We start from the raw sequence: 70,391 nt of genomic DNA, 5'->3' as shown, positions 1-70,391 counted from the left end.
GAAGGTAGCAAAGGCCCTTTGCAGCCTCAACAGCAATCTTATACCTGGTATCCCAGTGCAAATGACCTCCTTTCTTGCCATGAAGAACCTCTCCTAAGCTCCCATTGGGCATGTACTCATAGACCAAGAGATTAGTCTCGTGGTTAGAACAGAACCCCAACAATCTAACAATGTGTCGGTGCCTAATCCTCCCCAAGGTCTGAATCTCAGCATTGAATCCATGATCATGAGAAGATCCACGGCTCATCACCGGTAGTCTTTTCACAGCAACATGATCACCATTTGGCATTGCAACCTTGTAAACAATCCCCGCACCACCTTTACCAATAATATTGTCTTCTTTCAAGCAATCCAAAACATCATCAACAGTAAAGTCCAAGCGCTGGAAAGCAGTCAATTTCCAAGCACGAGCCTCACTGGCCTTTTTCAACGACCTGGCCTTAATTATAGCCGCGACCGCAAACGCAATGGAGCAAACAAGCAAGCCAATAACAAGCAAGAGCTTCAGAGAAGAAGAGAGCGGCCCCTTAACTCGTGGCTGGTGAGTTCCATTTACATCCCCATCTTTGCAGGGGCCCAAATAGGGACCGCAAAGAGCAGGATTACCCAAAAACGAAGTGTAATTGAAATAACTAAACTGACCAGTACCAGGGACCAAACCAGAAAGATTGTTGTAAGAAAAATCAACAGAAGTTAAGCTCTGCATAGTGGCTATAGGAGCAGGAATGCTACCAACAAGATGATTTCTTGAGAGATTCAGGTAGTTCAAGATCCTCATACCTGTAATCTCAGTAGGAATCTCACCTGAAAGCTCGTTTCTACTGAGATCAACAAATGTTAACAGCTTGCATTGACTAATCTCCGGAGCAATGGGACCTGAAAACTTGTTGTGGCTAAAATCCATCTTGGTAAGTTGCTGCAATCTTCCAATCTCAGGTGGGATTGAACCACTGAACTTGTTCCCGTCAAGGAGAAACTTTTGAACACCAGAAAAGTTACCGACACTAGGAGGCAAAGACCCTGTGAGGCGATTATTTGAGAGACTAAGCTGGCCAAGATTCACAGCCAATGTACCAATCACAGGAAACTCCCCAGCTAGAAGATTATCTTGCAACTCAACTTGACTCAAGTTTGGCAAATCAAAAAGCCCTTTAGGAATTGAACCATTGAGAAAATTCTCTCCCATTCGAATTCTACTCAAGGACTGACATTGTCCAAGCGATTCAGGAATGGGGCCAAACAAGAAATTGCTAAGAGTGATCAAAGTTTGCAGATTATTACCCAAACACATATTAGGAGGCAAAGTCCCAGTAAGCTTATTGGATGAAAGATCTAAAATCTCAAGCTTCCCATTTTGACCCAAAGCCTGTGGAATAGTTGAAGTGAAATTATTCTCCCACAGCTGCAACACCTGAAGCTCCGGCAACTCGGCGATGAACTCCGGGATTGCTCCGTACAGCTTGTTTCTAAACAGATTCAAAAGGGTCAAGTTCTTTAACTCTGCAAAACTAGTAGGAATCTCCCCCGTGAACATATTATTCGACAAATCCATGGATTTTAAGCTCTTCAAGCTCCCAAGCTCTGGAGTTAACGAACCCGAAAGCCCGTTAACCTGAAGAAACAATGTGTCCAGCTTCTGTAACCTGCCAATTTCCGGCGGTATTTGGCCGGATAACCCACAGTTTGCAGCGTCAAAACGAACCAAGTTGGATAAATTACCGATCTCAGGCGGTAAACCACCTTCGTAAGTATTGAAATACCCGATGTAGAGTTCACGCAATTTAGTCAAGTTACCTAACTCAACAGGAATGCGACCTTCAAGCTCGTTACCGGAGATGGCAAGATATTCAAGAAACCCCCATTTTCCATATTCTGATGGGATTTTCCCGGAGTAATAGTTACCGCCGAGGTGTAAATGCCGGAGATTTGGAATTTCCACTACGGTTAGTGGCAACCCACCTGTCATGTTGTTGTTGTAAAGGTCAAGAACTTGAAGGTTCTTGAGGGAAGAGAGCTGTGGAGGGAATGTGGAGTTGAAGATGTTGTTGGAGAGGTTAAGGGAGCGAAGAGAAGTGACGGCGGAGAGTGAGGCAGGGATTGGGCCGGAAAACTGGTTGACAGCCAGGGAGAGATTTTGAAGGTAACGAAGGTGGGCTATGTCAGAGGAGAGAGTGCCCGAGAGGTTGAGACCGGAGAGGTCTAAGGAGGTCACTCGACGGCCAGTGTGGTCACAGGTGATGCCAGTCCAAGAGCAAAGTGGGGTTGTGGAGTTCCATGCGGAGAGAAATGATTGAGGGTCGTCGGTGATGGCGGATTTTATGGAGAGGAGAGCTTCATATTCTGATACAGTGCGTGCAGTGGTGGTGGGTGCATAGATTTGAAGGTGGAGAAGGAGGAGGAGAAGGAGAAGTCTCATTTTTCTTTTCTTGGGTTTTCTGTGATAAAGTTTCGAAAGAGGGGGAGGGGGTGGTGGTGGTGGATGGGGGTAGAGGAGGGGGAGTAGTGTTGAAGAAAGATGAGAGGGTGTGGTTTTTGAGACTAGATTTTAAAATAATAATACCACAACTGCTACTAGGCAGTGATTACATGCTTTTTTTTCATTTTATTTTATTAGATGGTGATAAGGAAATATTTCTGTATTCAGGAGTGTTTGGAAGATAATTAAATTGTTTTTAAAAATGTTTTTTATTGTAAATATATAAAAATATTTTTTTACTTTTTTTAATATTAATATATTGAAATTTTTAAAAAAATAAATTCAAAATACTTTAAAAAAAATGATTCAATCACAACACCAAACACTTTCTTAATCAAAAAAATGCTTGTAACATAAAAGTTTTTTTTTAATTATATTGAAAAAACATTATTTGGTTAGTTAAATTTTATGTTATTACCAAGCCCTTAATATAATTATATTTCAAGTTTTTTTTATAAAAGTTAAAGACCTATTTTTTTTATTTTTTTATTTTTAAAAATCATTTTACAGTAGTTTTAATTAAATATATATTTTTAAAAACTTATTTATAAGTGCATTTTTTAGATCTGTTTTTTTTTAATCACAATTATAAAGTTATTACAATGCATTAAAATAATTATTTTTTATTTAAAAATAATTAAAATAATTTTTTTTCAAGTTTTCTATGATTTTCCATACGAGCATACCATAAAATATATTCCTTGTTTTGGACTGAGACTTGAGGGGTACCGAATAAATATTTCAGATCATAATAATTGCCAAAAAGGTTCATTTATTTTTGTTTTGGACTCTTATTGTTTGGTGAATGGGAAACGAGCAGCGTTGTAAAATAATCTTTTAGTGTCTGAAAGGATATATTGGCCTTGGCCACGATTATGCATTTGTCCTTTTGTTTTGTTTTGGGAGTTTATTGTCTTTCGTTGATTTTTTTTTTCTTTTCATCAAATTAGTTTTTTATGTAAATGTTTTTTAATAATCTTATAGATATACGTTGTTTACAGCTAAAGTAATTCATGGAAAATAATAATTTTATCTTTCATTGATGATTTTTTTTCATGGTTTAGTTTTTTATGTAAATATTTTTTTTAATAATCTTAAGGATATACATTCTTTATAGTTCAATGTATTCATAAAAAAAAATTACCTCCGAGCTCACTTCAAAATATAAATCTAGAAAAAACCAACAAAAAAATCTCACTAGTCATTAATATACTAATGGATAAGTTGATCATTTCATCCAAATAAAAAAAATTATATTCTTAAAATTATTTTAGAAAGATGTATTCATGGTTGATGTATAAATTGATCCAGTCAAGGTTATTAAAAATATTTTTTTGACACGACATGAAAAATATAATATAAATTCAGATCGTAAATTTGAATTGTAAAATTGTATGTAATTTTTTAAACTAATTATATATTGATAATTCTAATAAATAAATTAAATTACATTAAAATTTAATGAAACGAATCAAATATATTATAATCAATGAGTAATCTAAATAAAATAAGAGAAATAGATAGTATGAATCAATAAATTAATTACATGAAAAAATAAAAGATCTCATAACAAAATTTCTCAATACAGGGGGATAATTGAAAGGTAGAAAGCACAAATAAACCTGGTGACAACCTGGTTGTTCCCATCATAATAAGTCTTGCTATATCTCTTTTGGGCTACAAGCTAATTAGTTTAAATTAGTAATTAATTAACATAAATTCAATAATGAAATAAACCTCTAAACAATGTCTAATGCGCTATAAAAAATTCAAATTAAAAATAAATATTTAAAATAAAATAATAAAAAAGGTCTTCATGTCCTCCATGTAGCCTGAATCTCCAATATTTACATATTCTTGGCAAATTTGAGTCTTGATTTCAAACATGTCGTTCTCTCTTATTTGAATGAATTACTGGGCCTATTATATATTGTTAGAAAGTTTCAAATTTCTAGTTTCTATCATAACTTTATTCGAAGCAAAATTTCACCGGTAGCTCTAAATATGTCTAAATATGTCCCAAACAATACATGAATGTTTTGTTTGACATATTTTACAATATTAGTTTATTAACTTTGACCATTTGAGATATTATGTTTCCTAACTCCATTTTACCTGAAAATTTATCACAATATATTTTTATGTGTGTAATATTTCCTTGTAAAATTTCAGCTTTATCCAATATACGATTTAAAATATATGTTTAATCTCGCAAAACTAGTTAGCAGATATTTTAAGATCAAATTTGAATATGACTTGGTTCATATCACAAATTTAATAAATTAGTAAAATCAGGTCGAGTTTGCTAAGTTTACTGGGTTTACCGATTTTACACGAGTTAAGTCTGATTTTACTGGTAAAAAGTTTTTAGTACGATTTAGCACGTTAGATACATGTTGACTCGTATAATCTTATGATTTTATGAGTTAACTCGTGATTTTGACAATCTTGAACCCAATAGTACCTTTATTATTAAATATTTTTTTAAAAAAAATGGAATTTCTTTCTCTTATATATATATATAATTGTTTTACTTGGCAGTTGAAAATACAATTGGGATTTATTTCCTCTATATATTTTTTATTTACCCACCTAAAGCGAAATGATAAACCTTACCTCAAAGAAATAAAATCAGTTCTCCTGTTCATGGTGAAATCAACACTTCAAAGCTACTTGATATTTCTAAGAACTGATTAGTTAAAATTTAATAGAACACGATTAAAATAGAAGTTCTAGTTCAACTTCATCACCAACTTTATGCATACGTTTTATTAATCAATTAACAATCTCATTTTTTTAAAATTAAAATACGTGGTCATTTAATAGATTAAACAAGTAATAATAAAGATTAAGAAAAACATTAAGGAGGGTTTTTATTGAGATTAGGTTTGGTATGGGTGGATATTTATTTTGAGAAAGTAAATAAATAATAACAATTAGCCGGTCAAAACTGAGCAGAAGTCGTTGAATTTTGCTTGTCAGTCAGGCTATCAAGATTATTATTATTTTTTATTTTTTATTGTAAATGGAAGTAATTGTCTCGATGATGGGAGTTTGTTATTTTCATTCCTCTTTTGGAATCATGGAAGTGGACATGCTTAATATTATAAAGTATTTTGCTGGAGAGATAAGGATAATGATAGATGGAAGCAACCAATTATAACAATCAATAATGGTTCCTAAATTAATTTAATTTTTATTCCTCTGCCCTGCAATAAATGCAATTGCACTTGAAATTTGAAAGTCCCTTTTTGTTTTCTTTTTAAGAATATCCTTTATTATTCATATCAGTTGATTTTGTAGCCGACGCAAACTTTATTTTTCTCGAGAAAATATTAAAGTAATATTTTTTTAGTATTTTTAAAATTTTAAAATTTAAATTTCACAGTAAAAAATTTATTAATTATTCTTCTCAATATACCATACTAGTGTGAAGCCATTGAGAATTTTAAAAATTAAGGATTGGTTAGGCCATGTATTAAAAAAATACACACAAAGATACCAATCAACCGGTTAACAAAAAAATAAAAAATTTCAGAGGTGTAGCTCAACAAGTTAGGTTCTAAATTTGTTTTCTAGAAATTATTAGTTTGAGTTTTATAAATTTTAGGGTCATTAAAGATTTAAGTAATTATTAACTTTAAAATCCATAAAATTAATTGAGATACATACAAATTAATTCGTATATCCATATTAATCTTTTAAAAAAAAAATTGCAAACACTATCACCACTTCCTTTTATTATTACCATGGCAGCCAGACGCATGTATGGCCGTCAATTGTGTAATCCTTGGATCCTTTCGAAGCTCAAAAGAAGGAGAGCTTTTTTTTCTTTTTTGATGCAGGGAAAGGTTTTCGTTTTTTCAAAGTAAAAGGAGATAAAGAGAGTCGGTAGGGTTCGGTGCCGCAGTCAAAGACCCTGTTTGGCATGTTTTCGGTGATCAAGACCCGTTTATTTTTGCCATTTAAAAATACTTTTGAAAAAAATTTAGAATTTAGAATTTTTTATTTACTTTAAATTAATTTTTTATATTTTCAGATGATATGAAAATTAATTTTTATATAATAATAATAAAATGTTATTTGTATATATTTTTAAATAAAAAATAAATTTTTAAAAAACAACTAACAAACTTCCAAGAACCTTATAAAAAAACTGTATCTAGTATAGTACCACAAACCCACAACTCACCTACAAATTATAAAGGTCATGCCATCACTTCACATTATTATTATTATTATTATTATTATTATTATTATTATTTTAACAGTTTTCCCTTCTCATTTCATTTTCACAAATATATATTATATTATTATTTTATAACCATGTTTAATTAAATTTTGATTTTATTCATATTTATTACAAGACGATCGGTAGTGTTTTTTTTTTATCTCCTATCAAGTATTTTTAACACTTGCGACTTATATATTTTTTATCCAAGTTTTTCATCTAAATTACACCCAACCTTGGTTTCGATTCTCTCATGTGTATATGGAATGTAATTATGGTTATTTTTTAAAAATATTTTTTATTTAAAAATATATATTTTATTTTTTAAAAATTATTTTTAATATTAACAAATTAAAATGATCTAAAAATACTAAAAAATATTAATTTAAAGTAAAATAAAATAAAATAAAATATATATTTTTTAAAAATATTTTTAAAATACAAAAACAAACAGAGATGCAGTTTTTGCCTTTTATTTTACAAGGCTAAAACCTTATTTTTCTGAAAAAAAGTAATGAACTTGTTAGTGTATCGGCTATTTTATGTGATAAAAGAAATTTTACATTAATTTACATGTTCAATCGATATTAAGATTTTTTAAAATAATTATAAAGAAGCATTTTTTTAATATCAATCTGATATAAAAAAATATATAATAATTTTAAAATCTGAAAATGAAAATTAAAAAACAAAAGGCTCGATGTCCTGACACTGTGATGGCTCTGTTTTTTTAAAGTACTTTCTAAAATTCTTTTCACATAAAGAAATATTAAATTAATTTAATATTTTTATATTCTAGAAAAATAGGCTCCACAAAAGAGCTGAAGTTTGTCGTTGATGCAAGGAAAGAGAGAACAGCAGTACACACAAAAATGGATGGGCGGTACAATGTGGGGTCCTCTAGTCTGTGTTTGAGTGATGACCGTAATAGGGAAAAGAAAGAAAGCATCATCATCCTTGCTTCTCGAGATTCTCTCTCCAATACATCTGCGATTATGGATATTCACCGTTGAATTTTGATATTATTCCTATCCATCATCCAGTTGCTTTTTTTGAAAACATGCCCCAAACGATGTTTTTATGTTATTTTTTAAAAAATAAATAAATATAAAATTCTGATACGGGTCTAAATAAAAAATTTTAAAAATTTTAAATAATTATTATTATTATATTTTTAACCATCCTCTAAAACCAGTTTATTTTCTATTTTTGATTTGTTATTTTGTGAATATAAATTTTAGATACCTGAACTTGAGTAGATTGAGTTTTAAATATCTTTCCATTACAAAATATACATTTAATACTTTAATACGGTTAATAAAAATTATGTTTATCGATTAAATTTTGAGTATCTACATTATCTAACTATTGTTTATTATTAAGTAAAAAGTAAAGCATTTATTATATATGTTTGTTTTATGTTAATATTGATTAATGTTTATATCATAATGTATTAAGAAATATGAATATTTTACAAATATATCTATATAATATAAATATTTATTTGAAATTAGATTTAATCAAATTTAATAATATATACTCTTTATATTATCTACCGGATAAAACGATTATCTAAACAATACCAATATAATGAAAATTTTATTCCAGACTCAAATTATTTTTTTCTTCACACGTGTAAGTATATCATATCCGCTTATCATCTCAACACTAATAATTTTTTATTAATTTCTTTTATATTGTTTGTCTCGAAGTATCTTAGATGGAAATACGTGAAAAACATAGATAAAAGGTGGTAAGAAAAAATGGGAGAAAGGAGATGAATGATTTACAATGATTAAACGGTAATAATTTTGTTGGAGGGGGTAAAATATTTATGTAAGAAAATGGGTCAAATCTTGTTGACTGACATGGAGAGACACGAGAAGTGATGTGTTGTTTTCATAATCTCTCATCAGTCATCTCTTTGCAATATACCATAATTATTCGAGGCTCCTTTAGGTTAATTTACTAATTTGCCCTCAAACGATGGTCAAAATCACACCCTCTCTGGTCCAACTAGGACGAGCCCAGACAAAACGACAGTGAGTCAGAGGGCCCACAAAGGGATGGTCCCCAAGACCCCCACAAAAGATAGGGCATGAAACTAGCTAGCAGTACCTCTGTTGCTTCTGTAACATGAAATGACGAAACAGTCCTTTAACCCCCCTCGATGATGCTGGGAGGGAGTAAATTATAAATTAGTACATTTAATTTTGCAAAGCCAAAGAATATTTATGCAAATATTGTTTTTAAAATATTTTTGTAATTTTTGTAATTTTATTTTTGACATTAATATATTAAATTGTTTAAAAAAAATTAAATAAAAAAATTTAAATTTTCAACTTACAATATTTTAACCCAACCGTAATGACAAATCCTTTTAAATAATTTATCTAATTTTAAAAGTTTATTAATCATGTTTTTAATATGTTCTTCTATAGTTAGGAATGACATCAAATATAGCTTTATATATTTAATTATATCTGAACTATATTTAATAAATTATCATGTTTTTAATACGTTCTAACCAAATTCAGATTTTATATATCTAAACTAGTTTTTACTATTTTTTTTTAAAAAGGAAATGCTATAATTTCTTTAAAAAAGACTTGTCATGTATGGAATATCGTGCAACTTATCAAAATTGAGTATTAAATCTTAATTTATGGAATCCAATTAAAATCCTAAATTTTCTTCTTTATCTTTTAATGGAGGTATTTTAAATATCTAAAATTTAAGCGTGGTCATGTGAAGGTTGCACAATCTATTTCTATTAGTTTTAATTATAAAAATCAAATAAAAAGATAGATTAGAAACAATCACTTTTTGATTAAGAATATATATAATTTAATAAATAAAGATTGGATAAAAATTTTAAGATATAAAGATACGTAGAGTCATTTCCACTAAAATTAAGCACAGTCGATTTTGATTGATTTATTAATTTGTTAAATTTTGAAAATAAAAAAATAATTATTCAAATCATTCTACAAAAGTAACAAAACAACTACAAGGTCTGAATTATATATATCTACTCGCTTGGGAGTAGGGTGTTTTCTTTCTTTGATTGTGATGTGACTATACCACCCTCTGGCCTCGGTTGGTATTTTATAGTGACTTTCAGGCAAATGTCTCTTTCAGAGTTAACAGATTAAAAGAATATTTGGTATGGTTTCTGTTTTTATTTTTAGGTATTTTTTAAGAGTATTTTTATTTTAAAAATATGTATTTTTTAGTATTTTTATTGTGCTGATATTAAAAATTAAAAAAAAATAAAATTTTTTTAATATATTTTAAATAAAAAATTATTTTTAAAAATACCTTACATCATGATGACAAACACTCTAAAACCGCTTGTGTGTGTCAGAAGGTTATTACCGTAATTAGGAAAGAATACAGCTATCAAGGTTGTTATCTGGAACGCATCATGGTTTTTGGCGCCAGTGTGTGTGTTTGCCCAAGGTGGATCAAAGATTCAAAGCCAGTGATTTAACGTTGTTAACTTTCCAAATTATTGTGGATAAAATACGAGGTAATCATAAAACTATATAGTTTTATAAGTTAATTATATTTAATATGTAAAAAAAATTAAAATTTTAAAAATTAATAAAATTAAATTTGACTCGTGTAAAATAGATAAAATCAGATCGAGTCTACGGGTTTATAAAAAATATAAAATGAATAGTTTTCTTGGTTTTATATGAATGACCGATTCTAATTTTTTTAAAATCTAATTGACTAGTTACCCTACTATTTTTAGCTTTCTATATATTTTTCTATATATTTTAAAGTAATTGAATTTTTTTATTGTTTATTTTATTTCTATTTTAATCATGTTGTAAAGTTATTTACAACTTGGCTGAAATTATCAATATATAACTAGCTAAATAAATATATATGATTTTACGATTCGAGTTTATACTATGTTTTATGTGTCATGTAGCATGAAAATCAAACTAAAAACTCAAAAATCAAAATAATAAAACTTGACTCATGTAAAATCAGTAAAATGGATAAAATCAAATAAAGTTTATAAGTTCATAAGAAGTATAAGATAGATGACTACTTGTTTATTTCACTTTTGTTTTCAATGTGTTATATTGTTATTTACTACTTGACTGGAATTGTCAGTATATAAGTAGTTAAAAACATTTACTTGTGATTTTATGATCCGAATTTACATTGTGTTTTCCGTATCATGTTAAAAAAATATTCTTAACAATCTTTATCCATATCCTCCTGCTTAGTTTCGGACTAAATAGGTGGTTCGCAACTGCATTGGTAGTGAGTTAGATTTTTTTAATGTGAAATTAAGATATTCAAATGACATCGGTGTTTTTTAAAAAAATTATTTTTAAAATTTTTTAATGTGAAATTAAGATATTCAAATGACATAAGTGTTTTTTTAAAAAATTATTTTTGAGATTTGATTAATTAACTCAACTATGCCTAATAAGCTTGATTAATTTGATAATATAATTAAAAAGGTATCAACAACAAATAAAGTGAATAAAAAAGGGGGTGAAAATTAATTATAAAAAATAAATAGCTAATATCATACTTTGGGGAATAAAGAAAACTCGTTGGAGACTTATTATTACTCTACCATGGACAACACTTAACCACCATAAAGAATGCATTGAAATTGTTTCAACATCACTGTGAAATGTTGCACGACGACAACGAAAAAGATGACATATGCTATTAGAGCAACGATATTTCATAAAGCAAACCAAACAAAATATTAAGAAGTAGACACTACATACTTATATTTAATCGATTCATTTTATTTAATTCATAAATAAATATTCTCTTAAAAAACTAAATTTAACAAAAAAAAATGATAAATCAAAAGACCTGCAATTACTCTGGTTATTTTTTAAATCAATGAAAAATTATTTAGAAAGAAAATAAAATAAAAAAACAAAGTATAATCTTCAACTAAATAAATATTGAACGATGAAATTGAAAATGAGCTTAAAAAAGAGAAAAAAGGAACCCCGAGCAGATCTCTCAATTCTTAACCAATTTAACATTGAATGATGTAATAAAAAACATAAATTTAAAAGAAACTCAAAGTAAAAAAAATAATAATCAAAATAACAACAATCAAAACTGATATAAGAAAATGAAGGATGATGAAATTGTAAGAAAAATTTAATTTTAAATATTATCTTAAATAAAACAAATAGCAATAAAAAGCATGAGGACTTGATCTGACAAATAAAAAATAAAAAATAATGAAATTGAAAACAAAATCTAATTTTATAAATTATCTCAGATAAAACAAACAATAACCAAAAGAACATATACCAAATTTAAAAAAAAATAAATTGAAAAATTGTTTAGAAAAATTAAAGAGTCGGGCGTGAAAATTAACGAGAGAAAAAAAAAAAAAAGCACTTGATGATACGATCATCGCACTGGAAGCCACCGTTTAACCGTCACACGAATCCAATACGCTCACGTCTTTCCTGCACACGCTAATTTTTTTTAAAATAATATTATATATTAAATTACTAAATTACCCCTCAAATACCTCTTTACTGTCGTATCTAATTATCTATATCCAACACCACTGCCGACAACCACCAGGAACCATGAAACATGAACCACGGAGACAGTGCTATACGGTAAATGTGAAGCCATAGGAGTTTCTCTACGGAGACACTTCAAAAACTGCCTTCATTCTGTATTTCCTTAACATTATTACACGTTAATATTGTAATGGTTTCCAAATCTCGAGCTTAGATCCCATATGGATCGATCGACCAAATTGATGGCACACATGGGTGCGTTCTTTAATGTCATGAAGCCTACTTTTATGATTAAAATGCAATGTCAAGAACATAAGAATTCTCTAAAGCAACAAGTAGTGGAGGGAAAGGAGGGTCTTTGGTCCTTGATTGTCGAGACATGATTGTTTTTTTTTTATTGGGAATACAAATTAAAATGCAGGGAGAGTGGGTTGAGACCTAGAGAGATTCGATGGTTTTTTTTTTTTTTGGCTATTTTTCAAACTCTTTCGCTTGGAACTAGAAAACTTTTCTGGGCTCGGATAAAAATACTTGTTTTTATTGAAAAAAAACCCTAAGCCCAAAGCGTTTCCATCCCAGAAAACACGTTGTATGAGTTACTGCTAATTTGAAGTCTTGGATGGTGTTCCTCTTGTCCCCTCACCTTTGGACTCCACTTCTCCGTTATTCTCCCACATCTACTGTTCCTTCCTCCACTGTGATGGCCTCAGCTGCTGCTAGTTAGAAATCAACATGCATTCGACAGCGATACACTTACTATATTGTATGATTAGAATAATGCAACTTGTTCATGTCAATATGTGCATGATTTGGTGCATACAAACTTGCTTCCTTCCTTTCTAATCCCAGCAGAAGAAACAAAAATTATCTATAATGAGATATTCATATATAGCTTATCTAAAATAACCCACAGGGGTTTGCTCCCTCTTAGGTCTCAGGTTCAAACCCTATGGCTGCTCATATGATGGCCACTGGAGGCTTATATGGTCGTTAACTTCAGGACCCGTGAGATTAGTCGAGGTGCGCGCAAGCTGGCCCGGACACCCACGATAATCAAAAAAAAAAATAACCCACAAGGGTAGCTGAGCTCATAGCTCGTTGGTTAGGAGATGAGACAAAGACCTGTGAGGCTAGCTATGGCTCAAGTTCCATACCCTACTGACGAATATGCAAGAATCTCCTTTCCCCATCCTTCCGGGCTACCGGCCGGCCGGGATCATGAGTTCGGTTTCCATTGTGTCAGCCGTATCAAGCTATCTACATGCTTGTTCGCTGTTTAATTATAAAAATATGGACGTTTCAATTGATGATCATATCGAAATATCTACATGTTAATCTGTCCAAGGTCCTCGTCGTAAAAAGAAAGGAAAAGAAGCTTATCTAAAACTAAGAAAGTTGCATTGCATCAGTTATCATCTAAGCCATAGATATTTGCTTATGTGCACATTTATTTTGATCAGTGTGTGTGTGTGTATTATCTCGCGTAAGAATGAATTAATCAATAAAAGAAGTTGGAAAAATTACATTCATGGCTTTATTTTTTACATTCAAATTAATTTATATGCTAATATTTCAAGGAAAAAAAAATACTTACATATTTTATATTCTAAGAACATTCATATATTACCATGATTGTAAGTCGATCTTGATTGTGTTCAAATCAAATTATGATAGTAAAATAGAAATATACTTCTTCATATTTGTAAATCTTATTTTTAGAAACACAAGTTTAATGATCATTAGAAAAATGAGATGCTTTAAATTAACCTTTCCTAAGAATTACAATAGTTAACCAAAGAATAAAGTTTTACAATAATAAATCTCTTTAATTTAAAAAATAAAAAAATTATGTTTAGTAAAAAAAATCGTAATAAAAAAAAAGTCACATAAATATATTTTCTTTAAAAATGCATTGCAAGGATTTTGTTGGAAAATTTAAGAATTCATGAACTTATTTAAAAGAAAATGTGAAAATTGAACTAAAAAAAAATATCATAGAACTTTGTGGTCATTTATATTTTAAAAATAAACATATTTATACTTTTAAAAAAATATTTGGAAATCATCATAAAAATATATAAATGTTTTTAACAAAAAACATTAAACTATATAGTCATAACTTAGAAAATAAGATTATTTGGCAAATACATCAGATTCTTTGCATAAATTTATTAGAAATGCAATTCTACAAAATGTTATAAGAAACTTTAAAAGAAAGGATATATTTTTCAAAAATATAAAGAAAAAAATAGGGTCAAGTTTTATAAGTTTGTTAATACGGTGCGCCATAATGCCTATACCATAGCAAATGATAAGGGGCTGTTTAGAAATGTAACAGTGACTATTTTTTAAAGTATTTTTCATTCAAAAAAATATCAAAATAATTATTTTTTTATTTTTTAAAAATTATTTTTAATATCAGCACATTCAAAAAATTTAAAAACATAAAAAATATTAATTTAAAATAAAAAAATAATTTTTTAAATTTTTTTTAAAATATTTTCAAAACAAAAAAATAAAAAAACATGACTCTTTAAAATAGATGAGATGAAAGGACGATTACAAGCAGAAAGCACACAAGCCTGCAAAAGCCCGTTTGTTTTGTCTGCAAATTGTACACATTACTTACACGCAAACGCAGAAGTACATTTTAGTAGGAAATTCTTAAAATCATGCAGATAAAAACAAGGAATTTACTATCTTCTTACTAGTTTTTGCAACTACACAAGTGATAAATGCAATTTGATGCTTTAATTGTAAAAAACAAAAAACTAATTCTCTTAAAGAAATTACTATAATTTAATGATGCCTTTAACCCATAAAATCTTTACTGGTTTCAAAAATTAATGCAAGTTAATTTTATTTTTGTTTTTTTTAAATTAATTTATTTTAATTTCATCATTAAAATTTTTTTTTCTGTTAAATTATTTTAATTTTATATCCATGGTTATGAAGTTTGTGAGTTTATCTAATTTAACAAGGATTTTTTTTTTGTTTTTTTACACTTTTACCTTTAATACTGGATTGTTTGGTAATTCAAATGAACCCACGTCTATTTTTTTAATCTTTTTTTTATTATTATCAGTTTATTTTTATTGTTGTTGTATTTTTTTTGTTTATGTTATTTAAATTATTAATTGAACCAATAATTTAAGTCTTAGATTTTTTTACCCTAATAATTGTTTTTACATAGAAAAAGAAATCCAACCCGTGGCGAAGAGCGATCAACAAATCTAGTAATTACTATTATAAAATACGGCATTAAGAACATAATATGATGATTTGTTTTAATTTCTACATAAATAAACTTAATAATAAATAAAAATACTATTAATGGATAGTAAATGAAAGTACCGATGAAATATTCGTAGGAGGTTAAATAAGATTTTAAAAGAAATGGATTCATGATAAATGCCTTTAAACGAAAAAAAAAGGGATAAAAACCACAAATAATAATATCTTTCATGCTAAAATAATATTAATCTAGAATTGATTGTTGTTGGTAATTACACAAATGCCTCTCCTCCTCCTATATATATATATATATATATCCCCACAAATTCCAAATCATGGTTTTCATGGTTGGAAATGGAGGGGACATCCATGATGTTTGATGGATAAAAGATCGAAATGGGTTAAATATTGCCCTTCCTTTTTCCCTTTATTTTTTTACCTTTTCTCTCATAGCCAGCGATGCCTTTTTCACTGCCTTTTGAAAACATAAATTATTTTTTTCATATATTGTTTCGATTTTTGAAAATGATATCAACTTTACTGTGATTGTCAATTATCACATGCGACTCCATTAAAGCAAGTAAAACGCAGAACAGTGAGGGTTAGTCTTATTTTTCTACATGAAAGCGAAGAGGCGTGTAGGTGCACGTGATCTGTTCCTTGAATCGCGCCAAACAAGGTTTGGGTAATGACATGACGCCAATGTCAAGAAGGGGGACACTGAAACGCAATGCATTGGCAGCGAGGGAAGCGATCATGGTGGTCCATGAACAGATGGGGTAGAGGGTTGGCTTACGGCCCTACACGGTGGGGCACACGGTGGGGGACCAGAGGATTATCCTTCCCCGTCTTGGGCCGGCGAGGACGAAAGAGCTGCTGAAGAAAGAAGTATCTCTCTAATTGAAAGGTATACTTGCCATTCCTAGACAAGGGTGGGTATTCGAATAATTCGGGTAAACAATCACCATTTCAAATAATTGTTTTTGTTATTATATATTTTGTTTTTACATTTCTTGACTCGAGATTATTTTTATAATCTAAACTATATCTTACACGGAATATAACTATATTTTTAGCTCTAATTACCTGGATTTTATACCCCATAAAAGAAATTGTATATATATATAAATTGTTTTGCACCGCGGTTTAATTATGGTTTTTTATAATTTATAATTTTCTTAATTTTAAATTAGTTTTTTAATATAAAAAATAAATTCAAAAAATAAAAAATATTTTAAACTAAAAAATACTTTGATCTAACGTATTCATTAAAAGAAGAGAAGAGAAGCAGGGCAGTAAAATTGGACAAAGAAAAAGACAGTGTTCGTCATGTTTTTTCTCTCCATCCAGCGCAAGTCATTTTCAACTTGCCTTGTCTCAGTCTGTCCATATAAAGAAATCTTGACACGTCCCCTTCACGGATTTGATATGTCAGACCCCCTTATATCTATATATATTTAGCACATATACTCCAAAAACCTCCACGTATTGCTATTGCTATTGGTTTATGTTTGAAATTCTTATACCCTTTTCGATTGTATTGTGTTTCTTTAAAAAAATACTATTAAGAAAAACTATATATATATATATATATAAATTCAAGTTTTTTCTATAATTTAAAATGAAGAGAAAATGAAAGCCAAATAATTTTAAAATTATAATGAACTAAACAAACATCTACTAAACATAACCTTAATATTTCTTAAACATATTCTAGATTAATAAAAAAAATAAAATATGAATAGTCAGATGCTTGGAGAATAAGTTTTTATTAAAAAGAGTTAAAAACTCTTTAACAACTTATTATTTTCATCATGTAAATATGTTTTTGCTTTGTTTATCATTATCGGGGCATAATAGCATCAAAGTCTTTTGACATGATTTATTTATCATTATGAAATAGAGCAGAGACAAATAAGGATTTTTCGCAACTTAATTGTATAATGAAATAACCAAAATATATTTGAAAGCAAAAAAATTAAAATAAACAATTAAAATGCATGGTAAAATAAAAAAAAATACTCTTAAAATAAGAAATCTTAAACTTGATGCCAAGAGGCTTCTTGGTATTTTCACAATGGTTTTTTTTTTGTAATAATAAAGTCATCTTAGGGGCACTTTGGTACTTGGTGAAATAAAAAAACAAAAAAGGATGTTCGTGTGTGACGCACCCATAAGCATCCGTGCCTTTAGGGCAGTGCGTGCGATGCCTCATGATGTCCAAAAAACCCTTTAACCGCGTTGTTGTAAGTGTCGACGTGTTTTCTTCTTGTTGGTGCAATGCATGTATCCGATTGATAGTGGTCTGGTTTATCACTGATGAACCTTTTTTTTTTCTTTTTCTCTCTCTCTTCTCTCCTAAAAATTACAGCCCTGCCCTCTTGGTTATTGGTATTTCAATTCCAATCCTTATTCTTTTGATTTTTAATTTTTGATATTGTCCATTTTATAAAAGTTTTATTTGTTTTTAATTTCATCATTCAATCTCAATTCACCAAATATTATATTCTCTAATTTGATCCTAATTTAGATTTCTACTTTTTTGCCTTGATCCTTTTATAAAAGTTAATTGATTTTTAATTTCATCATTCAATTCAAATTAATGGTATTATATTTTTCATTTTGATCTCCATTGTTTTAATTTCTAATTTATTTCTTTGCCCTTTTATTAAAGTTATTATTCTTTTTAATTCCACCCTTCAATCAAAATATTTTTTTATTTTTATGTCAATTTTGATCCCCATTCTTTTGATTTTTTTATCCTTTTACTAAATTGATTTTTCATTTTAATTTTATCATTCAATCAAATATCACATTTATTTTAATTACTATTTTTAATTTCAATCCTTATTATTTTAATAACTATTTTTTAAATCCTTTTTTATAATTGATTTTTTTTCAATTTCATTCTTCAATATTTGATTAATTAGAAATTGAACTTCATGGTTTTTCCATATTGAGCGCTTCGAGTCTATTGACTCAGGTCACGGGTTTGAAAAATTATCACACACACACACACACAGAGAGTTTTATAATTCTCTTTATTTTTTTTATCAGGCTATTCCAATCTTATGATTTGAGCCGCAAGTTTGGCAGGATATCTTGGGTTGGTTCAGTTTTAATTACCGTGGTTATAAATTTATCATGACTATTTTTTTTATCTTTTTTTTATTTCATTTTAGTATTTGAACATCAGTTTTTATCCAAAAAAAAAAACAAAATACTCTTGCCCTGCGATATAGCACGGGCACCGAGGCTACTGCATATCTAATACTTTATTTAAATAAATTCAATATGTGTGTGTATATAATTGATGAATGTTATTAAAAAAAAATCAAATGAGTGATTTTAACATTCTTTTCATTGTTAGTTTTCTAACTAAGTAGTAATTTTACTAATTCTTATAAAATTGACCGATTGTATTCCTTTTTAATTTTTATTAAGTAGTTATTCTTATTCTTATTTAAAATTTATTTATTTTCAAATAATATTAAATATTAAAATTGTATTTTAACAACTTATTTATTTATTTATTTTTGACAAATCAAGATATTTGTATCATAATATATGTATTTCATACTTGTATACATGATTCTTAATTACTATATACCACTAGCTGAGAATTAATGGTAAAATTAAAGTAACTAGTTGAATTGATTATATTAGAAATTAAATTTTATTAGAGAATAATATAAATTATATTTCAAAATTTCATTTAAAAGTTTATGTTATTGAGTCGAGATAGTTTTTTGATATGGTATCAGAATCTTAATGATCAAGCAGTCACGAGTTCAAATCCTACCATCCCTATTTATTTAATAAAAATTAAACATAATGTGAGCGTGTGTAAGTTTCAAACCTAAAAATTTTTTATTTGAAGAGATGTTTTAAAAAATAATATAAATCAAATATTAATATTTCACTTAACTGTTTAAACTATTGGATTGAGATGTTTTTTTTTAATAATTGAAATTGTAATAACGATGGATTCAAATATATAATTAACTTAATAGAAATTATAAAAACTGAAAGTACGTAACCCAGAACACCTTGTAATTTCGTAAATCCAGGTATGAGCTAGGAATCAAGAAGATTTTGTGTTTTGGCAAGCAGCTAAGAAGACAGCTCCAGCTCCAGAACCACCATGAGAATGTTCAATTACTACATTATCTGAATGGTCACTGCCCAGCATGTCCCAGACACTGCTATGGAGATAGTTTCTAAAGACTCTATAATGCTCATAAAGTCCACCTTCCACAGTTACTACACTTTTTCTGCTTTCAATTCTTCCAAGCTTTTTTATGATTCCCACAATGCCTGCTCCAGCAAGACGGGCACCGCGTTCCGCAACGATGTCACAAACCTCAGCCACTACCTCCCTTACCATTGGAGTAGAATTTGTGATCTGCTATCAAGAAAATACTGATGCTAATTAGTGTACAACTTCTAACCTTGAAGTGAAACATACAGCAACGGTTAGGAAGTATATATTTCGTGTCGTTGTATAATCAGCATGTTTCTACTTGGATTCAAAGCTTTAAATGGTGAGATATTATTGGTACAGTAAACTTCCGATATTATTGGTACAGTAAACTTCCGAAGGCAGGACTTTGATTCTGAATTCATGCTCCAAAGTTCCGAAAGGAAGAAAGACAACAGGCTTAAGCTTTGTTTCAATGTTTGACGTTAGCTGGACATGTTAAAGGAACCTTACCCCAAGATTTTCCTTCAGCTTCTCACCAACCACACCATGATCCTCTGATGTATCTTGATGCATAGCAGCCATGTCAGGTGACCTGTTCAATATATATGTACTTTTACTATATAGCAAAACCATGCAGTTGTGAAAGGAATGGATCAATAATGCTGTAGACAAATCTTGAGAGCAGTCGAAGCAAGATTTTGAAGTGTAGGATTGAAACCAAGCTTCCTGCCCCAGAATCTCAATTGTAAAGGGGCTATATATAACTTTACCGAGAGTCTTATCATTGTTCTTAGACTGACATGAGTAAGAGAAGTTCAATAAGACAACAATTTGATGCAGTTGCTTACAAACTGTGCACATTTAGATAGGTTCTTAATATTGCTTCCATACCTTAGTTGGTATGGAGTAGCTAGTTTTGGAGGGACGACGTCTCCGAAGAGTGCTGTTTCCTGGGCCATCTTCAGCAAGACTCTTCTAACAATTTCTCCCAGGTACATGGCTGAAGTAAGCTTTTCGAAGATCTGAGACATAAGAAGACTTGGAAACAAATGTTAACTACCTTATATTAACTATTTACTTTTATATGGAGACATGAAATACATGAGTTACCATACCCTGCAACCAGGGTTTGAGCTTTCTGAATCTAAACTAGAATCAAATTCAGTCACTGGAAGGTTTGAGCAATTGAAGTTTCCCCATTCCGTGTTGATAACCTGTGAAAATTAAGCACACTCAACTCAAGTTTGCATTTTACTTCATAAATTAGTATCGATAATCTTAATTCAATACTTGCCAACTCGCCCAAATTGGATGATGGCATTGGCCCTTGCCATTTAGGAACCGCTTCATTTGGTTCAACATAAGCAGCATTTGAACCCATGGCCAGAGTAACTGAAGCCACAATGCCGTTGTCATAGTATCTACCTCCAGCCAAATTTCCTACAGTATCATCAACCTGCTCAAGAAGAGATGAGAAATATCCTTAATTTTGAACAATTATTCTTACTTCGAACTGATAAAGCTACGTATATAGCAGCATACCAGTGAAAAAACACGGAACTTGAGACCATTCTTTTCCAAAGCTCGATTGATATCATTGATCAATGCTTTCTCAACCTGAGTTCATACATAAATCCGAGATATTGATAAAATTAACAAAAAGACCACTGACATAACATCCCTCGAACTGGAAAATTAGTTAAAAATCCCTCTTAATAAGATGACATAATGTGGACTTTATCAATCCCAAGACAATAGTTTAGTTGTAGCATATGATTATATTTAAGGGAGTTACTGTCTCGAGAAAAAAAAACCCCGGAAATAATGGAGACCGAGAGGATATGTCTCGTTGTATTTTTTGTTTTGAAAGAATAAAAACTCACTCCACCAAAGTTATTACAGGTTTCTGTGTCTTTTCTATCCAAACTTAACCTTGTAGTAGACACTCTTGGTCTCTAAATTTTTCAAATATCATAACTTATTCCCTACCTTCATTTTTTTTTTCATTTGTCTGATTAAAATAGAAGAGTTCATCATCATGAACCGGCTGTTACGATTTCAGATGTTACATTTTATAGGGAGAAAAGAAAACAAAGTGTTTGCATTTGGCTTATCAAATGAAATTACTAGGCGAAAAAGGGATAGGCAAACTCAACTGTGTCATTAGCTGGGAAGCTCTTCCATTTAATAGCAGAGCCGGAGCTAGCTGCAGCTTGATCCACCGGATATGACACAGTGAAGCCCAGTTTCTTTTCCCTTTCTGGCGCATCAAGAGTATCATCTGGGGGATGCTCTGAAACGAACTTTGCTAGCTCCACAGCAATGTAGTCGAATAACTCCTATAGGACAAGAAAGCTCATTGTTCAACAGGTTTCAAGATTGTGGAAGCAACTGCAATAGATTATTAAACTGTTTTTCATCTTAAAAAATTGGAAGTGCTTATTTCTTAATGTTTTTTTTTTTATATATATAATTGATGAAGTGTTTATTTCTTAATGTTTTAAGTTTAAGTACTCTAAAACAAAACGAAAGGTGGAAGGAATATACTTTTTGGAAATTGCTTTTAAATCAAAGCATGAATACACCTATCATTCCAAAGCTTAAGCATACCTGAGAGGTACCAGACAACACATTGGGGGGTATGGAAATTTCCTTCCTATATAAATCAGAAATAGGCTCATTTCTCCCACCAAGTCGAGCACACAAAATTAAAAAATTGGTTCCTCGCAAATTCAACCCATAGTACAGCCCCTTCTCATCCCTTAGCACAAGATTTCACCAAAACAATGTTAACAACGTCAACAATATCGTGTAATAAGATCGAGGAAGTAAACCCAAAAGAAGAAGGAGAGAAAAAAATTGCTTGTACCCTTTTGGTAGTGAGGCAGCATAGGAAACAAGCATGTTGAGGGTACTAGTTTCCTCCTGAGAAACAAGAGATGCTTGCATGTCAGAAACCAATGCATTAGCCACTTCCCAAAGTTTGGGTACAGGAGTGGCAGATTCCCTTGCAAATTTACGCAAAATGCGCTGTGTTTGCTTCCATTGTCTTTGTTTTTTTAATGAGTATTGCCTCACCAATACAGCTACGACTGCCACTGTTGTCACTGTTGCCAACACCACCGCTTCCTTCCTCATTTCTCCTCGATTGTCTTTCAAAAACGTTTTATTTTCGTCAGATTGAATCTACAGGGTTGGCTTCGTGACAGCGTCGTTTCACGAGGATGGGAACAGCATCAAGAATTAACTGCAATCCGTTTTTCATGCAGGGAGGAACGAGTAACGTGGATGATTACAGCGACTGAGTGATTTTTTGTTGTTGCTATACATACCTTTTTACGGCTGAAGCCCAAGTTCACTGGATGTGTTTAGTGGGATTTCTTGCTGAGTCTAATCCACATTTCCTTGGTGCGTGCCTAGTGATGGATTTGGGCCACTCTTAGTGAATCATCCAAAAAGTTCAGTCATTTTACAATCCTTAAAAGGAGAAGGGAAAATATTGGAAAAAATGTTTATAATTTGATGTGTGGCATTCAATTTGTTAAGAGTATATTATTAAATCGATTAAACTAGCAGTCAACATGAAGTGTTTATTATGTGAACAAAATTTTTTTCACATATTATTAAAGTATAAATTACTCTTTGAACGGCTAGTTATGTATATACTATATAGAGGAGAAAATGTTAACAAATAATAAATTTTATAAAAATAAATAGTTATTTTCCATTGATAATCTGGAAGCGGTGATAATGAAAGAATATAATAACAATAATATTGACGGTAACAATAGTAGGATGATAACAGCAATGAAGACAATGAAAATTTTATTTTAACATTGATTTTAAATAAAAACATGTTAGTTCAAAACAAATAATAAATTTTAAAAAAATAAAATAGTTATTTTTCATTGATAATCATGCAACGATGATAAAAAGACAAGAGAATATAGTTACAATAATATTGACAGCAGAAATAATAGAGTAATGATAGCAATAATAATCTTTATTTTAACATTGATGGTTATGATATGATACTGTTATGTTGAATGATAGTTGTAGAGTGATAATGATGATAGTTACAATGATAATTATATTAATAACAAGGTATGATGATGGTGAAGTGGTAATGATGATGATAATAATAATAAAATATTGATTGTTTTAATAGTTACGTGAGCAAAATATATTTCTGATAGCGGCGGTGGAAATTGATTGTTATATTACTAAAACATGATTAAAATGGTTACACGATAATGTTAATAACTATTTTGAAATGATAGTTACAAAGAAAAAAATTTCCAACAAATTAGAACAGATTGAGTGGCAAAAATAAATTTTGTTGATCAAATTTTCAAATGTTTATTTCTTGAAAAATACTTTATGCAAAACATCCTATCTCTTTTTTTCTTCTCCATGTTTAGCTTCTAGTTTTTGATAAAAATTAGAAAAGTATGTCTATATGTAAAACGAAAGAAGCTTTTCATAAAAAAATAATAAATAGAAATACATTGAAAACCATAACTTATAAATTACAACACTATAGTAATTCCAATTATTCAAAAACAATTTAACTAAAAAGAGTTTATTTGAGAATGATACGCTGTGTAATGTCCAAAATTGATAAAATCAAAAAGATTTAAAACAAAATTGAGGTTTCCAAGACATGACCACAATTACACAAACCAATTTCTCGGCAGGATACAGAGAGGAAGAAGTGATTATAAAATTGGGAACACAAACCAATTTATGGCCTTGTGGGTAATTCAACGTGGTCAACACGCAAAAAACAACAAGAAAAATCCTGCTGCGAAAGGAACCTCCATGGCATAGCAACCTTTTAATTCACAATACAAATCGATCTATTGAAGGGGATGGGAGACTTGTGGATCAGTGCTTCTCCGAGAAGATTTGGAAAAAAATGGAGGGCCTGGGCAAATCTTCAGGCTGGAACGCACGAGCTTGGTCTTGTAGCACATGAGAGCTTCAAACAAGCCAGTCTTAGTTTTTTGACAAGATCTTTCATTGTCAAGGAGAAATCATTGTCCATCTGCACAAGATATGGAGTGTCTCTATATATTAATTAGGATGGTTTTTTTATAAGAAAAATAAAGATATTTATAGGTTTGTTATTGTGATAGCAGTTGTTTTTTAAAGTATTTTTTACTTGAAATGTATTAAAATAATTTTTTTTTATTTTATAAAATTTATTTATAACATCAGGTCAAAACAATAAAAAAATATAAAATAAATTTATATTCTTGAATATAACCTTAATCCTAAGCTATATAATAGAGAAAATTACATGCACATTACATCATTTTATTTATTTGAAAGGACTTTACCATACTTGTATCGGTGTGGGAGTTTAAAATCTTTCCGACAATAGTTACAGTCATGTATGATGATGTAAGCATGTCACTAATTATAAATTGTGGTAAGATTGACTCAAACTCGTCATTTTATAACAACGAGCTTTCTACGAGGAACTCACTCGTACTCAGAAGCCGTTTGGAAGGCGACCAGCCACATGGTTATCGCACAAGAATGTGGATATCTTACTTGTCCAAAGCTATTATATATTGTATCAAGAAAACGACAACCAAGTCCATTAAAATAATATATTTAAAAATATGGATGCATTTGTTTTTTTAAAATATTTTTAACTTAAAAAATATATTAAAATAATATATTTTTTATTTTTTAAAATTTATTTTTAACATTAACACATGATCTAAAAATATAAAAACAAATAAAAAAATTAAATTTTTTAAAAATATTTTTAAAACATGAAAATAAATAAAAAACAGTAAGCCATCAATCCTTGGTTTAGTTTCGCAAGTTGATTGTTTAAATCAGAGGGAGATGCTATATATTTAAAATTACCTGGGCAATCACTGTTACGTCAAGAGTGGAATTCCCAAATACCAATACACTGCTATTGACTACTGATAGATGAAGATTCTCTATCTCGCTTAGCATTTTAATCCCAACTCCTTGCTGGTTCTTGCAATGGATCCGAATCAGTACATCCTTATCAGTTGTTCTTGCTTCAATTTCTGGGAGCGGTGAGCCAGGGAGGCCATCAAAGTTCTCGTCAGATGAAGTACATTCATCATCAACAGAGAGCTTAGACTTCTTCAGCAGAACCACGGATTCCACGGTTTTTGTCTTGGTCTGATCCTGGAGCTGTTTCAGTTGTTCTTGGAGTTGTTTCATGTACTTCATAGCGCCATCAAGGACAGAAGCCTTGTCCATCTAAAGTATTGGAAGTATATCAGTCTTGGTTAAAGATTGACCATCAAGGTTCGAGATTTATAATATTTCACAATTAACTTATCCTAGATTTTCCCTTCGAAGAAATAAAGGCATGTATTTGTGGTACTATCTATCAACTTGAAACTTTCATTCACCTTTTTAAGACCTGGAACAACGGCTGAAAGAGCTATGAACTGCTGGCTAAGCTTTTCTCTGCGCTTTCTCTCAGCCATTATGTGATCTTGAACATGCATAGCACTTCTAGTCATTGAGTAAGGCCTCTTGATCCCTTGCTTAGCCTCTGGGGCATAACTTTCTGATCTCTCACAAGCAGCTTTTGAAATTGAAGTTTGAAAGTGCATGTTTATTGGAGATGCAGCCTCATCCTTAGACTTGATCAAGCGGTCAAGATTTCCGTAAAACTGCTGGGAACTGGCCGTAGGTGGCGGAGCTGAGGTGTTGAAAGAAAAACTTTCAGGAATAGGAGAAGGTGGTTTTCGCGGTTGTTGCAGGGTGGAGATGCTAGAGTTCCAGCTGTTAGTTCTCTGCTGTTTTCCAGGTGTTTCAATGCTGGTCTGAGACGTTTCAGAGGAGGAACCATTTGAAGTACTGGTGATCGTGGTGTTTCTGGTCATCATTAAACTGGGTTTCGAGGAGAAGCTCTCGGAAGAGAAAGATCGTTGGAGGTTTTCTCCCAGTAGAGTAGTTGCCATGTTTTGTGCGGTGAACTCGGCAAGAGAGTTGATATTGCATTGATGGATGAATTTGTAATCATCCATGCCCTACAACATACAGATAACTCAATCAAACAAAAATCTTCAGATCAATGAAATATATAGTAATTGTCAATTAAGTCATGAAATAATAGAAAATTCAAGCATTACGACTATTAGAATTAATGATTTCTCTAGGTTTTAGCTGTAGCTAGCTAGCAAGGGGTTTATATCCTTGCATTAACACTGATCATGACATACCATCTCACTAAGCCATTTCCCTGCTGCTATATCCATAAGGGTAGCTTCTTACTCCACAAAAATGTACAGAGCTGCACAAGTCTTGCCCAAAAAACACAAGTTCGTCAAGCCTTTAGAGTCCAACGACTTGAACAGCTATAAAAACATTTAAGAAAGAGTGGTACACACATCAAAATGAGAAGGAGAGAGTGGTAAACAAAGATGAAGATGTTTCAGAACAAGAAAAATCTGATGTGGGTTAGTCACCTGATCAAGGCTTAGTCCGGAAGGCTTGAAAAAGCTGAGAAATGAACCTAATCTGCACGCTTCCACTAGAAAGAAGGGGGAGGGTATTAGAAGAAGAAACCGAGGCCTGAGAATCTTGTCCTCATCTGCTTTCTCAAATCAAATGAAGCCTACACACAGTCTTCTACTAATCTTGTTGACGAGGGAGATGCTTAAATTATATTAACAAAAACCAAGTTGATCATTGGTTGAGATATCGTATCTACAGGAATTAGAAAAGAAAGATTATATTTCCTGTCCACCTCTGCCAACCCAAAGCTATAAAACTTAATTTATTGAACTAGACATCCAATCCATCTATCGAAAATTTTCAATTCCTTTGACATAATGCTTCCGTGGGTGTTTTTTTTTTTTTTTTTAAATATATATACATATATATACATAGAGAGAGAGAGAGAGAGAGAGAGAGAGAGAGAGAGACCTTGCCTTGAACAATCGTTTTCTGCACTTGGGAGGTAAAAGTTAAACCAGGCGTTCTGTTTATGGAGACAAGGTGCTATCTTGTATAACCATGATGGATAAAAGCTGGGTTTTATACGAACACACTAATAACTAGAGATGATAATGGATCGGGTTAGGGTAGTTTTTTCATGCGCCCGCACTGACCCAACACCTTCCTAATCATCATCTGTGTCTGATTAGGGTGGGTTGGGTGAAGGATCTACTTCACCCATTGAGCATACACTAGATACGTGACCTGATTTTTTTTTTAATTTTTTTTTAAAATTCTCAAGGCATCTCATAATTTTTATTGAATTTAATTAAATTTATGATTTGAATTACGAGTTTCACCTGTTAATTTCAGATGAATAAAAATCAAACTTTATATTTTTTTATTGCATAAATAGTTATTGATTTATTTAATTAAATATATGTATGTATATACTTTTTAAATTTTATTTGAATTTCTTTGTATATACAAAAGCACTTTGCAAAATCCTACATATATTTTTTAAAAATATTTGATTTGGATGTAGTTAGGATACATTTTGGTGTTAAATTTGTATTTTTTTTAAAAAATAGACCCAAATATAATTTTAAATTTTGTGATTTAAGAAAATCAAACATTTAACGGAACATAACGTACTTCAACTTTTTTTTTTCAATAATCATTTCAAATTTATTATTTTTTATAGTAATGCATGAAAATTAATGCAATATTATGATTGATGAGATTATCATATTTTATTTAAGAGTTATTTGAAGTAAAAATATAAGCATAATATTTTTTTAATTTCTATATTTCTAGATTAAAAATTATTTATTATTAAAATAAATAATATAAAAATAATATGAGTAGAACTATTCAAATTTTTTAAAAAATAAAATTACGATTGATCCTTTCATAATCATTTTACAGATAATTTAATTTTTTAACAATCAAAGTTATTTACAATTGTAAAAAAATATAAATAACACAATCTTTATTTTTCTATTTTATACTTTCATATATTTTCACATACAATTCATTATATTGATTTTTATTTACTTTTAAAATAAATTTCCTATATAATATATACAATAAATAAATAAAATAAAATTCCCCTCACATGTTACCTTAGCATGCTAAAAATCCGAGGAAAGTCAACGTAGCTTCATTGGTTGTAGCGAGGCTATTTTTTTTTGTTAATTCCTTTTTTTATCAATTTATTTCTTAATTTCTTCTTCATGTATTTTAACAATCAACTAGATTATATTTGAATTAATTAATTAATTAAATTATATTATGATAACTCTAACACCATATAATTTTAAATTTGAATTAAATAAAAAGATGAATTGAGAGATTTTTTCAATCAATTTCATTATCAAATTTTTTTTTATGGTTCAATTAATTTTTTAATTAGCTAAGTCAACAGGATTATGTTGAATCAACTCGCACGCGGGTTATTTTTAAACTCAAATTTAATGAGAAGTCAATAACAAAATCAAGTAATTCTTTATAACCTAGATTTTTTTTATTACATTCAAAGAAGATTTTGATTCTACGTGCAACGTAATACCGTAATGTAAACTATTCATATTCTAATTATTTAAAAACTGTAATGCCATCGTATTCGTATAATTTCATGTTCTTATAATGTATCTATGTCCGTAGATCATACAATTGCGGGTGTACCGGATGAATTCATTTGGGAAGGTAATCAATCGCCTATTGTTAATAGGTTTCATAATCAGATATATCACGCGGATACCGTATGTGTCAACTAGTTGAAATGTTCCAATCAAACCTCCCAAAATCATGTAAATCAAGATTTAATACTTTGGATCCGAATCTTTAGGTTCTAATTTGTATAAAATTAAATACCAAATTTTGGTTACATGGGACCCTTTCAGCTCCCGCGAATGGGCCCACCAAGGTTTCCAACGAAGCAACTCCCAGCTTTTGTCTTCTTTTGAGTACCCCAGGAAGGAAGAAACAGATCCTCTTTTTATCTTTGCTAGGTGCTGAGTAGGTGTTTGCTGCCTGAATTGAAGTTTTTAAATTATTTTTTTTGAAGATTTTGAAATGTTAATATTGAAAATAAAAAAATTATACTGGAATTGAAGATTTATTGCCCAATATATTGATAAAAATTTAATAGAATATTTATATATACTTGTAGTGAAATGGTTAACAGGACGGACTTCGGATTGATGTATGTTGGGGCCTTGGATGACTCGGAATCCGGTCAGCTCCTCAGATGATGTAAAACACTCTCTTCCATAATAATAAAATATTAAGCATGAGCGTGTTCAACAGCTCTGATGTTCAAAGGGTTATCGGAGCATGTCCCATCTGCTGTTGGCTCCACATGAAAGAAATGATTACTACCCAGCAACGAAGTCATCCGACCCTGTCCATTAACACTGACCCGGCCTGGGAAAGCTCCGGGTCGGCGGATTTCAATTTGACCTGCTGGGGGCTTATATCTCACAATTGAAATTCACAGGTGATAACAATCGAGGGAATTAACAATAATTACATAAATAAAAAGTTTTGACAACTGAGTTCCACCAAATACTCGGAGTACATGAACAGTAGTTAAATGAATCAAAACTACAAGCATGTCAATAGGATAAGGATCTGGGAAAATGCAGAAGCTTCAGCCATCGAGCAAAACATTTCCCTCAGCCGCTAGCGGAGGAAAAAAAATCCTCATTTTTCCTGAGTCCAGATCTTCACAGTCTTGTCACTGCCTATTGCACCAGATGCGATCATGTTCTGGGTGGGATGGCATGCTACTGATATAACTGTATCAGTGTGACCTTCCAATTTCTGTACTATTTTCCTGCTTTGAAGCTCCCACAAGTACATACAATTATCCTCAGAACCACCAACAATGTACATTCCATTTGTTATGGAAAAGGCGGGCGAAATACAGTATTTCGTATTGGCATGCCCAGTGTATGTCTTCAGAAATTTCCCAGTTGAAAAATTCCAAAGCCTCTGCAAGTGTATCATTTAGCAAATCCAGGTGAGAAGACCAGACCATCTCAGAGAAATGGAAAACCACCAGATATAGAAAGACTGGACCCTCAAAAATAAAATTACAATGATGAATTCTCTAGAACAATAAGCTATCAAATGAAATTTATATCTGCTAACTATTCTTCCTTCTATGTAAAACAATAAATGTACACGAGGTATATGTGCAAATACGAATTCAGCGAAGAACAGGAATCATCTATGAGCTTTATTTTTAATTTTAAAAAAAAACCCACTGAGCCCAGATTAATGTGATTTTTACTCAGCATATTTTCCATATAAAATTATTTACAAAGCCTCCGGAAGCTAGAACCTATCCCAAGATGAGGACAACTTCATAACATCAAAAAATTCCATTTGATGCACACAGAACATGGAAATACAACGAGAAAGTGAGGTGAAAAGTTAAGGATGACAAAGCTATATATTATCTGCACACTGTTATTCAAGATAGCAGAACTGCAGCCATACAAAAGAATAAATAAAACAATGCTTAAAACAATTTCAACTGCATTAGCAAGGAACTATATGAAAACCGGCTAAATGCTCCACCATGAGAAATCATTTAGACAGAAACGAACATGAATTCATCAATATGTATTGATAAAACATAAAAGAAAGGAAAAAAGTAGGCTCTACATCATAAAATGAAAGCCGGTTAATTAGCAGAAAATTCTAGTATAAGCTCGTGACATTGACATATCATTCGGAAGAAAACATTACAGCTACTACTAATCAAATGTTTGAAATTTCCAAAACAAAGACTAATCTCCCAAGTTCCAAAAGCAACAGTTATTATATTAGAACAACGAAAAAGGAAGAATTTTGACATACCAAATTGTTATCCAAAGTGCCAACAAGAATAAAATTTCCATTAGGCGAGAACTTAACGAAGGAAACGGGTGGATTTTCATCATCAATCAAAGTCTTGATACAATGACCAGTCCCAGAATCCCAGATCCTACACAAGCCATCATAACTGCTGGATACAATAAGCGAACCATCTCTATTAAAATCAACACATGTAACTGGATCAGAATGGGCAGGCAACACCTTCAAACACTTTCCACTCTTCACATCCCAAATTCTAACAGTCTCATCAAAAGAACCCGAAACAATCATACTGGAATTTGGGTTAAAGCTGACGCAAAACACATAATTGGTGTGCCCGTGGAGGGTTTTGATGGTGGACCCAGTTGTGACGTCCCAGAGGCGGAGGGTTTTGTCGTCGGAGGCAGAGACAATGAAGCGGGAATCAGAGGAGAAAGCAAGGTCGGAGACGCCTTGTTCGTGGCCATGGAAGTCATGGAGAGGAGTGATCGGGGAAGTGGGAGGATTAGATGGGGAGAGAGAATAGGTTTTGATGGTTTTGTCAGCGGAGGAAGAGCCGAGGAGACGGCCGTCGGAGGAGAATTTGACGGAGGAGATGGAGGATTTGTGGCCTTGTAGGGTTTGGGTTAGGGTGTAGGGTTTGTAGGACTCAATTGGGTCTGGCATTTTGTTTTTATTGTTGAGAGGGTTTTTCTCTTGAAAGGGTTTAGGGCTTTACCTGGTAAGGGAAGAGAGTGAGGGACAGACGTTTACGACAGAGAAGAGGGATGATTTGGGAAGAGAGGGAGGACTCACGTTTTATTACTATTTACTACCCACCCGGTAAATGGCTGCGCACTATTTTGATTGTGTTAACCATACTTGACGATTTAATTGGGTCAATTCCAATCCATTTTAGCGAGGGTTTGTTTCTTTGGTGGGACTTGTTTAGTGTTTTTAACATTGTTTTTGCATTAAAAAAATATATTATATTGATATTTTTAAATGTTTTTGAATGAGTTTAATATATTAATATTTAAAAATAAAAATAATTATTTTAATTTATTTTTTTATTAAAAAGACATTTTTAAAGAACAAATCAAAGACATGAATCTTGCTTCCTAGTCTGTCTATAATTGTTTTGTCATTGTTTTCTTTTCCATGTACCCTTATATTTTTTAACTTTTAAAGACTTGATAGAGATATATTATGACTGTTTGTTTTTAAGTTTATTTTTTTTATGTGTTTTTAAATTATTTTTTTTGTCTGAATGCTTCTCAGGTGTTCTTAAATTATTTTAATATGTTGATATTAAATATATAAAAAAATTTCATTAAAATATTATTTTTATATATTTTTATTAAACAAAATATTCTTAAAAAAACATATATCCTGGTGGGACTTGTCTTTGTCTATATTTATCTTATCATTTTCTTTTCTTTTCTAGATGCTCCTTACGTTTTAAACTTCTATGAATTTGGCAGTGATTTTTATTTATTTATTAACATAAATATTCAGGTTAACTTGTGCGTATCTTGACTAATCTCACAGACTTTAAAATTAACAACCATATAAATTTTTAATGATTCTTATTAATGTGAATGTTCATTGTTTTCTTTTCCAGATGCTACTTTCTCCATCTGATCCTTTTTCATTGTTGTGACGTGAAGGCAAATATTAAATTAAATTTATTATTTTTATTTTTTTCTTTAGTTTCAAGAAAAAAAAAGCACTTCGATTGCTCTTGTATTTGTTTCGAAAAGTTAATATGTATTCTGTGCATCAGTTTCATTGTTTGCATCCATTCAAACTTACTCGATATGTTGGATCAATTTGTAACCTAATTTGAAAACTATTTCCATTTTATGATTACATGCAACATGTGAGATTTTAGCTTGAAATTCTCGTTTTAACTCTCCTTTTAACTTCTTCTTATCAATTTATCATAAAGAAATAAATAAATGAAAGACCATGTTACTACTAATTGAGGTTAATGAATTAAGATACTTACTAAAAATTTTGAGTTCAATAATTAGTATAAAAATGTAAATGCGGCAAATATATATTTTTTATATATAAATCAATAGTAAAAAGTTTTTTTAAAAAATTTGTGGCTCTCTTATTTCATGAGGAGATCTAATTATTATGAATAATTATGTTCAGTCTGTGGGGATCACCATGGAGTTTTTTTAAAATTCATGAGTAGTTTTCTACTAAAATAATTGGTTTGATAATCAAACATTACAAATTTGAGTAATTTTTGTGAATGGAAAATATTTTTCTCTTAAAAGAAACATCTAATTTTGACCTTTAAATATTAAAGAAGTCATGATTGCAATTAATCACACAGTAAAAGCTACAGTTAATGCATCCAAGATTATATGGAAAAAATAAATAAATCCGCAATAAAAAAAAGATTTCATCTTCGAGAGAGAAACTCACTTTCTCAAATTAATTTATATTAAATAATGCATGTCCTGGTTCGGAACAACTTTTTTTTCTTCATTTGAACCATCGCAATGCTAATAGAAAATGAGGACTTTCCTAATATATATATATCGTGAAGAAAAGAGGCATCCTAGTCTTTCCTGACTATTTAGTATCTAGCCTTAGATTTTCAATTACTTTTTTACTATGTGATTGTTAATGTGATGTATAATATTTTTTAAAAGTGTTTTTAATTATAAATATATTAAAATATATTTTTTTTAATAAAAAAATGCTAAACATACACTTAATCCCACAAGTTGTTGCTTTCAAAATTCAAAACCCCAAAATAAACATACAATTTTGTTGAAGAATAAAATTAAAAAAAAAAAAACAAACTTGAATCCACCACAGTCAATTTGCCAAATACACAACATGATTGTGAGATAAGGATAATCTCGTAGAAAACAAATTAAATAAAACAACAAAACTCAATTTCCAGACAATTTAATGTTAAAGAGCGAAACAAAAAAAATCTAAAAAAAGCAATAATAAAATACTCAAGTCAACATGGGTTAACCCACTGAACTCGCAATCCAGGATATGAAATTGACATAACTTCACAAAAAAAATGAAAAAACAATCATGAAACTCAATTCCCAACCAATCTAATATTAAATGGTGAAATTAAAAAAAATAATAAAAAAAGCCTAAAAATAACTGAAGTCAACTTGTGCACCAAAAACAACTCAAGCTAATCTTCAAAATCCATGTTACGGGTCATAAGGTTGAGACTAAATTTATGGAAGACAAATCTAAAAAAATCACAAAACCAAATCCCTAGTCAACAAAAAAAACCAAAGGGTAAAATTAAAAATAAATTCAATAAAAAAAGGATAAAAAAACAAAAAAAATAATATTTAAAAGAATAAGAACTAAGTTTGATATAAGAATAAAATGAAACAAAATATTTAGGGATGAAATTGAAAAAAAATCAATTAAAAAGAAATAAAAACAAAATAGCAATAAAAAGAATAAAAACCAAATCTGATATAAAAATAAAATGAAACAAAATATTTAGGGATGAAATTAAAAAAAATCAATTAAAAAGGAATAAAAACAAAATAACAATAAAAAGAATAAAAACCAAATCTAATATAAAAATAAAATAAAACAAAATACCTAGTAATGAAATTAAAATAAAATAAAACAAAATATATAACAATTAACTTGATAAAAAACAAATAGAACTCTTAATTTTAGTAGGCCAATACAATTTTGGAGAGGGGAGAAAAAAACATGCTAAAGCTCAATTTCCATGCCTCCACTTACACACTTCTATCATATTTGTTTTTGTATTTTAAAATTATTTTTTTTTATTTTAAATTAATATTTTCAAATCATTTTAATGCATTAATACTAAAAATAATTTTAAAAAATAATAAAAAAATTATTTTAATATATTTTTAATAAAACATACTTTAAAAAATAACCATAACCAAACTCTCAAACAGCAAGTGACCACATGAAAAAAAAGCAACGAGAGGCTTTGAATTAAGAGCACTATGAGTACAAAACGGGTTTCTATAATATTTTCGTAAATATGGAGAAGGTTTGTCTCGTATCTTCAAACTTCTTAATACAATTTCTTTATTCCACCCACCGTCATTTTCTGTTCAATAATAATAAAATTTATTTCATTAAATTAATTAAAAATTCATTTCTTAGATTAAGCTTTTTTGGGGTTTGTTTGCATAAATTTGATTTGTTTCGAGGAAATTATAGGTATAGGAGATTATTCATATTCACAGTAGTATACATACAAAACTGCCATCAATGGACATGAAGATGTGTGAATGCTATGCAGGTGATGATCTGAGCCCCCTTGATACTCAAGCCTCAACACATAACGTTCTACCAAAGCTGATATTGCTTTCCTCCAAATCATTACCTAAATGCGGGTGGGCGTTAGAAGTGTACTTACAGAAGTACAACTAACTTCACAAGCTTTTTAGGGCCGTGTATGCAGAAACATGAACGTCACAGCACTCTGCATTCCATGAGAAGTCCTTAGCCATGGCATCTACTATCTTCTGCTTCCATTTTGATGGGCTGTTCTTCTGCAGAAAAGCATGGCATCATTAAAATAAATTAAAAAAATAATAATAAAAATAGAACAAGAATTCCGTGACCATGCAAGTACTCACAATTTCATCTACAGCCTGGCTCAAAGACAAATATCCAAAGGTAGAGCTAATGAACCGTGAAAATCTAGTGGTCTCTTGTTCACGATCTACAAAATGTCTGTAAAAGAGCTAAAGAGAGTCATTCTAGCTTTACGAGGGAGGAGTGGAAAAAGGGAGAACAAAACGTACAGATGTGAAGTTGCTTAAAATTTTCTACAGAATAGATTACCTGAATTTGTTCTCATTGGATGTTACTGCAACCGGAGCTGCTCCATATTTCAAAGCTTTCAGCTACAAATTTCATATTACACAGATAATGCTAAGTCAATGGAACAGCTTTTGATACAGACACGCGTTCGCATATAAATATATGTTCATTGAGCAGCAACACGAGGAAAGAAACGGAAGGGGAACTTAAGAGATGAAGCAAAATTGATGAAATGTACAAAGTTGACCAAGACATTTTAGCCCATGCCCCCCAAGCCCATATGAATCATATGAAGTTAGGGACACTGAAAGGAAAAAGATCGGTAAAAGAACAAGAGTGGAAATCAGTATAAAGAAAAGAACTTTTCATTCAATTATAAGCACCATGGACTCTCAGGAATACAGAGCTAAAAAGGATGGACTAGCAAATTCCAGCAGCATGATGCAGGATCAGAAGCAGTTTATGCAATTCAACACTTATTAGACACGGGTGGGCTTGTATGGAGTGTTTCTGCAAACAAATGTATGTGTGATCGATCTCTTTAGGCCTTCCCAGGTTTTACTTCGTGTAGGTGATGACTTGGATTTCAGATCTTCCAGACAAGAAGCAGATGCACTGGAGATTTTGTTTTGATGAAAATAATTCTCTACTTACAGGCACTTGGAGTAGAGGATCATGAAAAGATTGGCACAAGATTATGTCTGAACCTGCAAAGATCAGATGCAATAGAGCCTCATCATATTTGTTTATGAATCTCACAGTTTCATCCTGTGGACATTGGAGAACAGAAACCAAAGATTAGAGCCTCAGCTGATAACAACGAGGAAAGTTGGGGATAGGGTACATAGTAGTGTGATAGATACTTCTTCACAGACACAGAAACTTTTGAGTGAAAGAGCATGCAGAGAAAGATTGCATGAGATGATAGAATATCCCAAAGCATTACCACAATATATTCCTTGTTGGAGGTTTTTTTTTTTTTTCCTTCATCGGCTCAGAATGCCCTCATATGCACACACAACAAAGTGTTTGGTACTGAGTTTATACTGCGTTTAGGTGCTTGAAGATGATTTTGAAAAAAAAACACTCGAAAAACTTTGATTTGATGTTTTTTCAGTCCAAACACACTTCCAAAAGCACCCACACCACATTACCAAACACACACACACAGAGTAGCTATGATTGTACCCTCTACCTTTAGTTCTTTCTTAAGATATTCCAGTGCTCCATCTGCACTTGTCGCTTTGCTTCCCATGAAGATGAACTGAGTGGGAAACAACTAAACAAATCAAATTCATGTATATTTCTGTATAAGACTAAAAATGAAAAATGACAACAGTAGTTTTTACTGATTCATGCGGCTGCCAAGGAAAATTGAGAATCACTGTTCTTGTCACTTTCTTAAGTACCCTCATTTCACCAGCTAGTAAGGAGTTTCCCCAATATTCAGCACTAAGCCCTGTATTCTCTTTAAAGAAATAAAGATCCCAAAAACATGTACAAACCTGGACACTCTTTGGTGTAGCATTCCAAACTGCCTTCTGGTTATTCAGATCAAAATCCAAAGATTCTGTGGAGATGCATCCTACCTGATTAGAAAGCATTTGAACCTTTCAGTTTGATGGTCTAGTCTAATATATCCTGAGAAGTTTATTATGTTTCATACACCTTAGAATAACTTATTATGAAAATAAATGCACCTGCTCCAGGATATTTTAATTGTTATCATACATATATTGGAGATGCCAAAGTTAAGAATCAAAATGTGCAGAATAATTTTAAGCCAGGGAACAAGAAGCTTAAGAGCTAAAACATGCCCCTGGGTACAAAATATTGACCTAGGAACCATATGTGGAACCTGTGCTATGTGCACAACACAAAGCTACCACATTTTGAACACTTAGCTGTTAGCCCTTTTTTTAAATGGATCCTTGAAAGCATTTGGCTTTCTGATTTTTCACATCAAAATGAGTAGAAAACGGTGCATTTTGACAATACATACTGGCAAGTCCAAATGGTTTAATATGCAAATGATTCTTACTAGGATTTTATTCAGTAGATTTATTTTCTTTGTTAGTATAAAAGATTCTAACTAGGATTTTCTATGTTTAGATTGGTCCTAAATAGTATAGAATATCCTATTTTCTATATTTCCTACTGTATATACTTTAGTATAGAAGTATCTATGCAGGAGAGTTAGGGATGGTGGAGAGTTTTGATAATTATGGTTTGAGAGTCAAACTCAGGTTCTAAAGTATTACTTGCTTTTACCACTTTTTTGATCTAATCCTCACAACTCTCCACCATCCCTAGCTCCTGCATAGATTCCTCTATACTACAATACATTCAATAGGAAATATATAAAATATCTACATTAAACATGACCAATATAAAGAAAGAAAAATCCTAATTAGGATCTTTCACACTTGGAAGAAAATAAACCTAATGAATAATTCTACATTCTTCTTATTTTGATTTTTTGCGTGCATCAACAAAGCTCTACCTGCATACATGAGCTTCATGTAATGACTAGTGCCTGTATGTATTGCAGGCTTTCTAATCAACAGCCACCATGCATCTCCTTGGCACTGTCCCATTGCGCAATATTACAATATCTTCCCTACAAACTACAATTCACACCAAAAACATGGACACCCTTTTAGGCAGGACACCCAGGTTCCCCACTATAAAAGTTGTATTTGAAGGATACTAATGAGTAATGATACAATCAAACACCCAGGTTCCCCACTATAAAAGTTGTATTTGAAGGATACTAATGAGTAATGATACAATCAAAAGGCTCACTTTGATAGTTAGGTCTATGGTGGTGATGTAAGTTTAGGGTTCAACACCATTATCCATTCCTGGGTACACATCCACACAACCATTGTGCCTGATCTCTATTGCTCACTTCATCCAGTTCCTTATGTTTCCCTAAGGTCTTTACTTTGACTGCTCCCATTCATTGGTAAACATATAACATGCCTCATCTCACCAATCAAATGCGTCCAGATTGTAAGAGAGTAAATCACATAATAAGGTTAAAAATTCAGATTCTCTTGACAGTACCTTTCCCAACACAGCCGGATAACATAATTAAAAATTTAGATTCATTTGATATGTCATAACATGAAGGACACATCGAAATCATTATTTCAAGGTCCTATATGCAACACTTACAAGAACAGTTGATGAATTTTTGGATAACCCCAGCTGCTGCTGCAATGCAACTTTGCAAATGGATTTCCCCTTTAGGTCATCTGCACTATAATTTTTTGGAAGAAATTTGTCCTTTGAAGGATCCCAGGTCGAGTTATCAAACCCACAAGGAGAAACAAGCAACTTGTCCCTAAAACCAAGAATGTACCAGGAAATTTATTTTATCACACAAAAAAAAAAGGAAAAAAAAAAACATGTCCTGTTATGGGAAGTTTCTGAAAAAGGCTACCCAGTGAGGTATTAAAATAACAACATTGCCAACAAATTAATGAGTTGCAGCAAGAATAGAATCTAAAAGCTGGAAACGCCATGTAACTTACTTGTGAATCGCTAAGGTAGGTTCTAATCCGTGACTGAAACTATTAATGATACTTTCTTTTGAATAAATAGATTGCACCATAACAACTTTATTTGCGTACACAAGTCCACCCTGCATATTAGTAACAGATAAAATATTCAGGTAATGGAAGAGGAAAAAGAAGTTAGAACTTCAATACATGAGAGACAGTTCATATGTTTAAGATTAGCAGGTATTTATCAAGTGTCTAAAATTTTGCAACTTGACCTTCCCTAACATTAGATTAATCATGTGAAATCATGGTATAATGAAAGATCTTTTTTTTATTTCATATTTTTTTCTCAATTTCTAAATATCCACAGAATTTGACAGAAGAGGAACTTGGTCAACTTCACCGCTTCAGCATCATACTAATTAGTTGACGTAACAATAAGAAGTTACTTCTTCCAACTAAAGGAGAAAATTTGCAATCTAGGAGGGATTCTATTACCATTGAACAAAATGGTTCAGAATGCAACTAAAAGACTACAAATAAACCCATATTCAGTATTCACAGTGTTAGAGCATCCAACCCAAAGCTTAAGTTCGTAATTGGCGAGGCCACTATACCTTATAAAACATCAGAAGGTCCAAACTTCCCTGAAGTGGGATTTACTCACACTAGGATCCCCTCTCATGTCTAGGCCCAAAAGGTAAATAATGAAAATCACTAAATCAATTTTAGTCCATCTATCAAGAACAACAGAAAGATAACTCCTCTCTGATACAGCAGTAGCTGGCTTTGATATAAATACACCAAACAGTGGCAAGCTTTGGTACTGTGTATAAAAGCATCCAATCCAGAAGTTTAAGCTAGTAGATAGTGGCTCTGTTTGACCTTATTGTGATTATAAATTAAGCAGATTTGGTCCAAATTTTAATAGTAGAAGCGTTTGGCCTTTAAAAGTAGAAGAGTTTGGTAAAGAACTTGCATTTAAAAAAAAGCAGGCAGACTGTCTCTGAAAAAAAGGTAAAAGCTGATTATGAGATAAGCATGTCTTCCCCTTTAATCATCTAAAGGGGTTGCTATTTTTACAAGCACAACTAGGTCAAAACAATGTATCACTCATAAACTGCATATCAGCCATCATATAAAATCAATATGGGGGTTTTTTGACATAGGATTCTACTACAATTATTCTGTTGATTATCATGTGACTCGGTACATTCTCATTCACTGACATGTAGCAAATAAGCAACAACTTTCAATGGTTTCTTCGATGCAAAAGGTTAATAATAAAGAAGAAACAAAATGAATCCTTGAAAGATAGCCAACCACATGCTAGTTTGGCTTGCAGATCTAATGATTCTTTTTGTGGCTAATTTCTGTAAGTGAAGATCCAAGAAGATGACTTACCAAGCATGTATAAGAAAAGGAGCAAAAGATAGTACAAGACTGCAAGTAACTATAGAAAAACATTTTAGCTACATAGCTATTAAAGAAATTTTCTACTAAAAAGAGAGACATTCAGAAGGGAAAAAAATTGATAGACAAAATTATTTACCTTCAGAATATTGACAAGATGTGTCATAGTGTGATCTTGTAAACGGTCAGGACGGTGAAGTCTAGCAGGATCAAGTCCGCATAGTGCTAGCTTATCAGGTTGCTCAAGGCACTAAAACATTATAACAGCAACATAATATTATGTACAGAGTAAAAGGTCCCAGCCAGAACCAGTAAAGCCAGAATGGAAGAGATGTAAGAACCTACTTGTGAGTCAAAGCCATGGCATGTCAACAATACTCTGGTACCTCCAAGCCCCTGTGGATATGACAAACAAAAGCTATGATGGCACAGATTTTAACAGAATAATGTTTACGTTCCCTCTTCCACTGCAATAAGTACTGGAAAAAGGGATAAAGTAAAACAGGAATACAAGGTGACATTTAAAAAGTCCAGGTCAGAAGAAGAATGCTTATAGCCAAGTCTGGCCTTTCGCATCCTGAAGAAAAGGAGAAGGTGCACAGAAATTACTTATAGTGTAATGAAATCAAAGTTCCATGGTCTGAACCCTGGGGTTATTTGATGCAAATTCCAAACACTCCACTTAGTTCTACCTCTAGTCCATCCATAAGTCCACTGGATCTCTCAGGCTTAACAATGAAATCCATGCTCAGTAATACAAATCAACAATAGTCAAGGATATGGCCATGTCTCATCTTTATCTCTCTCGTTCATACTCCAAGTTGCTTGATGGTTATTTTGAACAAGATGTCCAATATTATGTCTTAAATATTAACAGTAGCAAATTACTGTTTTAAGATGCATGAACCTTTCTTTCTAGGCAAGTACACTCATGCACACAATAGAGATTCAGCCAACTTCCTCATCCTCCACCTCTATTCTTATATGTACAGGAGATACCATCTGACTCAAAGGCCAGTAGAAACTTTGAAGTTTCAACGTACTTTGCTTCTTTTCATGAATATGCACGTAGAAAGAAAGATAGAGAAATGACAAGTGTCATGAGGCAAACATCTGCACGCCAAATCAAATAAATCATTAAGCTGAAAAGAAAGCCGATCAAGTTGCACCTGTTTAACAAAAATATCCCAAAAGAGTGGCCCGACGATAGCAGTTTCCCAATTGTGTATGTGCAACACATCAGGCTGCTTTCCAGATTTTGCTATATAATCCAATGAAGCACGAGAGAAATACGTAAATCTGAAAGCATCAAACAAAAAAAAAGACCCAACAAAACAAATTGTTATCTACTGATTATAACAAACAAGCAAGGAACAAGTTGAAAGAAATAGCATAAGGAAACTAAAAATATGTTAGTTCTTTTGTGCACAGTTCAAAATAGAATCATATGAGAAAAGGTCTCACACAAAATTCTGAAATGTTAAATAATTCAAACTGCCAACTGCTCATTCTCTCATTACTGATTTGAAAATATCTGTTTATATATGCTTTATTCCCTCAGAAAAAGATGTACAAGCTAGTCTTTCAGTCTTCATAAAAAAAAATATCATTGTATAAGAGTATAGGGTTTCCTTGTGAAAATCATAAGTTAATATCACTATTAAATTCTTCAACATTATTTCAAAAATTATTTAATTTGACAGAAATTGACCAGAACTCCAAAGGCAGGATCCATATCACTAAAAAAATCTACTACCAGCTCAGCATAAATTGGATGTCTCAGTTTCAAAGAGAATGCACATGTCAACTAATTTATTTTTGAACTATGATGGATGGCTGATTTTTACATACAGAAGTTTGACTGGTGTGCAGGTTGAGAGATGCAGTGCAGTTGTTAAATGATCAGGATGCTTAAAGACAGAGAACTACTTGGAGGCTACTAACAGCACAGCTTTTAGTTAAGGGTATGGATGGCTATTAGAAGAGAGACTGGGACTAAGGAACTGTTGGATAGACATAAATCTTTTCACACCAAAGAAGATCATTTTGAAACTCATCCAAACAACATTCTCTCTCTACTGTCTTTTGACCACAAGATTCATCAACTTTGCAGTTGACTGGAAGTTGTAATATAACTCCTTTCTGTACTAAATGAAAACACCTCTCCCTACAGATACCTATATCAACAAGAATTGAAATATGAATTTCTTTCCAATGTCATTGGGTTGGAAAGGTGCCACACCAGTACTAGAGTAATGGTTAATGAATCTAAAAGTCATTGGCACATGCATTAAACACTTTCTTTACACCATCCATTACTTATGTTGAACATGGGGATTTCCTACAACCCTATAGGATATACATATTATCACAAGTGAAGAGAATTTGAAAAGCGTTAAATAAGTAATTTGTAAAATAAGCAGTAACAGGAATAATTTTTACCAACCGTTCAAAGTCATCTGAGTAGCCATATACCCTTTCACGATCAAAAAAGGATGAATAATACAAAGGTTGAATGAGAGTGACTCCAATGCCATGGACAATGCTGAACAACCAGCATTAACAATAAGATCGAGGTAAAGAGCTTAAACAATGAAGGCAATGTAAAGGCAATATCTCAGTTGCTTGTTGAAAAAAAATTTCCTGGGTAACAATAGACTGAAATGGAGGTTAATCATGAAAATAACAGCATAATCTTCCTGTATCAAGGAAACAGCCGAAACTCACCCAGTCCAAATTCTGTTTCCATGCAATTGACCATTAAAATATGAATACAACTCTGCCTCAATTTCTCGCAGTCCTTGCATTTCAGTGAGGTCCAGACATGCATACCTTCAGGGAGATGACATAAAATTTTCAGGCTTGTAATCTAGATTCTAGTGTATAATCAAAAAAATACCTGGAACAGCAAACATTCAATGAAATCTTTTCATGCTGCAGTCAATTATAAAATGACAAACAAGTTCAAGTTCACTTCCTACTACAGATAAACTCGTTTTCTTAATTCAATAACTAAGTAAAGTTCAGATATGGGGAGGGGGGGGGGGGGGGGAGGGGGGGGGGAGTCTGTAACAATTATATCACGGCACGTGGCCTGGTACATTTTCTACCAATATTTGGCATCTCATACAAAGTTCGATTGTGTGAAAGAAGCCCTATGTTCCCTCACAGTCCCAAGGGTTTTTGTCCTCGGTGCAACTCAACTATATCAATAAACAACAAGTGATAATGTCCTACAAACTTGGAGGATGCATGGTTAACTTCTCATTTTCGTACACACCTCACCTCTAGACTATTCCGGTTTAGAAATTCCAAATCAGTGGTATATAATAATAGCATGCTCAAAAGAGGTGTTGACACCTTGCTGTGCAGAATCAAAATTGGGAAGACATAGAACCCAATGTGAGAGGAATTTGATTATCATACTCTGATAGAAACATTTTAGCGTACTCATGGCTGTACTGCTAGAGCCCCCCCTCCCTCTCTTAAAAAAAAATACAATAATTAAGATGAACACACTTGGACAAACTGTAAACAGTTCTAGTGAACACGCATCTTTATACAAAAATGTCCCTAACAAGAGATTGAAATAAATATAAAACACAAAAGATGAGGTACATCAATTACTTTGGCAAAATAACCTCCACTATGTGTCCTTTTTTCTGCAGTGCCTTTGATAAGCCTGTCACATATGATGACAAGGATCCAACCGATACCAGTGGTTCCATTTCAGTGCAAATTTGGATTATGTGAAAACCATTCCTGAATTTAAATTATAATTAATTAGCATCAAAATAATTTACAGTGTGACTGTGATAAAAAGCATCAAGATCCGGTACACCAACTCATGCAAGTTTAAACATTGAGAATATATATAAAAAAAAAAAGTAGCAAGTCAACACGCACACATGCATTTGAAAGTGCTTTTCAAAATGCATTTGGGCTGAAAAAAGCATCAAAATAATTGATTTTATGTGTTTCTAGATAGTTTTGATATAAAAATCAAAAAACACCTATCAAAGCTTTTTCAATAAAGAATCTACACCACATTACCAAACACATGCACACACATGCATTTGAAAGTGCGTTTGGATTGAAAAAGCATCAAAATAATTAATGCATTTTTAGGTTTTTATGAATGGTTTTTTTATAATGATGCTAAAAGTATCACAAAACACCAATTGATGCCTTTTCAGTTCAAAAGGCACTTTTGCAAAAGCACACACAGGCGTTTGAAAGTGCTTTTCAAAGCAGGTTTAAAAAAAACTAGTAGCAATTCAATTCACACATGCGTTTGAAAGTGTTTTTCAAAGTGCGTTTTTGATGATGCTGAAAACATCAAAAACACCTATAGATGCCTTTTCAGTCCAAAAAAAAACACTTTTAGATGAAGTAATCATTACTTTCTGCTTCCAACGGAGAAGTGACGGAGTTGTGCCAGAAGCTCAGCATCAGTTTTCTGCCGGATGTCGAAGAAAACAAGAGCTACACTAAACTTGTTACCCATGACTGCTTTTCTCATACCAGAAGCCTCAGCAGAATCAATCAAGCCAGTTAGGACCATTGAGTCAATCCGAAGCAGCAATTCCCGCCACAATGATTGCTCATTTCCTTCAGAAAGCGCAGTCATTAAAATAAATAAATTTGTAATCAATTATTTATTAAATAATTTAACCACAAAAAAAAACAAAAATTCAATCACCAAACCTAATTTGTTGACAGCCTCCAATTGCTGGATTTTATCAAGCAACAACTGCTTCTCTCTGTTTGCTTTATTGAGCTCTTCAACAGCCACAAGGCGTAGTTTGTTTAAGTAAAGAATATCTAAAACGAAAATCATTAATTACTCATTTATTTATAAACAAAATAAATAGAAAAAAAATGTATTACTTACTCTGCTGAGCTTCTTTAAAAAGCAGCCAAATGTCATTATATTTCTCTTCCTCCTCTTCTTTAAGTAAGCCATCAGCGTCTCCTCCATTGTTACTATTCTTGCTGCTGCTGCTGCTGCAGACGAGACAAGATTATCAAATCACTCATTTGAAATTTGAAAACAGAATTGGTATTAATTAATTACCTGAGGGAGCAGCAAACTGTTCGTCGAGCTTTGACGGTTTTTTGGTGGTGGATTGATGGGTTGGATTTTGGGAAGCCAGCGAGTGAGAGGATGGTAGAGTTTATTACAGACTCCATTTTCATTTACGGTTTATTTATTCGTTTGAGTCACTAACCCCCGATGCTCCGCCCTAGGCAAGGGCCATTTTACGAGGACAAAACAAAAAGAGGTGGCAGGCATGAAACATGTGACTAGAGCACCCACTCTCATCACTGGCTTCAAGCCTTCAACTCAGTTCAAGCAAGTTTATTAAACATAATTATAAAACTTAGTCCGGCTTAACCGATGAATCAAAAACTCTTGGGCCGAAATCATGTTTTTTTAAAAAATCAATTCAAAAATAATAAAAATAAATAAATTAAATTTATGAATCAAGATACACATATAAACTAGATTTTAAACCAGACTTAATTATAGTTATTGTGTTTTTGATATAAATTACTTGCAAGATGTAATTATGTTTTGTGTAAAAATCAATTAGACATAATATGTTGATAAAACTTTTATGATATTATAGAAGTTTTCCTTTAAAACTTCTTTTTTTTAATTAATTCTAGGTTTCAATGCGTGGTTCTAATTGACAATAGTTTCTTTACCTATTCATGAGGCGCAGGTTAAATATCAAACTCCTGTGAAAATTAAAAGGATATTAATCATATTTTTATATTTGTCCATACAATACAAAGCATGGAAAAATATTTTGAATATAATTATATGAGATTCCCACTATATGTAGACAATTGAAGTTCGTTTGACTGCTTCTACAATCCAATTTGTAATTAAAATAAATTCTTCTCATTTATAAAATCGAGGACATATTTGAGACAGATAAATAAATATTAGAGGGTGAGAATGCAAGGTTGGGTGAGTTGATTTTATGACAGCTATTCAAACAAGAATAACTAGGAAAATCAGCAACTGAACAGAGGGATATAATTGCAAAACATAAAACAAAGAGTGACTAACATGAATCTTTACAATCTTCAACCTCCGGCCCGCTGAAGGAGAACGAATCCGTTCGTTTGACCCGGATAGCAACCCCCAGGAACAATCCAATTACAAAACAAAAACCTCTCTCCAATCTCTTTTTCAATCTTCAACCGATTCAAGCCAACCATTTGGTATTTATTATAGAAGCTTTTTACGGCAGTGATTTACAAATTATAATTTTTTTTTTAATAAAAAGTTCATAATGATAAACCAAATACTTTCAAGATTATAATATTTTAATAAATAAAAAAAACAGTTTCAACCACCTTCCCACGCTACCACACCAAACGGGCATTCAAAAGCCTACGAGTAATAGCTACTTGGGTTTTATGAACCCTATCTTCGAAATTTCTTTGGAAGAAATAAGGAAATGCAAACAAAAGCAGGAATTCAATCGAGGTACAAACAAGATTTAATTTCTGTAATCCAAACATTTTGCTGGTCTCACTTAATTCTAATCTTTTTTTTTCCTTGACTTTCAATTATTCTTCACTATTATTGATAAATTACTGACATCATCAACAACACGGAGCATATTCGGAAACAATGACAACAAGAATCCAAACTAAGTGCAGGAACACGTCATAAGGACATCTTCTCATCGATGACTTAGCTTGCGCTTCTTTGCCAGCTTTCTCTCCCGTTCTCGCCGCTCCTCCTCTTCTATCAATCGGAGTTGCTCTTCATCCTCCTCTCGTGCGATTCGAGCACTGCATCACCATGCACATACATGAATATCAAATAACTACAAGTTGGATGTGATCCAAAGCATATCCCTAAGTTGGGTGTGATGGAGCAGCACATCAACTCTATTCTCCTTTGTGATTTCCTCGCCAGCCACTCAAATCAAAGCATACTTGTGAAATATATTTTTACCAAAACATGCTCAAGGAAAAGGAACAAATAAAGATCTTGGTTAAAAAAGTTGACAGGGATGTTGAAAAAAAAAGGGAAAAAAAAGAGGCAAGTTGATTAAGAGCTGCGATGGGGATGTTAAAAAACAGAAAAAGCAAGTTGAGAACAAAATCAACAGTCAATACAGAAAACAGTGGATAACAACATTCAATAACATTCTCGTCTACGATTATTTAATGATACTAACCTTCTCCTCTCTTCCTTCATGATGTCATCGAAATTTGCCTCCATGTCACTATCATCATCATCATCATAGTTACCACGGTTTTTATTTCTGCAAAGAAACAGCAGTAGCTCATAAAAAAGAAATTACCTCAAACCATCTATCAAGATCACATAAAAGCATCAACAAAAATCCAGGCACACAAGTTGACTAATCAAATCCAATTTAATTGTGAATCCAAAAGTAGGTCACCCAAAACCATATCACAGCTTGATAATTCTTACAACACAACTGATAAATTAGAGGGCATGATATTGACTGAGAAGCTCTCTAAGTCAAGAGATCATTACTTGAGAAAAATATGAATCAGGCAGATTGATTATTCAACAAAATAACAGCAAGAAAGTTTTTGAAGAAGGGAAATGAAAGATGGTATGTGAAAGGGCAGAAGCAGCAGTAGCAGCTTTACCCAATTAATTTTCTGAGCATACTGAAAGCATCCTCATCATCAGAGCCTGCATCAGGATACGGTCTGACAGGCTTTTTCTTGGGGCGGTTATCTTGTAACGATGCATGAGACGAAACTTGCTTGATTGGCTTATTTATCTGCTAATATTCCAGGCAGGAAGTGAGAGATAAAGAAACATTTAACAAAGATTATGTTGTCGTAACCATAAAAATATAAAGAATGGGCTCAAACCTGAGATTTTAAAGATGACAGTGGCTGTTTTGGTATCAGTCTAGCCTTATTGGGTTCTTGAAATCCTTTTCTCTGTTCCCAGTGTTGCTTTGGAACAGATGACTTCGAAGGGTTTGAAGGGAGAGATTTGTGCATAGCAGGCAGGATTTTCTTAGCACTTGGTGATGAGGCCTTCTTCTGCATGATGGAGGAAGCAGGTGTCTTTGAAGGCAAGAATTTTGGCCCTGCAGGCCGGCCAGGCCCAGTCCCATTGTTGCTACCTAACTGCCTTTTGGAGTTTATCGATGTCGTGTCAGGTTTATTAGCAGAAGTTGGCTTTTGTGACCCTACTTTAGCATGCATTTGACCATTCCTGAAAACTGGCTTCCTTTCTTCGCGAATGCCATGAATATTTCTGCCACTATTGCTGGAAGCTTGTTTGATCTTTTGTGGAACTTGAGCAGATCTCGCCTCTTGAACATCAGCAAAAAACCTGTATAAGTTTCCTCAATAAAAATAGCATGCAAACTAATCATGAATAACCAGATCATGAACAAAAGCAGTTACCAGAATTTGGAGCAGAGACATTTCGGGGGGCAGGCTGTTTTGTAGGAGCTGGGAGCTCTGCATCATCTGTTAACAAGAAAGAATAATCTCTCGTATCCTTGAGTTTTTGGACTTTTGTTTTTACCTGCACATTAAGTGAAAATCAATGTCATTGATGACTACAAAACGAAGAAGAAATGAAAAGAGCTGCTCAGAATACCTCATTCTTTACTTTCGGTACAAGTCCATGTACTCTGTTTTTTAAACCTGTAGCCATTGAAGAGGAGCTCTTTTTGTTCTGCAAAAGCAAACAAGATTGTGAAAGTAAGATCTCCATCTGATTTATACTAGCAGATGTTTGCAGAATCTTCATTCCAACATGGCAACAAGTCAAATTCATAACAGCATTTGCAGTTGCAGATCACTGAAGTAAAGCAGTCCAAAATCAACAAAACCTACAATGAAGAAGCTAGAGAACAAACCAATACAGAGTAAAGACTAGATCACACCTATACTACCAACGCTACGAAATTTATGTCAAAATATTGATTTCACTCAATACAAAGGTCCATTTCAAGTATGCCATTCCATTTACAAAAAAAAAAAGGTAAAAACCGAAATTGACACCCCTAGAAAACTTATGGCATTATAGTGACTGAACTGGTTTAGGAAATTACAATGTAGTAATATACTAAATTTCAAGTATCAGAGCTGCCTTTTTCACATCAAAGTAGTTCCACAGGACTCCCTTTGGGAGTAGCATACTCCACCAGTCAGGAAGATTATCTATTTGTAAATTGCAAAAATTAAAGCAACCACAATAAGAATTAGCAAAATTAGGCACCTATAATATCGCAAATTTTAAATCAATGTAACAATGCTCTACAAGAATGCATGTACAAAAATGCTTTGTGAAAAGATAATCTGCTGCACGCATTTCTCACATGATTTGGAAAAAACAAAAAGTTTATGATACATACAGTATGTTGGGCGTTTGGAACTCTGAGAGCCAAATGTTGGTTTTCTATTATTGACTTGCTTTCTTGAATTACTCTTTGAGAAATAACTGGTTGAGAAGGGCCAAAGAATGAACCATAACTGCAGAAAAATAAAGCCGGTGATGTGAAACAAACCATTAAGAAAAATAAGCATGAGCAAACATGCACGAATTCTACAATTCCTACACCCAAACATAATTTCAGACTGTTGAAGTTAGTTTCACAGGATGAACTTAAATGAAGGGACAAAAAATAAAACTTGTCTGGTCAAGTTTTTAGTGAGATGTTCCAGAGGTGAGGCCACACTTAAGTAGTTTTAGACCCTGAATTAGTGGTCTATGTCTTTTATAAAATTTATAAGAAACCAATCATGCCATCACCCTAACTATACTCACAAGGACATGTTTGGCTGATCTTTTGGCACCAAAAGATTCATGTTAGATTAGGCTTTGATGACTTGGCAGCTGGAATAAACCAGTAAAGTTATCAACATTATAATACTGTAGAACAGGCAAGGCTTGTTCATATCAATCACTTAATTCCCTGACTCTCGTGATGCCTATGACACGTGATTCTCGCGTGTAATTATGACTGAAAGATACACAAATAATTACAAATTGAACTGTAAACATCCAACTGTCTCGCATAAAGTATTGTGTTCAAGTGTGGGCATGCATGTCTATGTTCACCAGAGGTTTGGCATTTACAAAAGGTCTACAACATTCAGTGTCGACATTCATTTTTAGATGAAAAAAGAAGCTCATTTCCCCGTGATAACAAAAAGAAACAAGTTTGAATGCATTAAGAAAAAAGAACACATCACTCACTTATCAGATGGGAGTTTTTTCTTCTCTTGGGATTTAGAAAGAGTAGAACCACTTTCCTTCCGCATCTTCTTTCTAATTTGTTCTTTAATCCGCTCCCTTAATTCAAGATATTCCACTTCCTCTACAGTGGGTTTTCGTTCTTCTTCCTCTTCATACTCCTCCTCCACTTGCTCTTCACCTTCCTCCTCATATTCATCATAATATTCATCTTCCTGCATGAACATAGCACTAATTAATGGGGGAAAATGTCTATATTCAGAAATAAAAACTTTGATATTGAACCTAGAAAAAACGGTTTACCTCTCTATCATATCCTCGCATTGTCGCTTAAAATCTTCGATTCGATCAACGGAAAGTTGCTCTAATTAAAACCAATTGTTGCTGAAAATACACAAAAATTGGGAGAAAAAAAATACCGGCTCAATAAGAACCCAAAATTCTCTCATAACCCAAGGCGTGGTTACTCGTTACATTGTCTTAGAGCTTTTAAAAGGTCAAGAATTTCATAGAATCAAAATTCACAAAAACCAGATCACTTCAATCAGCTCCGAAAACAAACAAGATTTAACACGTATAATATAATTACCTCCAAAACCACCAGATTTGACAAATACTTACGAAATATTCAACCACAAAACATGGAAGATAGGTCAGATCTATACACATCTTTAACTGGTTTTTTTAATTATTAATTTCACACACAAAATTATTACAGTGAAACACAATTGAAAAAAAACGCGAGAATCCATCAAATAGGAGCCAAATTCATGCAAAAAAAGAGCCCGGTCTTAAAAATACATTAAGAAAAAAAACTGAAATCGACAAGAAAAAATAACAGGAATTACCTTAAATTTTCACGAGAAAAAGATCGAAACAGCGCTATTTGTGATCGCGAAAGCAGAGGCAGAGAACGACCGAGAACGGGACAAGTCCGATTGAAAGAAGAGAGTCAAAAGACCTATTGGATCTATATATTGCACACAAGCGTTCGAGAGAGAGAAAGAGAGGGCTTGTGGTTTCATTAGGTTTTCGGGGATAAAGAAGTGGAAACGGAAGGATCCGGGGACAAAGAGGGGACTTTCACTAACATGCGCCGTATAGTGTGATGCGCACCCCATCCCAATTTTGCGGTTCTTCTTTCCTTATGGGCTAAACGTTTACCTTTGTGGTTTCTTGATACTTGGTAACGTTTCTTTGGGCTAAATTTATAACATTTTATTCACTCATATTTTCTTTATTTGACAGCTTGGAGATTAATTCGGATCGATTTACGTGTAAATTAAGATTATTTCACTCGTATTTGGTTAGAGATATTTTCGAATCAATTTACGTGAATAAATCTGTGTTGTGAGGTGAAAATAGTATTTAATACTTTATTTTTGTGTATTGTGCATATAAATATTTTAAGTTGTAATGTATTAAAAATAATTCAGCAAATATATTTCATTTGCACTAAATTATTTATAATTTTTTAAACTCACATGTGATGCGATGTAAAATATTTATTTTTATTTGCTAAAATATTATTACAATCCTTTATATAATTCTTTATATAGAAAAAAAAATAAAAACTCTAATAATACTACATAGAAAAAAAAATATTTATTTATTTCTCTAGATAGGAAACAAAAGCTAATCATTTTAAATAGAAAAAAAAAACATGACAATACAAAATAGAAAAAAATAAAATTAATTAGAAAAAATATTTATTTCTCTAAAAAAAAATATAGCATCGATCTCTCTTGATTTGAGGCAACTCGTTCTAAACTTCAAACCATTATTTTCAAACCTAGCCTGCCGTAATGAGTCAACCCGAGAAATAAAACGGTATGTGTTGAAAAAAAAAATAGTTTGACAAGTCAAAAATTCACATTAACTTAATGACATGGTCAACTATGGCCTAATCTAGTCAAATCCTAGCTATCAACATGCTGACTTTTAAAAAAAAAATTCAAGGTGACACTCTTACTCATAACTCGAGCCTTACCTTGAGTTGAGTTTTAAAACTACAGTTCAGATATCAGTCACTGACCATCATCCATCATGAATATCCTTTTATGTGTGATCCACTCCATTATGGTTCCAGACAAGGTTGTCAAAAACGCATTTTTGACACGGCACGTAAAATGCAAAATAAACTCGGATCGTAAAATCATAAGGAATTTTTTTTCATACATGGTTTAAACACTTTAAAATACATGGTTCAAATAAAAATTTAGCAGTTCGAAGACAATTATAAAAATTGTAGTGACTATAATTATGACCAGTAATATAAATCCCCTAAGCATAGTGCATCTAGACTATAATCATGTTGCACCACCGAAATCTGGGGAAAAAAAAGATATCATCTCTCATCAACAAGCTCAACTATAAAAAAAAAATAATTTAACACTCAGACACATAGTTATTAAACCCGGCTCGGGGATTGACCCGGTCAAGGGGCCGGGTCCCGAGTTTCATGGGTCAACCTGGGTCAACTCAGATTAACCTGGAAAAATTAAAAAAAAATAAAGTTTTAATATTTCATATGAAAAAATCCATGTAAATATAGATTATACATATTATGAAGTTTAAAAGAATATTTTAAAAAGTTTTTTATCCCACATTGAAAAAACATAACTTTTTCATTGGAAACATAGAGTATATATACTAATAGGTTTCAAATCCTACATTGAAAAAACATAACTTTTTTCATGGGAACATAGAGTATATATATGAAAGGGTTTCAAAACCCACATTGAAAAGATACTATGTTATCCTTTTAAGTTGAAGTATTTAAACCAAAAGGTTTTTTATCTCACATTGAAAAAACATGACTTTTTTCTTGAGAACATAGAGTATATATACTAATGGGTTTCAAATCCCACATTTGAAAAGAAAAAAAAACGGGTCTCATCCGGGTTCGCCCGGGTTTTGTCGGGCTGTTGCCACAGCCGATCTTTTATTAAACTTGGACCGGTCCAGCCACCGGGTCGACCCACCAGACCGGGCGGGGTTTAATAACAATGCTCAGACCATACTTTAAGCAGTAAACTATCCACAAAGCTAATTAGCCATAAACTGCAAATCAAGTTCCATCAATCACAACTTATTCACAGAGCAAAACCATATTGATTAAAAGGAAGGGCGTAAAGTTCACAACCCATATATCAGCCCATAGCATAATAATAATAATAATAATAATAAAACCCCACAAAATCCTCTAAATTTCTTCCCAATTTGAACAATTTCATGTTGCATACATTTTTTCTTATCACAATCTACTTCTAGCCTATCAAAATCTAAACTTTCATCACCTCTAAATCATTAGCAAACCAAACCAATATTAAGCACAATAGTTTATCAAGAAATTAATTAAATTTAGCTCAACTAATCAACATATAACAATAAAAAAAGTCACATCTTTTTTCCAAAACTTTATCAAGAGTCAAACAAAATGACATTATAAATAGAACAACTTACGGTGTAGACTATAGAGGAAGCCATTGATGATGGAAAAAAACTGTTGTTTATAAAAGCTGAAGAGTAAGTTGTTTTTGAAGACTGAAGAGGAGAGTGTTGTTGATGAAAAGTGAACAGTTTAAAGACTGAAGAGCGCTGCCGCTGTTGATGAAGAGGAAGTCGTGAGCCGTTGATGATGGGGAAGAGGAAGCCGTGAGGCGTGAGTCGGTGTTTGGCAGGCGTGAGTTGTTACCAAGAGAGCACTGTCGTTGTTGATGAAAAGGAAGAGGAAGCCGTGAGGTGTGAGGTTGTGAGCTGTTAATAGAGAAAGAGACTAGATTTAGGGATTTAGAATTTTAGGGATTTAAATTTTGTTTGTTCTTTGTGTGTGTGTATGTGTGTGTCAGCAATTGAAAGAAAGATGAAAGAACGCGCAATAGCCAATGGCCTAATAACAGCTGGACCCTGGAGGCAAGGGTTATGACAGTATATGTTTTCCGATGAGATCGTTAAAACGATCTTAAAATCGTGTTTTTATACGATTTCACCTAATTTTAACGATTTCACCTGATTTCACTCATTTTCGAGTTTTTTGAACGATTTGCACATTAAGCATATATTGACTCATAAAAATGTACGATTTTAACAACTTTGGTCCCATACATTTTTATGTGAGTCATCCTAAAATGCAACATGAACAGCACGTTGGTTCTTTGATGTCTTTTTCATAATGGAGAACCACCTCATTTTATACACAAGAACAATTTGTTTTGCGACTTCAAGTAATGGTTGTTCACAACATCCAACAACTAACCACTATAAAATGTTAAACTCTAATACATGTCCTTTACAATCTTTAACCAAAGCCATAATAAATTGTTAGGCTTTAATGCCAACTAATGCAAATAGGAATAAACGATAAGGAGTTTTGATGCGGACCTCTTAATCACGTAGTTAAGTAACCCCTAACGAAGTAGTTAAGGACCTGGAAAACAAAAAATCAAAGATATTAGAAAAGACTTGAACCCAAAATATAACCTTATATATAAGAACTCTAAGTATGTGAATGACATCACAAATCAATTAATTTTTAATAAGTCGGTGTATGATATTTGTTCTCGTAAATAAAGGTTGTTTTGGAACAGACAGACCAAAAGGAAAATTCACATTTATTCCCTAACTTGCTGCTGAATTTTACAACTAAAAAAACATAATATATTCTCTTCTAACTAACCCTAATAGATTCATTTTGGATTGCAAGTTAATGAGCATAAACTAATAATCAACTAACATAAGTTCAATAATAAAATAAACCATTAAACAATATCTAATGGGTCATAACAAACCCAATTTAAAAATAATCATTCAACATTAAATAAATAAATAAAATAGGATAATGAAAACAGTCTTCATGTCAAAATTCCTCTATATAGCTCAAATCTCTATTTTCCGTAAATTTTTAACAAATTTCCAATCTTAACTTCGAACGTGTTGTTCTTTCTTGTCTAAATAAATTATTACACCTACTATATAGGACTGGAAAGCTTGAGATGTCTAAATTTTAGCCCAACTTGAATCGTAATAAGATGCCACATGTAGCTCCATATATGTCCCAAATAGTACACAAATGTCTAATCTAGAAGATTTGATAATATATGTCTAGTAACTTTGATCCTTTAAAATAATATGTTACTGAACTTCATTTGACCTAAATGTTTATCAAAATATAATTCTATATGTGCAATATCTTCCTGTAAAATTTCAGCTCGTTCCAATATACGGTTTTAGAGATATACCTGATCTCGTAAAACTGGTCAATAAATATTTTAAAGTCAAAATCAGAGTTGACTTGCCAATAAAGTTTGTTAAACCTCGTAGACTAAGAACACTATAATAACTAGAAGACTCTCATGTCTCCACTTGTAAAAAATATTATGGAAAACAAAAACTAGAAAAATATAATAATAAAAAATAATTTTTTTCCAAAAAAAAATCTCTATAAAAAAAATAATTGTTTTCCAAAAAAATTAAAATCATATTAAACATTGGCATCGTATGTAGATTTTTATATATATAAAAAAAACACAATAACAGAGAAGTTGTTTTTAATATAAAAAAATCTAATAATTGTGCTTTTGGCTAAAAGCTGGGTTTCTTATTTTATTTTAAAATAAAAATATGATTTCCATTTAAAGCGATTTTTTTTTAAAATTTCAAAGCAAAGAATGTACGATAGAACACAATTTTTAAGGATTTGTTTGGTATTTCTGTGCTATAACTACGATGTTGTGCTATTGTTCGTACTATAAGGTGAAAAAAATATATGATAATTATTTATTATGTCATGCTTATAAATTATCAAAGTAGATAAATAATATTTTTAAAATATAAACTATAGTTATTAAACTCCACCTGTAAATTGATCTGATCAAAAAATTAAGTTCCAAGTCATAAAAAATTGAACCGAGTCAACTTGAAAAAATTAAAAAAATATTTGAAATTTTAATATTTCATATAAAAAAATTAAAAAACAATTTATATAAATATATATTATATATATTATAAATGATAAAGTTTAAAATATTATTTAAAAAAGTTTTTTGTATTTTTAAAATATAATCTCTTAAATATAATCTCTTTTTTTTAAATTAAAGTATTTTAACTAAAAAAAATTTTACTCTATATTAAAAAAAAATTAACACAATTTTTCTGAATGAATATAAAATATATATATTTTTAGTCTCGCATTAAAAATACAAAATTTTCTTTTAATATATAAGAAAAAAATGATGGGCCCTCCACAAGGCAATGCCTACTATTTGTCTTCGGTAGTACTTTGTATTTTACCCTTAAAATAAAACCACTCCATTTTAGATGCTTTGTTTTGGAAACCACCCATCCAAAAAAATAGAGGAGGCTAAAAACTGGTGTTTTACATCGATTTTTTTGGCTTAATAGACCAAAAAAAGGCACCCACTCGCAAAAAATATTTGTACATTAATTTACTTTTACTTTGTTTTCGGGAACAATCACTAAAAAAAATTTGGTTCCACCACTTGACAAGTAGATATTTTAAATTTGATTTATTTATTTATATATATAAAAAAGATAAGGTCTTTGTTAGGTTAATCCGGTGGGTTCCAATTGCAACTCCAGTTTTCTTTACACCAGGTCAGGTCCCAAGTCAATCCGTGTCTGATAACTATAATATAAACAAATCAATGAGATTTATAACATGGTAAAAATAATTTAATAAATATATTTATTTATATTAAATGATTTATAATTTCTTAAACTTGTTCGATATGTATCTATATTTTTTTATGAGATTATTAAGGTCAAAAACTAATAAAAAGTTAACTAGGTCATAAAACACAGACGCATCATTTTAATAATATATAGAAACCCCCTTTGTAATAAAACCACAACATGCTTTTAAACTAACCTCTTGCAAAATTAAAAATTTGGGGACACTTGGTTTTACAGTTTTCTAATACAATGATGACGTGTCGAGCATGTGTTCCATCTATTTCCAATGGAGCCAAGGCCGTTTTAGTTAGAGCGGAAAATTAAATTTTATAATGCACAAAAAATAACTAATTAATGATATTCTATTAATTATAACATGATATTCACTTTGAAGAAAAAGAGAGTAATAAAATTCATAGCCAACAAAAATGAAAAAAATCTCTGCCTAATTTTTTTATTTTTTTTAATGTTTATATCCATATCTTTCTTCAAAGTGAACCAAAGAGAATAATTAAAAGGATATCACCCAAACACCATAAAATTTCTCAAGCATATGCATAATTCTGCATTCCATCTTTACATTTGATAGAGAAGCTTCAGTTGCATATTAAATCAATTTTGCTCTTCTTGTAAGAAAACTTGGGAAGACAGACAGGTAAAGAATCAATTTTGCTCTTTCGTCAGAGAACTTAGGAAGACAGACAGGAGGGTTTACAAATATCATGTGAGCTTTGTATACAAAAAATGAGGGTGCATAAATTGTCATCCCAGGAAAGAAGAATATCAAGACAACTATGCTGAATGTTGTTACAAGAATCCTGACCTGTCCCTTCAAGCTCCATTTTGGAATCTTGCTTCATATTCACGGGTTGGCTGCAGACAAGTACAAATTCTTTGAGAAAATGGAAAGACATGATGCTGCAGACAAAAAACAGCGAGGGCACACAGGGAAAGATGAAAAGATAACAGTTGCTTTGGTGGTTTCCGCAATTTCTTAGGGCAGCAAACCCCTTCCTACTCCGAAGAAGAAAGCCAACTTCCTTGTAAGTTAAAGAGTATCAGTTAAGCATTCCATTCTTCTTCCAAGTACAAGAAAAGAACATGTTGCTGCAAACCATGAATAATGGGGGCCAGCAGAAAAAAATGAAAAGCCAACACGTTCTAACCACAGTAATTTCTCTGATCACGGCCTACAGTGAAGTTATTCCTGAGGAAAGAAAACCACTTCTCACTCCGGAGAAGAAAAGGATGTTCCTTAAAACTTAATGGAACAGTTTAGAATTCTATTTGTATTGCAGAGTTGCCTGTAAAGCAACCTTGGGCATACTTAGCAAATCTGCTCTTGCTATGGAAATGCATATGCCAAGGACAACAAGAAGTTGAAAACAACATTCGAGCAGAGACTTGTTGAAGGACTTATTACCCAGTCCAAAAGTTGAAGCTAAAATCTCAGTGCCAGTACAGGGGTATGAACTGGGAACCTGGAAGTTCTATTCAAAGCAGGTTTTTCAAAACCTCAGTCTGGGCTGATGTCCCAGATGAATATGATGTATTTTCAAAATCTTTTATCTTGATTAAAGAGTCACTAGAATACAAGAGACAATCAGAAGAATCGTGCATAGTTGAAAATTATTACCATGAAAATTGCTAAAATTGACCTGCGCGCAAACCACCTCATATGCATTGCACGCTGAGCTCTTGCTGCTGCTTCCATGCTGTCGAACTGTAGATACACATGCCCAGCACTATTCCTGCAGGTCAAATAAACAGTTAAGAATGGAACTGTACGGCCATCTCTACTCAAACCAGCACCCTGTAGTTGCAAGCCTAAAACCATGTACAAAGATTGCAGATACAAGGTTCAATTTAAAATAGAATTCCCATAAATATGGCATTCTAAAAGGGTAGTGGATTGGGTACATGTAGACAACATGACAATGTGATACCATTGAAAGGCCAATATTCACTCTTTTTTCCCTTAAAAAATAGCTTCAGATGCAGTCAAGTTCAGTAACCTCAATTGGTTGTGACTTTGAGTAAGCAATACACTCTATTGGTAGTGCTGCAATTAGAGTTCTGGTGGAGAGAGTGAGTGATGATGCATGTACAAGATCTCAACGAAAGTTCCATGTCACCAGAATTTTACAGGAAGTCAAGAGTAACCAGACGTAAGACAATAATCATTCAATAAGTATATTAGCACCCTCATATAGGCACCAAAACTCTAAAGAAACCCTAAAACAAAGAAGCAAAAAGAATATGGTTCTAAATAAAATAGAACTCCTAATTAAAGCTAACCTGCCAGATGTCATAATAACCTAAAATAACAAGACGTTCTGAATGAAAAACAAAAGCAATAAAATAAAATATCTAATTTTCCTAAAACAAATATGTTGAAATCTTCCATTCGTTCTCCATCAGAGCACCTATAAAAAACAATATAGATAAAGTGCAATGTGTTGTACACTTACTTGTCCACCCAAATATGTTTCACCTGACCGTATCTTGAACATTCTTCTTCTACATCCTCTTTAATATCCAAATCAAAATCTGGTTCCGTCTGCAACATTTTTATGAGAATCAGTACTGCTCAATGGAGAACTGACAAAAAAAAAAAACAAACCTCAGTGGCTGGATCAAACATATTCTTCAGCAATAGACACTCGCTGGGTTGCCCAATAGATTCATAAGCAGGGGAAGGTAAAACTAGTGCCGGAAATGCTGCTGCTCCAATATTAGTTTGCCCATTGACAGGCAAGCTAATAGCTAGTTGATTTGGAGCTGATCCATTTAGCAAAGGTACTCCAAGAGAACCTGCAATACTGGAAACAGAACTAGATTTAAGGCTATGGAACTGATATTTAAATAGAAAAAACAAAGTTAAACAAGATAGACAAACCTTGTGGCAGTGCCAGTCCGATCCAGCTTCTGCATAAGCAATGCTCTTGATTGAGCATTCAAAGCCTGAATGGGAAAAGTGAATTCATTTCATCAGCTGAATTTTGGAGAAATTAAAAATGCCAGAAAAAGAAACAGTGCAACTATTGACACTCTTTCCTATGCAAGTTAGTCCTCATACCCTCAAATCATAACATCAAGAACTTCGACCTCAGCAAAACAATAACTGAATCATCAAACTTTGTTGCACGAAAAATAAAATTTCCAGCAAGTAAAATTTTCAAATTGGCATTGGCATATTTGATTAACCTTAGTGTCTTAAAATTGTTGTACAAACTAGAGTCTCCAGTTACTATTACAAGTTTTCTCATTCTGTCAATTCAGAATTCATTTGACAGTTTCAGATGGGGAACCTGGAAAATAAAAGCCTGAACTCAGGGGGCATTTGTTTTGCATAAAAAATGTAAAATGTTTTACCATAAAACCCTTTACACAAAAAAAATTTATGATGTTTGGTAAGTATGGTGTAACAATATAGTAGTGGAATAATGATGGTGATGGGAGTGTGGACTGGGGTGTTGATGGTGACTGAAATAATTTGATAATATTGTGATCTGAATATTGTCCTTAAATTATTTTATGGAATTTCATGAGCGGACAAATAAACTAAGTTTATAGGTTGACTTTGAAACATTTTATGAAAACACAGAAAAATCAAGAAAACATTTTCTTGTAAAATATTTTATGCAAAACACCCACCCACTTGGATTACAAATTATCTCAAATCCTTGTGCATAAAATGAGACAGCTAGCATGATTTAAATCATACTCATATAAGGTTGCTAGCATTTTGTCTATGTTACATAACTATCATGACCACAGAGGACATGAATTTTTAACCAATTTTAGCAAAGTCTCTCTGATCTACATATTTCAAAAAAAAAAAATCACCCTAAAGTAATGATACTTAACCTTATGACGTGTAAATCAATGAACACCATTGTGTTCATGAAAATCTATACCTCATTCAGGTGATAGAATAACCAGTAAAGTTACTAACAAGTTAATTCCATTTTGGGAAAAGAAAAACATGGAGACCTATGAAAACCTGACCACCCAAGATGTTATATTTGTGAAATTTAATGTACACACATATAGTATGTGATTGTAAAATGATGATGATTAGGAAAAACATTAAAACAGTTGAGATATTTTATTGCAGAGGTTACAGCCCTGTGAAAGCCATCACATTCATTAAGTAGTGGTAACAAAACAGTAAGATGCAAACTGTAAACGTCGATGCTTACAAGATAACAGGATTGCATGACAGTAAGGTAAGTTTAACAGTCTGTCTCAACATCCATCACAATAGTGACCAAATTTGATTAATCTCCATGTTAGTACATCACTAACTGTACATATATACACCTGCTCTTTCCCATTTATCTTACACATCTTCAATAGATGCAAAACCTGCAAAAGGTTACAGAAAACATCCTGATGCAGGACAGCTTAGGAGCTGTTCTGGATCTGACTTTTGGAGGCTGTTTAGAGATGTATTGAACTGGATTTCTGCTGGGAATTGTAGAAACTATTAGAGTGACACTAATAGGGCCTCTAGGAGTCACACCTAGAGGATAGAAAAACTTACACTTCACACCTAGAGGAGATTGAGTCACCCAATCAAAATCAAATTGCTAGAATTTTATCCATACACTCCATTAAAATATTGAAAGACCACGTGCTTATTTATAGAGTTCTAGTAGTTCAAATCCAATAAAGACTTGGATTCCTAAGTAAGAAAATAATAAGTCTATGTAGAATGGGAAAAAACTAATAAGCTAATTAATCAGGACCAATAAAATACCAAATAGAAAATCTCTGACAAATTTCCAGAATTTCTAGAAATTACAGAAATACCCATTGTCTATGAAAAGAAAATTTTTGCTTCCTTTGTTGTCCACATCACAGATCTTTGGTTCCAAGAAAAAGGTTTTAAACTAATCACCATCCTAATAGTATCATGTTGTGCCAGCTTTAGTCATAATATCATAATAACAAAGTGTACCATACAAAAGTGAAAAACAGTCCATTACTTCAAAATATAAGATCATCACCTCTCAAGGAATGTAAAAAATATCCCCCTCGTTTCTCTTGCCCCCCACCCCCCAATCCCATGGCCTTGTATAAATTATTCTGGGTAATTTACTCTATAATTTTCATGTGCATTTTTTTTCATTATTTGATTTACAGGATTGTAAATTCATGAAATTAATGTAAACCATCATCCTTGATAAATAATAGGGGATTACAACCCCCTCCCCACCCCCTAAGAATAAATAAATAAATAAAGTCATTCTTTGCCAATGATCATGCAAGTTCAAGTTCACTCATACAATAGATAGCAACATTTAACTCACCAATCCACCCCCATCATCATCGTCGAAGTCAGCAGATTTTACTCCACTGTCTTGCTGTCCGCCATGTTCTGTAACAGATGAAACCTATACGTACACAAACAATTCATTACAGACCCCAACATTGTCAAACTCATTTATGGTTAAGGCAGCAAAGACAAATAGTTGACTGACAACAACCACTGTTATATATAAAACATATGAAGAGAAACCTAGTCTGAGCTACAAAAACTTAGGCATACCTTAATAGTTCGACCCGCAATCTCCAGTTTTCCATTCAAAGCACTTTGTGCAGCCTTAGCATTTTCAAGTTGAGTAAACTGTAGGAGAGTGGATGAATTAATCAATCAACAAATGTGAATGATTAAATAGTACAAATATATATTGCAATCAACAAGAAGTCATCACCAACCTGAACAAATCCGAAACCTTTGCATTGTCCTGTCTCAAGGTCAAGAGGCAGTTGCACAAGCTCCACAATACCAAATGGTTCAAAAAGCTGAGTAACACAAAAGTAAGACATTATTTTATTTAGCTGGATCAAATTTGTGAAAGAAAGAGGATGGTTTAATAATTGGAAGTACTAGTTGTCTAACAATTACAAAAAAAAAACTCAATCTGTGTCCAGGATGGTTTAATAATACAAGACCTGTGCACTTCAAAATTCATGCAAAACAAACTATAAAAGCTAAGGGAGTCATTGACTGTTAATTCAACATCAAGGGCTGATAACAAGTAACACTTCCTTCAGCAGCATCAGTAATGATCTTCCTAGAGTTCATGAATCTGTAGTGAGTCCAAGTCTATACAGCAAGAGGTCATTGACCAAAAGCTTCTCAAATTTCTTCTACAGGCATCCTAAACTTCCTTTTCCAATTCAGCACAAGCTTAGCTAAAGACTTGCAAACACCAATGATACAATTCAGAACGGATCTTTAAGAACAGTGGAAAGATAAAGTTCAATGTGCCCAAAGTTTAGTGGTTGATTTGAGGGAAACTAAGAAAGTTACTTCTGATCTTAAATGATTACTTGTGTGGTTCAAAGAAAGTGATGCCAAAAAATTAATTTTCATTTAAATTGTTGTCGTTGGAATGGCAATTTCTCTGATTTATTGGCATAAACGCCTCTGTGCATAATTATTATGTTACAGCTTATCCTAGTTAATAAACAAAATTGATTATTACAAAAACAAAAGTGAACTTGTTTGTCTTAATGAACAATAAACCAAATGAACTCTCCAATCATATTACCTGTCTAAGCTGCATTTCTGTCATGTTAAAATGCAAATTCCCAACATATAGTTTTCTGTCAACCGCTCCAAGTGGTCCAGTAACACCGCCTGTGCCACCGCCTGAAGCACTAGGCTGAACGAGGTTCTTTTCAGCCTCAGAAGGCTTAACCATTACAGGTTGTCCAAGAAGCAGTTGACCTGAAAGAGTTATTGCCATTGGCACAGACATTGCATCATAGAATTCAACATACCTGCAGTTACGCCAGTGCACATAACTAGTCAGAACAAATGAAATGGAAGAAGAAATCAAACTAACAAAGCATACAGCAAATAGATGAAGGAAAACAAAAACTGTGCGCAGAGAGCTCAAGCTGAGTTTCTTTCAGTGAATCTGATGTCCCACGTAATAAAATATGTCAACTCATCGGAATAAATATACAAAACCAGAACACATTGTGTATCACGAGGATCAAGGAGAGAAGAGATGAGTTAGAATGAAAAAAAAAAAGTAAGCAGTGGTCTCCACTTTGATACATGTTTGTGCACAAAAGCCCCAAAATCATAAACAAACAAACATCAATCAATGCTCCAACCAATGGCTCATCAATAAAGAATTTAGATGTTTTTAAAAAAACCAAGTTTTTGTTAACATAATTTCTTAAGAAAGATGGCTGCCAAAACCAAACTATCCAGACATAAAGGATCAACATTAAACCAGAATGGGAACACCAATATTGAAATCCAGGACTAATTATACATGGCTCATAATCAGGTCTCTTTACTTACAAAATATTCAGAAGAAGAAAATTGGAAAAGTATAAAACAAAATTAGGTTTATGTCATCTACCTTGAGTGCGCTGAATGAATTGATTAAACATGAGTGCAAGGTATTCCCATCATCCCTCATCATTATCGCATTGCTATTGCATTTAAGAATACAGTTAAACTTGATTCTTGGAATAAATATGCTAACAGTTACTTTAGAAGAAGTGCATAAGCATCTTGATGTCTAAACAGAAAGGCACACATACCCAACTCCTTTTGACCGCCTTGAATTTCTGTCCATTATCAATCGAACATCCCTGACCTGAAAAATCAAGGAAAATTAATTTCAAATCAAATTTTAATACAGAGCAAAATTTGCAGTGTGCAAAGAAATTTCAGAAATTCAAACTACATGACAAAACACCTATCAGAAGGCATTTGCATTCCTAAGATTAGTCTAATCATGCAAACTACTTTTGTATCCTACGAGGTAATCTAGTTGTTGGTGTTTGAGTTTGATAGAGAAAAAACGGTGGCTAAGAAATCAAGGGTCCGCAACTGATGAAGAAGTTGCTGAAATGAAAGAGGAATAAGTTGAACGTGAAGTTCTGCATTCATTTGACTTATGAATCGCTGACAGAAAAATATAGTTCTACAATTATGATGGTATCTGGAGCATCTTGTTTGAATTTACAAAAATACACAAGCATATGGGACGACACCACTCCTTAATACCAAGATAATTCACTTAATGCATGCACACCTTTTAACTCATCCCACATCTAGATGAGACAAGAAAGTCATTACACTACTTATAACTGAAGCTGAAAAACGCAAAGGCATTTCATTAACATACATTCCTATTCTTCTCAGCAGTTTATCAGGCAACAAATCTGTATAATTTTCATACACAGGAAGAAACAAAAAGGAGTAAATTTCACAAATCACCCTGCGCTTTGAAGGCAGTTTCACTGTACTATCTGTTATTTAGGAGCTTTGCAATTGTAATCCTGTAATTTCAATTTAATTGCACTTTGCATCCTCCATCCAAGAGCTGTTAGTCAAGTGTTAAAAAGTTTAATTTTAAGCAAATTATATCAAATTAACCAGGATGTTTTTGGAGTATATTGTGTTATTACCACCACCAAAAGCAAATGCAATCAGGGTTTGGAAACTCATAATATAGTTTGGGAAAATATATCTTGTGGGGTTTTTTTTTCTGGAATTGATTAGGACAATATATTCATTAGGAGCATTTTCCTCAAGCTACTCTTTAATGAGCAAGCTCATAGCATCGATGAGAGTATACAAGGCACCTAAGGATGCAAGTGTGCTTAAATCTTGATGTGCTGAATCATTGAAAATTTGTTTAAGTTGGCCCTCCAAGTACTACTATATGACAACCTGTTCAAATTAATCCATGGTTGGCTTTTAAAACTCAAATCATTGTGTTGCTAGATAACTCATTCATGTTATGATCCATTTGTACAAAAAATATATTGATTGTGTTTTGTTAAATCGATACAGAAAAAAAAAGGCGAGATAGAAATATCAACAGTCAAAACCAACAAACCAAATAGAATCCAATTTCACAACTTTAAGTGGAAAGAGAGAAAGGAATTAACAAGAATAATCAACTTACATGCTAAAATTGGGCTTACTGTTTTTCTGTTTGTCCCTACCAAAGGAATATTGTTTATTGGTAATCAACAGATGAATTTGTGAGTTTTTTAAATTGAAGGAAAAAATAAATGAGAGATAGAAATATGTTCATTAAGATGTGTGTGTGTGTGCGTGCGTGTGTGCGCGTGTAGAGAGAGAGAGAGACCTGATAAAATGCCTAGCGGTTATAAACACCGGCAATCAGGGTAATTAGAAAAAAATTAACAGACTACCTAACAGAGTCAAGGATAGAATGTAAAATTATTCAAAGTAAGGAAGGCAAAGTGAAATTAGATCCAAAACATAGGATGGGTTGTGAAATTTAATCCAAAAAAAAGTCAATAATTAAACTTGAAAAGACCACAATGAGGTTGCGTACAGATTTTATAAAATCCAGAATTATACAACTATTCTTGTGTTATACATATATAAAAAAAAAAATGCCACTAACCTTGCCTGCTTTCGAGAAGAATTCATACACATCTCTCTCTGTCGCCTTCAAAGGCATCTGTCATCACAAAAATCCATGAGAACAGAGCAGCAACAATGTGAGAAAATAATGGAACCACAATATATCTATGATTCCATGACTAATAATCATAAAACAGCAGAGCAAACCATGAACCTGGTACACAAAAACAGTTCTTTGGTCCCTTTCTGGATCAGCTTCAGGCTCCACCACTTCTTTCTTTTCTTTAAATCTCCTGGCACCCAAAACACTTTCAAAGTTTCAATTTTTATAAAATATGAAAATTCATGAGATTAATAAACAGGCATGAACGTTCTTATAACTGAAAAGAAAAAACAGTGCTATGATGTCAGAAAAAATACAAATTTCTAGCCAACTCCATAGTAATTTCATAGAGGACGAGCTATAGTGACACCAAAATGCCAGCCTTTTTTCCATATTATTTCTAACAAGGATAGTTATATACTAATATACGTACAGCAAGATCATTCAACACAGAGCAACAACCAATTTCCATGCATAAAAAATCAAACAAAATTTTATTCAAATTTGGAACAAAGCTTCAATTAAAATTTAAAAACCCCAGTTCTTATTTATTTGATATAGCATATGTATTTCAACTTTTTGTCAAAGTCAACAGATTAAACATCTTACTCTCTTTAAAGGTTACCAAAGCATACTTACAGACAAACAACAAGATCATTCATCACAGAGTAACAACTAAACTCCACGCAAACAAAATCAAACAAAACTTTGGTCAAATTTGGAACAAAGCTTCAATGAAAATTCTAGAACCTCAGTTCTTACTCCATGTGATAAAATGTTCCAAATTCAATTCACACCCTTTTCACATGGAATGCAAAGGAGGAGGAAGAGAAATCTCATAGGAAGCAGCAAATTCTTCATCAAAAACCTCGAGAAAGTATCCATCCCGCCTTGGGTTTAAAGGGGACAATAACATCAATTAACAATCCATCCCAAAACCAAATCCTTGTCATAAACTATTTGCTTCTCCCATTAGACTTCAAAATTCAGTTTCTAGAGGACAAAACATTAATTAACGCTTACAACCATATGATAAGAAATTAAAAATAACAGTATCGAATCCCATAATCTAAGCTATAAAGAAAATTAAAAAGGAAAAAGAAAAGAAAAGAAATCATCACCTGCTTTCTCTCGTATCAATCTCTCTCTCTCTCTCCCTCTCACGATTATCGCTTTCATACCTCCTCGACCTGCTCCTGCTGCGCTCTCTCCTCTCTCTCTCCTCCTCTCCCCCCCGCTCTCCCCTTTCCCTCTCCTTCTCCTTCTCTCTCCTCTCTCTATCCTTCTCCTTGTCTTTCTCTCTCCTCTCTCTCTCCTCCTCTCCCCCCCTCTCTCTCCTTTCCCTCTCCTTCTCCTTCTCTCTCCTCTCTCTCTCCTTCTCCTTATCTTTTTCTCTCCTCTCTCTCTCTCTATCTTTCTGTCTGCTACTTCTATCTCTATCTAAATCTCGGTCTCTCCGGTGGTGGCGATCGCGACCATTCTCATCCTCAGCTTTCAATTTCTTTGCCTTTCGGTCCTCGTCGTTGTCGATATCTTCATCATCGACGTCTCGCTTCCTGTAACTTCTCTCGGTTCCATTTCTCTTTTTGCTACTACTGCTGTTCTTCTTCCTCGTATCGTCTCGATCTTCCGCTTCCTCTACGGTTTTCTCCAGATACTCAATCTCGTCGAATTCCATTGATTAGCTTTTTGGTGTTAGGGTTTTGCAAGAGAAGCAGTGAGGGCTTTTGCTTTTTGTTGGTGTCAATTTGGCTTCGACTACATCTTTTTATTTAATTTAATTAATAGTAATTAATGAATAGCAGGACTTCGATGTCATTTTCTCCAATGTTCTAGGTTTCGCAGTAAAATCATTAGCTAGTTAATATTCGAGTTATTCGAGGATTGATGTGATTATTTCAATGTATTATACAGTGATTTCCAGTTTACGAAGCAATAACATAATACTCAATTTTTTTTTTCTAAATTTTTTATAAAATTATTATTTGTATTTAATTTATTCATTCAAATTCAACTTAACATTTTTCTAATTCCATCTTTATTTATTTTATTTTTATTTTTTTTAATAATTTTATTGATTTTTAATTTTATCATTCAATCTAAATTTATTATGTATTGCTTCTTTTAAATTTGATCCTTATTTTTTTTATTTATTCTTTTTTATTAGAGTTGTTTTTCTTTTCAATTTAACCTTTAATTTATTTTTTATTTTAATTTTCACCTTATTCTTTTAATTATTAACTTTTTTATATTTTTTCGTATAATTGATTTTTATTTCGATCTCATCCTTTAATATTTGATTTATTGGGGATTAGGCTCAATATATTTTTGTTGTACAGTGCTTCCGATCTATTGACCTGGTTCATGGGTTTGAAGATTTAATTTGAGTCAACATCTTTTTTATGCTTATTTTCTTTTTAATTTCATCATTTGACATTAATTATTTTTTAAAAAAAATATTGGTTTTATAGTTTTCTTTAGTTTGTTTTCTACTAAGTTATCCTGATCTCGTAATCTAAGGTGTGAATTTTACGAGTTAACTCGAGTTGACTCGTCCCTTATTATCCAAATTACATGTATGTCACGCTACTTCAAATTGACTTGAGCTAATTGTTTTTGTCATTTTTATCCAATTTCATGTTCCAATTTTCTTTCTTCAACTTATCATCACATTTTTAAAAAATTTTATTTGTTTACTACCTTTCCTTAATTTTTATCATATAATTAAAATAAAACTAATTTATTAAAATTAATTGGGACT

The 70,391-nt window shown here is 32.1% G+C and overlaps 7 protein-coding genes across 17 annotated transcripts in view; all 7 read right to left on the bottom strand.

Annotated features, from left to right (window-relative positions):
• The window catches only part of LOC133673196 (leucine-rich repeat receptor-like serine/threonine-protein kinase BAM1), a 3,947-nt gene extending 1,433 nt beyond the window's left edge, over positions 1-2,514 (bottom strand). The window contains exon 1 of the mRNA XM_062093899.1: positions 1-2,514. This exon is cut by the window's left edge and continues 174 nt beyond it. Within this exon, the coding sequence (XP_061949883.1) occupies positions 1-2,416 (2,416 nt within the window). The 5' untranslated portion in view covers positions 2,417-2,514.
• Positions 2,515-19,523: 17,009 nt separating this feature from the next.
• Positions 19,524-23,586, bottom strand: LOC133672380 (probable hexokinase-like 2 protein). Its single transcript, XM_062092776.1, has 9 exons — positions 22,552-23,586; positions 22,293-22,443; positions 21,839-22,021; positions 21,225-21,299; positions 20,938-21,138; positions 20,798-20,896; positions 20,574-20,704; positions 20,193-20,274; positions 19,524-19,883 (listed from the first exon to the last, which is right to left on the bottom strand). Exons 1-9 carry the CDS (start codon positions 22,818-22,820, stop codon positions 19,563-19,565), a joined length of 1,512 nt encoding a protein of 503 aa, XP_061948760.1. The 5' UTR covers positions 22,821-23,586; the 3' UTR covers positions 19,524-19,562.
• Positions 23,587-24,171: 585 nt separating this feature from the next.
• LOC133672912 (transcription factor bHLH18-like) lies at positions 24,172-27,413 on the bottom strand. Of its 4 annotated transcripts, none has more exons than XM_062093476.1 (5): positions 27,158-27,413; positions 26,912-27,046; positions 26,093-26,719; positions 25,566-25,937; positions 24,172-24,751 (listed from the first exon to the last, which is right to left on the bottom strand). In XM_062093476.1, exons 2-5 carry the CDS (start codon positions 26,945-26,947, stop codon positions 24,719-24,721), a joined length of 1,068 nt encoding a protein of 355 aa, XP_061949460.1. In that variant the 5' UTR covers positions 26,948-27,046; positions 27,158-27,413; the 3' UTR covers positions 24,172-24,718. The 4 variants fall into 4 exon arrangements, with proteins under 4 accessions (XP_061949460.1, XP_061949458.1, XP_061949459.1 ...); XM_062093474.1 differs by having other exon boundaries at positions 24,172-24,729; positions 26,912-26,992; positions 27,158-27,411; XM_062093475.1 differs by having other exon boundaries at positions 24,172-24,729; positions 26,912-26,982; positions 27,158-27,411.
• Positions 27,414-30,144: 2,731 nt separating this feature from the next.
• On the bottom strand, positions 30,145-32,328 carry LOC133672623 (COMPASS-like H3K4 histone methylase component WDR5A). Its single transcript, XM_062093089.1, has 2 exons — positions 31,500-32,328; positions 30,145-30,626 (listed from the first exon to the last, which is right to left on the bottom strand). Exons 1-2 carry the CDS (start codon positions 32,160-32,162, stop codon positions 30,336-30,338), a joined length of 954 nt encoding a protein of 317 aa, XP_061949073.1. The 5' UTR covers positions 32,163-32,328; the 3' UTR covers positions 30,145-30,335.
• Positions 32,329-35,607: 3,279 nt separating this feature from the next.
• On the bottom strand, positions 35,608-46,579 carry LOC133673593 (probable starch synthase 4, chloroplastic/amyloplastic). Of its 6 annotated transcripts, none has more exons than XM_062094470.1 (18): positions 46,296-46,579; positions 46,113-46,222; positions 45,926-46,042; positions 45,622-45,829; positions 44,846-44,980; positions 43,946-44,050; positions 43,665-43,763; positions 42,388-42,517; positions 41,564-41,614; positions 41,358-41,468; positions 39,836-39,945; positions 39,477-39,645; positions 37,802-37,885; positions 37,492-37,560; positions 36,951-37,064; positions 36,318-36,379; positions 36,110-36,206; positions 35,608-36,022 (listed from the first exon to the last, which is right to left on the bottom strand). In XM_062094470.1, exons 1-18 carry the CDS (start codon positions 46,415-46,417, stop codon positions 35,903-35,905), a joined length of 2,013 nt encoding a protein of 670 aa, XP_061950454.1. In that variant the 5' UTR covers positions 46,418-46,579; the 3' UTR covers positions 35,608-35,902. The 6 variants fall into 6 exon arrangements, 4 of the variants coding, with proteins under 4 accessions (XP_061950454.1, XP_061950453.1, XP_061950455.1 ...); XM_062094469.1 differs by having other exon boundaries at positions 46,113-46,225; positions 46,296-46,578; XR_009835007.1 differs by having other exon boundaries at positions 35,982-36,022; positions 37,004-37,064; positions 46,113-46,225.
• Positions 46,580-47,713: 1,134 nt separating this feature from the next.
• On the bottom strand, positions 47,714-52,614 carry LOC133673342 (protein spt2-like). Of its 2 annotated transcripts, none has more exons than XM_062094075.1 (10): positions 52,298-52,614; positions 51,753-51,833; positions 51,453-51,664; positions 50,608-50,725; positions 49,848-49,925; positions 49,649-49,772; positions 49,103-49,554; positions 48,872-49,011; positions 48,427-48,513; positions 47,714-48,034 (listed from the first exon to the last, which is right to left on the bottom strand). In XM_062094075.1, the coding sequence occupies exons 2-10, from the start codon at positions 51,771-51,773 to the stop codon at positions 47,923-47,925; spliced, it is 1,344 nt and encodes a 447-aa protein (XP_061950059.1). In that variant the 5' UTR covers positions 51,774-51,833; positions 52,298-52,614; the 3' UTR covers positions 47,714-47,922. The 2 variants fall into 2 exon arrangements, with proteins under 2 accessions (XP_061950059.1, XP_061950060.1); XM_062094076.1 differs by having other exon boundaries at positions 48,872-49,008; positions 52,298-52,611.
• A 6,184-nt stretch (positions 52,615-58,798) lies between these two features.
• On the bottom strand, positions 58,799-69,398 carry LOC133673111 (uncharacterized). 2 transcript variants are annotated; one of them, XM_062093764.1, is made up of 13 exons: positions 68,752-69,397; positions 67,742-67,820; positions 67,568-67,624; positions 65,721-65,776; positions 64,709-64,940; positions 63,870-63,956; positions 63,700-63,777; positions 63,461-63,544; positions 61,042-61,106; positions 60,766-60,964; positions 60,614-60,702; positions 59,779-59,893; positions 58,799-59,015 (listed from the first exon to the last, which is right to left on the bottom strand). In XM_062093764.1, exons 1-13 carry the CDS (start codon positions 69,306-69,308, stop codon positions 58,974-58,976), a joined length of 1,740 nt encoding a protein of 579 aa, XP_061949748.1. In that variant the 5' UTR covers positions 69,309-69,397; the 3' UTR covers positions 58,799-58,973. The 2 variants fall into 2 exon arrangements, with proteins under 2 accessions (XP_061949748.1, XP_061949749.1); XM_062093765.1 differs by having other exon boundaries at positions 58,984-59,349; positions 68,752-69,398.
• Between the last annotated feature and the right edge of the window lie 993 nt (positions 69,399-70,391).

This window comes from Populus nigra, chromosome 14 (assembly GCF_951802175.1).
Source record: "Populus nigra chromosome 14, ddPopNigr1.1, whole genome shotgun sequence".
NCBI lineage: Eukaryota > Viridiplantae > Streptophyta > Magnoliopsida > Malpighiales > Salicaceae > Populus > Populus nigra.
This window is presented reverse-complemented; position numbering and strand designations above follow the sequence as displayed.

Excerpts from the sequence above, each read along its gene's own strand:
- LOC133672380 (XM_062092776.1), bottom strand. The coding sequence starts at position 22,820 with ATGAGGAAGGAAGCGGTGGTGTTGGCAACAGTGACAACAGTGGCAGTC. Across the intron at positions 22,022-22,292 it reads TGTTGTCTGGTACCTCTCAG|GAGTTATTCGACTACATTGC; the intron begins GTATGCTTAAGC and ends CTTGTCCTATAG. Across the intron at positions 20,275-20,573 it reads GCTACTCCATACCAACTAAG|GTCACCTGACATGGCTGCTA; the intron begins GTATGGAAGCAA and ends TATATTGAACAG.
- LOC133672912 (XM_062093474.1), bottom strand. The coding sequence starts at position 26,947 with ATGGATATAGCAGCAGGGAAATGGCTTAGTGAGATG. Across the intron at positions 26,720-26,911 it reads GGAAATGGCTTAGTGAGATG|GGCATGGATGATTACAAATT; the intron begins GTATGTCATGAT and ends TGTATGTTGTAG. Across the intron at positions 25,938-26,092 it reads TTGTTCCAGGTCTTAAAAAG|ATGGACAAGGCTTCTGTCCT; the intron begins GTGAATGAAAGT and ends CCAATACTTTAG.
- LOC133672623 (XM_062093089.1), bottom strand. The coding sequence starts at position 32,162 with ATGCCAGACCCAATTGAGTCCTACAAACCCTACACCCTAACCCAAACC. Across the intron at positions 30,627-31,499 it reads GCACTTTGGATAACAATTTG|AGGCTTTGGAATTTTTCAAC; the intron begins GTATGTCAAAAT and ends ATACACTTGCAG.
- LOC133673593 (XM_062094469.1), bottom strand. The coding sequence starts at position 46,417 with ATGAAAATGGAGTCTGTAATAAACTCTACCATCCTCTCACTCGCTGGC. Across the intron at positions 37,886-39,476 it reads AAAATTCATCAACTGTTCTT|GTAGGATGCATCTCCACAGA; the intron begins GTAAGTGTTGCA and ends CTTTCTAATCAG. Across the intron at positions 36,380-36,950 it reads ATCCTCTACTCCAAGTGCCT|CTGAAAGCTTTGAAATATGG; the intron begins GTAAGTAGAGAA and ends TGAAATTTGTAG.
- LOC133673342 (XM_062094075.1), bottom strand. The coding sequence starts at position 51,773 with ATGCGAGGATATGATAGAGAG. Across the intron at positions 49,926-50,607 it reads TTCCAAACGCCCAACATACT|AACAAAAAGAGCTCCTCTTC; the intron begins GTATGTATCATA and ends TTGCTTTTGCAG. Across the intron at positions 49,773-49,847 it reads TACCGAAAGTAAAGAATGAG|GTAAAAACAAAAGTCCAAAA; the intron begins GTATTCTGAGCA and ends CTTAATGTGCAG.
- LOC133673111 (XM_062093764.1), bottom strand. The coding sequence starts at position 69,308 with ATGGAATTCGACGAGATTGAGTATCTGGAGAAAACCGTAGAGGAAGCG. Across the intron at positions 63,957-64,708 it reads CAGAAATGCAGCTTAGACAG|CTTTTTGAACCATTTGGTAT; the intron begins GTAATATGATTG and ends TGTGTTACTCAG. Across the intron at positions 61,107-63,460 it reads ATGATGATGGGGGTGGATTG|GCTTTGAATGCTCAATCAAG; the intron begins GTGAGTTAAATG and ends TTTCCCATTCAG.